The 71647-nt window shown below is 43.0% G+C and overlaps 3 protein-coding genes across 3 annotated transcripts in view; 1 reads left to right on the top strand and 2 right to left on the bottom strand.

Annotated features, from left to right (window-relative positions):
• LOC129335713 (B-cell receptor-associated protein 29-like) overlaps positions 1-23619 on the bottom strand; it is a 28451-nt gene extending 4832 nt beyond the window's left edge. Inside the window, exons 1-6 of the mRNA XM_054988503.1 lie at positions 23498-23619; positions 22092-22200; positions 13762-13862; positions 12104-12254; positions 9477-9612; positions 7307-7415 (exon numbers count right to left, since the gene is read on the bottom strand). Coding sequence (XP_054844478.1) covers positions 7307-7415; positions 9477-9612; positions 12104-12254; positions 13762-13862; positions 22092-22183 — 589 coding nt within the window. The 5' untranslated portion in view covers positions 22184-22200; positions 23498-23619. The remainder of the gene's footprint in view (positions 1-7306; positions 7416-9476; positions 9613-12103; positions 12255-13761; positions 13863-22091; positions 22201-23497) is intronic.
• A 4829-nt stretch (positions 23620-28448) lies between these two features.
• Positions 28449-40468, bottom strand: DUS4L (dihydrouridine synthase 4 like). The gene is made up of 7 exons (XM_054988501.1): positions 40168-40468; positions 37864-37994; positions 36211-36332; positions 34685-34802; positions 33897-34019; positions 31561-31787; positions 28449-29907 (listed from the first exon to the last, which is right to left on the bottom strand). The coding sequence occupies exons 1-7, from the start codon at positions 40255-40257 to the stop codon at positions 29657-29659; spliced, it is 1062 nt and encodes a 353-aa protein (XP_054844476.1). The 5' UTR covers positions 40258-40468; the 3' UTR covers positions 28449-29656.
• A 238-nt stretch (positions 40469-40706) lies between these two features.
• On the top strand, positions 40707-57109 carry CBLL1 (Cbl proto-oncogene like 1). Its single transcript, XM_054988731.1, has 6 exons — positions 40707-40750; positions 49410-49574; positions 50477-50577; positions 50919-51002; positions 53240-53313; positions 55629-57109. The coding sequence occupies exons 1-6, from the start codon at positions 40738-40740 to the stop codon at positions 56671-56673; spliced, it is 1482 nt and encodes a 493-aa protein (XP_054844706.1). The 5' UTR covers positions 40707-40737; the 3' UTR covers positions 56674-57109.
• The last annotated feature ends 14538 nt before the right edge of the window (positions 57110-71647 follow it).

The raw sequence follows: 71647 nt of genomic DNA, 5'->3' as shown, positions 1-71647 counted from the left end.
AAATCAGATTTTTTTGATTTTTTTAAAAAAATCATTGATTTTTATCCACCCTGCGTAGAATGCTCAAACATTTTAACTGCTCAGGAGCAAGATATTAACAACAGAATGCTGTCAGACAATGACACTTATGCAAAGTAAGAAAAAGGTCAGATGAGAGAAAGATGTCAGCATCTAGGGACAGGAGGAGCCATTTACTCATTACAGGCAAGGAAGCTACAGAAGCGAAGAGAAAGCACACAGGGCAGTGAAGCAAAAATGTATCTAAACTGAAACATAAATGGCATGAAGTTGGAGATACAAAAATACAAGAATGATAAAATACCTTCCTATTTTGGAAAACATGCATGGGATGTATTCACAAAAGAATTCTTCCTTTTTTTTTTTTTTTAGAATACTAAATGGAAGTATATCTTTTTTTAAAAAATCATGAGGGGGGGAGTTGGAGGGCTGCCACAAGAGGAGGGGACGGTCTCTCCACCTTATGCATGAAAATCCAACCCTCTACTACAATGTTCCCGGATGACCTTGAGCCAACAACTCTCTCTCACGGGATGGTCGCAAGGATAGAAGGTGGGGGAGGGGACCACGTACATTACTCTGAGCACCTTGAAGAAAGTTCAGTACAACAAAGTAATAAATTAATTACTCTACAGCACTTATTTAAGTTAAAGAAAGAAGGTGCCCGTACTGCACTTCAAACTGCAACATCCTCTTTTCGGTAACTTGATCCAACTGTAACTTCCCACTGTCTGTTTTATGGGGGACTGGCAAAGTACCTTGGTTGCAACTAAAAACAATCCTATCTCCAAACATAAGGAGGGTAGCTAAAGATAGTTGTAGGTGAGCACAGAAAAAACACACACTGCGTTATAACTATGTTTTCACCAAAATATCCTTGTACCAGAAGGCCTCACCCGTTCTTGGAAAAATGTCAAGGTCCTGCATGTGACAAACTTCTCTGAGCCTTGGCTTGGAGATAGAAAATGGGGCCAAAGACTGTGGAGAAGTTTGTGAGAAGCTGATGAGTGAGAAAGCATCAAATGATCTACATATATATTGCATATGCAACCTTTCCAAGGCTGCCATAAACAAGACAGTGTTGTGGGCAAACGCACACCTCTTTCCACAGTGTTTGAGACATAGCTAAGTTTCACCGTGTCTTAATACTCTAAGAAAGCACAGCAAAATATACATACAAAGCTGTACTAGTTTGGATCCAGCAGGAATTTCCACAGATGGAAGGGCATTGCATTAGCACAATGAGATTACCTTTGATCGCCCTCTCCCACCACAGTCATAAACTCCCTAACTGTGAAATCCATTTTTAGAGCATTGTTCACCAACTGTGAGATCCAGTTTATGCAATGTATTTATTACACTGCTGTTATTTCACTATTCTCTAATTTGTGTGACCCAGTTTTACTGCACTGTTAATTTTATGGACTATACTGTATTTTGCATTGTCTTCTACAATGAACTCTGCAAACTGCCTCAAGTTTCAACAAGAAAGACTGATGAAAAATAAATGCTTACTTCAGCATCAAAAACTCCCACTACCCAAATATTTCTAGGTGACTTTTTAGGGAGATGAGTGTCAAGTGAAATTGCTGAATGTTGGAACGTATATTATACTTTACTGTATTTCAATGAGATATATTAGGTCTTTTGCACACTGCTAAAAAGGTTGTTACATGTCACAAGGCTGTGGGATGGGACACACTACGCAGACAATGCCCATTTAACAGAGCATGAATTAATCTTCAACTGAAATGACAGCTCTGTGGAGAAGAAATACCTGGAGGGCAGTACTGAAAATCTGAAATGATGTGCAGATTCTCTGGGGTTTGGAAGAGAAACATTCTTGTTATCTGTGCCAGACTTCTTGCCAATGTAATTCAAGACACAATGCATATAAGTCGTATAAATAACTTAGTACTTCAGGATCACAAAGAATTTTAAAGGGCTGTAGAAATATCCTTACTTTATAACTAGCTCTGCTAGATCAGAACAGTGATCCGTCTAGTCCAGAATCCTGTATCAAACAACGGCCAAAAGAAAAAAAAATCTGAAGTAGGAGTATCTACTGAAGAATTAATATTGGGCTACAGACGGTGTGTTATGACAGAGTAGCTGGCAGAAATACTGGCCCAGAATAGGTTGCTAGATCAACCATATGACACATGTTACAAAAAAGGGATTATGTATACAGTGAATAATTTGGCATTTTACATTCAATGCTAGCTTTCTTAAAGTATTTGTTTTACAAAAATTATACCCTGTTTTTCTGCCCTCATAAAGTGCACCACGGTGCACCAAACGTAACAAAACAAAGCATAACAAAATCACATCTTAAAAACTATTAGGTAAAAGGTAAAGGTGCAAGCACCAAGTCATTACTGACCCATGGGGGGGACATTGGATCACATTTTCTTGGCAGGCTTTTTGTTAAAGGGTGGTTTGCCATTGCCTTCCCCAGTCATCTACACTCCCAAGAAACTGGGAACTCATTTTACCAACCTCGGAAGCATGGAAGGCTGAGTCAACCTTGAGCCAGCTATCTGAACCTGGCTTCCGCCAGGATCGAACTCAGGTTGTGAGCAGAGCTTGGGCTGCAGTACTGCAGCTTACCACTCTGTGCCACGGGGCTCCTAAAAAAAAAAAACTATTAAAAGCAACAAAATCAAAACAATTAAAACTCGAGCTAAGATACATACAAAAAACTTAAATAATTAAAACACTGGGTGGGAGGACGGATCACTGAGGGAACACAAAACAAAAATGACTTCACCCGCTGGCAGAAGATGGCAACAGCAGGGGACAGAAGAATCTCCTTGGGGAAACAATTCCAGAGTTTTGGAGCCACAACTGAGAAGGCCCTCTTTCGTGTTGCCGCCCGCCTAATCTCAGAAGGTGGGGAGATGCACAGCAGGACCTCCAAAGATGACCACAGTGGTCAAGTAGATTCATATGGGAGCAGATAGTCTTTCAGGTATGTTCACCCCAAACCACATAGGGTTTTAAATCTCAGCACCTTGAACCGCACCCCAAAAAAACTGGGAGCCAGTGTAGATGGGCCAAGACTGGAGGGATCTGGTCCCTACAACCCATTCCAGTCAATGTCCAGACTGCAATATTCTGCACCAATTAAAGTTTCCAAATACTTCTCAAGGGCAGCCCTATGGAAAGCGCATTGAAGTAATCTAATCTAGGTGTAACCAGGATGTGCATGACAGCGGTCAGAGTTTTTCTGTTCAGGAAAGGCCACAGCTGGCTATCCAGATGAAGCTGGTAAAAGACACTCCTGGCCACAACTGCCACCTGCTAAACCAGCAGTAGGCCTTGGTCCAAGAGTACCTAGAGACCTGTTCCTTCTAGGAGAGCGTAACCCCAGCCAGAGCAAGTGATACCTTAATCCTGGGTCAGACCTTTCATTTACCAGTGCAGGTATGAAACAATATTTCTACAATGCAACAAATTTTAAGAGTAACCAGCGAGAGATCATTGACCAACCAATTGTATTTAGGGTTCCTCACTAGTATAGTAAATTAACATGTGCTGGCTACTATAATTCATGCTTCGGTAAGTTCCAAGTAAGACTTTTCTAATGCACTATATGCAGGGCGACCCTTGGAGGCAATTTAGAAACTACAGCTTTTCTAGCATACCACTGCCCATCTGTTAACAGGTAAAAGTCGGTGAAAGAAACAGGTGTGCACTGGGGATCTTTATTAGCTCTATTTCAGTTGCTGGGTTTTGTCTTGAAGGCTCTGTATTACCTGGTCTCAGGGAATCCTCTTGTATGAGCCCCCCCCCCCACTCTTGGCCTTAAGATCTATTAGCAAGCCTCTGTCTGGGTTCCTTTATTTTAGGGAGATAAGGCTATACTTTTCATTATTTATACAGCCCAGGAGTGTGAATGGCACTTTACAGAGTGCAAGATGACAACTCCTTTCTCCCAGGTGGCCACAACCTATAATTTAAATACAAGGCAAGCAGAGGTGGTAGATGGAGGGATAAGCGATGAATCTACTAGGAGCAATCTTTTCTAGGGGCGGCACCAGAGCTGCAGAACAGTGTCATCCACCCCCCTCCTCCCCAGTTCCTGGTTTCTTCATGGAAAAGAAGAAAGAACATTTTTATTCTATTTGGCTTTTATCAGTTTAGTGGCACATTTTTTTAATCGGTAAGGATCGTTTTCCTTTTTAAATTGTAAATTAACTTGTGAACAATTTTCCATTGAAAGCTGGGCTACAATACGGTAAAGAAGTATTTACCAAGTTTTGCAAAGAGCTTTAAAATTTTCAGAGTTGCATGCCATTTCAAATAAGCATCTAAATTTGTATTTAATTAAAATATTTTAACATAGAGAAGAGCAAGAGTCTAGTAGCACCTGTAAGACTAACACAATTTGTAAAAGGTTATGAGCTTTTGTGAGTCACTGCTCACTCTTGAAAGTTCATACCCCGCCACAAACTTTGTTAGTCTTATAGGTGCTACTGTACTCTTGCTCTTTTCTACTGCTACAGATAGATTGACATGGCGGCTACCCATCTTGATTTTAACATAGTCTTCCCTCCCAATTGGGACTTTCAAGGCAGTGAACATTAAAAATATAAATTGGAGTGTGGGTCAATAAGGGAACACCAAAAAAAAATAAAACGGTCTTCACCTGCTGGCAGAAGACAACAAGTGGAGGGGGACAGATGGCCCCTCCCTGGGGAGGGAATTTACCACCAGGAAAAGCCTTCCTCAGGTTGCCACCTGCCTCACCTCCAATGAACGTCAGTCTTTTATTAAAATAGCCGTTACAAACTGACTACACTTTGGAACATTTTTAAAATAAACATCTTGTTTCATATTTTCTAAAACGGCTACCAAAATAATTCTGAACATAACACACACATACTAGTCAAATTAGTTCAGAGGTTAAAACGTTGCACCCCCACCCCCAACCATCATTTAAAAAGTCTTCCAAAGTAAAGAGCAGATCTAAGAGAACAATGTTCTTGTTACATTTATTATGTATACAGACCAAGTCTGTTTATAAGAGCCTGTGAACATTGAGTAATTTCTATTTTTCCCTCCTCATTCCAAATGTCATCTCTTTTCTGAAAACATCTTATGCATACAGAGGTATGTAATCAAAACTTGCCATAGCGTGTAAAGCATAAATGGAAATGAACCTACCGATGATGCGCCAAGGCATTAAAATTACTAGTGTGCCTATATAATGTTTTTCAAATGATCTCTCTTATCTTTTACCAAACCTCAGTATTACAAGCCAGTGTAAACCCCATACTGCAGATGGAAAACTGAGGTTGGGAGAATATTGGCTATTTAGATCTACCTTTATGAGAGATTAATGATGGCTTCATCTCATTTTGTGTTGCATAAATACAGCTGTAGGATTTATTGGACATGAGTAGAATGCACACAAGACACTTGGAGGCAAACAGATTGGGATAGCACCTTCTACAACGTACGTTTTCTACAAGTATGGTGGTGTTCAAATCCCACTACTACCAAGAGCTTATTAGGTAGCCTCGGGCAAGCAGCTCCTCTTAGTTCCAGCTGTACTGTAGGGATAATAACAACACTGGATTTGTTCACTGCTCTGGAAGAGGCACTAATCTGTTTAGAAGAGCAGTATATAAGTGCAGTTATTATTATTAAAACGTCGTGATGCGACGTTCCCCCATGGGTCAGTAATGACTCGGTGCTTGCACAGGGGACTCTCTTTACCTTTTTACCTACTTTACCATTTTACCTACCACAAGTAGTTAATAAAAGATCTAAGTACTGCTTGCCCTCCCCAAGAGTGGAAAGAGTATAGGTCATGTGGAAAACTCCAGGGAGGAAGACAGCTTCAACTTTCAAAAGCTTATACCATGGAAATTCTGGTCTTTAAGATGCTACTGAACTCAAAACTTGCTCTTCAATTGCAGACCAACATGGCTACCCGCCTGAAACCCTCTGACCTCAGATTCTCTACAATGTGAGCTCCAAAGCCGACTGATTATACTTGTGAGTTTTAACTATTTTGCTAATTAGAATTAGAACGTTGAAACACCAATTGCTATTCTACATATAAACTCCACAGAAACAGTGTGTACCCCCGCATAATAACTGCACTTATGTGCTGCTCTTCTAGACGGATTAGTGACCCACCCAGAGAGGTGAACAGTGTATTATTATCTCCGCAATACAGATGGAGAGCTGGGGCTGAGAGGAGTGGCTTCCCCAAGGCCGCCTACTGAGCTCATGGCTGCAGGATTCAAACCAGCAAAGTACTGATTTCCAACCCAGTCACTTAATCACTATGCCACAGCAGCTATAGGTTTTAAATCAATAGTCTTTAACCAGAAGTCACACTTTTGTGTTAGGTCAAACTGACAATCCTATTAAAACTTGTGGGAAACCCATTGTCTTGATTGGTTTTGATAGAACTTCTGGAACCCTGGGCTATATTCCCTTATACCTATAGACCTCTAACTACTTACTTACATAATTTATACTCTTCCTTTCACCTCAAAAAAGGGAGAAATTGATAGGCGAGACTGCAGACTTTGTTTTCATTTAAAGATTTTAACATAGTAACAGCATACTTTTAAATGCTCTAAAATTTGGAGATTGAGACTTGGAAACGACAGGTTCAAATCCACACTCAGCTGTCAGACTCACTCTAGTTTGCCTCACAGAACTGGATACAATTTTTCCTACGGTTGGTTCTAAGCTAACCTTATGATTTTGAATGTTTGCAGTCACTAATGCTAACTGGATGAAACATATAGGTGGAAGGTATCATTACACAAGTCAACAAGAGTAGAGAGAAGGAGGATCGTGTTCTAAATTAGGACTTTGATCATTAGCTTGAGTTGGGCATGCCCTGATTTTACAGTTTTCTGAACAACCAAAGAATGGCATTTCAGTCATCAGGGCCTTGCAAGGTCATAAGCAGCCTTGTCATCTACAAGAGTCAACTGAACCACACAGAAGTTTGGAAATATCACAGGCTTACAAGAACTAGAACAAACTCACACAATCCAGAAAAGAAAAAAAACCCTCTTATCTCAGTGTTATTTCATCAAAAGAGCCCAAGTAGTCAGAAACTATCAACAGTATGTATCTTAACAACGAACAAAAAACTTCTATACTTTTTTTTAAGCATAAGCCACATAAATGGTTGAAGTGACTGACAGGATGAGATAGTAAGGCGCTGCTGGTAACACAGAAAGCAACATTATTTTTCCTAATTCACAGGTGAAAATGTTTCCTTTCACTGTGAAAAGCCACTAGGGATACATACCCATCGAACTCTTCTTTATTTCTGCTTTCAGTTGTTCAGCTTCCTGCTTTAACTTTTTATTTGTTACTTCGATCAACTCTTTATTTACACAGTTTCTTTCCATCAATGACTAATAAGAAAAAGAGGGGAAAATGCATCTTAATAATTTATAAGCATTTCAAATACAAAGTAAGAACAATTTAAAATGGCAAATTATGGGTGGAACCAGATTTGTGCTCCATTTCTTTTTCAGGCCGTTTTGAGTGAAACTGGCATATATATACTCAGGAGCTCAGAGGATACACATTTCCCTCCCTCTGACTAAGAGTTATCTCAAAGGAAAAGAAAACTTCTCATTTGCTCAGCACATACAAGCTTTCCCTGGTGCCCAATAAAGGTCTTTACGGTTGGACCTTTATTAATAAGTTAAAGGTAATTCATTATTTAATAATAACTCAATTTCCACAGTTATTTAAATACGTTAGCAGCAGAAAAGTTACAGGCAGAGTCCAAAATGCTGAGTTAAGGGTTTGATTATAATTTTCAAAGGTTAGTTCTACATTTGTCTTGCGCAGAGCATGACTGTACGTATCTCCATTCGTTCCTGGTTGCCCAAGTCTTTCCCATCCTTTTATTTTTTCTCTACTGTTAAGCTTTAAATTATAAGCTCCTTTGGGCAGACAACTGATTATGCTGTAACATGTACACAAGTCCATTGATGCACACAACATAATAAATAACTTAAAAGCATGGCACCGCCCTCTTATTCATGTGCTTCTCCTCCTGAACTGGATCCTGCTCACAGAAGAATGCTGCATGTACATTTACAGCACGCATGGCTTTTGTTGTTGGTTTGGGACTATGTATGCAGTGCTTATAACAATAACAACATTCATAACATAATAATGATACTTAATTTATATATTGCCCTTCAGGACGACTTAACACCCACTAAGAGAGATTTACAAAATGTGTTATGATTATCCCCACAACAATCACCCTGTGAGGTGGATGGGTCTGAGGGAGCTCTGGAAGAGCTGTGACTGACCCAAGGTCACTGAGCTGGATTCAAGTGGAGGAGTGGGGAATCAAACCCAGTTCTCCAGATTAGAGTCCTACTGGCAGCTGCACATCATGGCAGTGGAGAGTGGGAATCCAGGAGCTCTTTTCCTTCAGTCTCACTAAAAAAGCAATTACCACTGCCCGTGCTAGCATTGTCTGTCTCATAGGTGAGCACACAAAGATTCTTATGTGCAGCAGGTGCATTTAAAGTTCTACTCTTATACTTTGAGATTAGGAAAGAAAATGTATACCACTTGTAACTTTTATGTGTGAGTAAAAATTCTATTAGTCATGAAAGGTTGATACCAAACCTATTTGATCACATAGCAACTGTGGGTGCTACCTGAGAAAATGTACTTGCAGAACACACGGAAGGGCAGTTCAGAGAGAGAGTGGTACTGATTTAAATAATTCATCTCCCCTAAGCTTCAAGCAGCATTAAAAGTAAGAGAGAGGAAGATGAAGCAGAGACTGGGATAGCTGGGAAATTAAAATTGCTATATTCTACCTCACAAAAAGCAATGAGTTGGATCCATTGGATCCAATGGATTCTGCTGAAAGTTAGCAAGAGGGAATCATTAGATGTAATCCACTGCAGATATGATTACAAGAATATTGAATTCTTAAAAAGAATTTTTCAAACTCCCTCAAAAAAAAATCCCCACAATCCAAACATTGTGTGAGTCCAAATGCTTCTTTGAAATAATAATAAAACAGAATAATAATAGAAGCAGATTGACTTGTTATGAAAAATCACCTGGACCATCTACACAAATTATCTGTTGACTATTCAGAGTTTAAAAAAAAAATTCTAGGACAAAATCTAAAGAGCTTTTGACTAGCTTCATTCAGAGGACCTGAAATTTGTTTCTCGACCATTAGTTGCCCCCACCATGAATGCCATACCACATAGTAAACTGCTTTTGACATCAAGGAAATTCTCCAAGGAAACTCACAATTTTGTTATATGGCACTAGGTGTGCGTTGTATGGGGGGGGGGAATCTGCTTTTCTAAGTAAAATAAGTCAAAAACCCCACCAAGCTTCCCTAACCCCCTGGGCATCCCAAACAATGACATGCATTTATAAATCGCATCACCCTCAGTCACAGATTTAGCTCCACAATATACCTGCTGTAATTTTTCATTCTCTTCCAAGTATTTTCTGGCAGCATCGCTAGTGTTTGCTACTTGAATTTCCAGAGCTACTTGGGCTCCCATCTCTTTTGCCAGCAAAGTGATGAGGGAAACTGTACGTCTCAGTACACTGTGGGAGGAAGAAGAGCCGTGAGCTAATGGAACGAAGTTGAACAATAAAAGCACAGTTATATTATTCATTTAGAAAACGGATATGCTGCCTCTCTAAATATGTGCTTGAGTTAGCGTTCAAATAATAAAACAAAACAATACAACACAGCCATCAAAAAACAGGCCAATACCATTAAAATAAGTCAGAGCGTAGCAGCAGCAGTATAAAACTCACACTAAGCAGCCTAAAATGACGTAAATAAAATGATCCTCAGGCCAGCAGCAAAATGTTTGAAAGATTAAACCCACTAGGTAAAAGCCTGGGTGAAAAGGAATGTTTCAGCCTGGCGCCTAAAAGAAAGCAAAGGAAGTGTCAAGATGAGTCTCACAGAGAAGGGTATTTCCAAAGGTGCCACCACTGAAAAAGCCCTGTAATTACGATTATTTAGTGCAATGTTAACAGTTCAGTAAAATAAAGATTTAGTGTCCAGGGCGATCACTCTTGCCAGGAGCGCTTTTTATCAGCTTAGGCTGACCTTTTCTGCAATAGTCTGATTTTAGTAACAGACACGCAATATACGCGGGTGGGCTATTGTACTAGGTCTACATATGGGTGCCTTTTAGAAGTCTGAGAAAAAATTAACAGGCCCGACAATATTAAAAGTTAGGGCTACCACAGGGGCTGGCTGGTTTGAACATACTGTGCCTATTTAGTCCCATCTTTGAGGGCTGCTGTTTCTGGCAACTGTTTCTGGCCTTAGTGCAAAGTGAGAGTCATGGAAATCCTACACGGCTTGGGAACCAGGTGCATCAAGGACCACCTGCTCCAGACAAAGAGGTCACACGAAGAAGCCCTGCGCCACGCCCCACTGCCTTCACGTATTGGATGAGGGATAACCTAATAGAATCGACTTAGCAGACAGTGTGGATGGTTAAGGAATTCCTTCCCCAGCGAGGCTTGTTTGGCACCACTTCTGCTCAGCCTTCCATTAACCGGTGAAGACTGGTTGTGGAGCGCTCTTATATTGTTAAGATGCTAATTTTGGAGATATAAGTTGGTTTTGTTTAATCTATTGGCTTTCTGCATTTTTAGTATCTTCTTTTCCAGAACTTTAATACTTTATTTTCAATTTTAACTATTTTATAACTATACAATAACGAATTAATAACCCCCTTCTTGCCAATACAGACACTGCGAAAGAGACAAGTCAACAATACGAAGATTGTAATGCATGAACAGGTGAGGTTGACGTAAAAATAGCCATCACAGTTGTATATTATTCAGAGAGTTGCAAGGATACTACACACTACTGCATTAGGTAGTTGCGATTGACCTAGGGCAACCACATGATTTAGGAATGGAAGCCAAGTGCTCATAAAGTTGGAATGAAATTGTGGGTTGTCAAATGAATCGAGTTTGTCTGCGATTTTTTCCATGACAAAATACTCCCAAATTCTTTTGTACCAGGTCGTTACTGGGGGAATGGAAGCCTTGTCTCTTCCAGAAGTGTTTAACACTTACAGATTGGATATTATGTCATTGTAATGTGTTGTAAACTAATTGTATTTTATAGTTTTGGAAACTGAAAGCCAGGATAGCAGTATTTCAATAAATAAACAGCCATCCATGAGCAGAAAAGTTTTGTTTCCAAATAAGCAATTCCACCTTGTGGCTTCTGCGGTCTCATGAGAAGCCCACACTAGTTTGGACGGCAAGGGGGAACTGGCCGTAGCCACCCCTTTCCCTTCTTGTGCAAGTTCTGTCATGAACAGAAGAGCTACTCCCAAAAATGCCAGAGGGGGTTACTGCTGATTCTCTATTCTTCCTGCAGCCCGGTTCAAAAGTTACAGTGAATGCACGTACGTGATTTTTGCATTGTGGACTGAGGACTGTACAACACATGTACAGCTTACAGTGAGGAGTGATTTACTATTAAGGTCACTGGAATCATTTGTCAAGTGAATGCACACTGGCTTTTTCTTACAAACAGCACATACATGCAGGATGTACTTGCACTCACTGTAACATATGAACAGGGTTTGTGTTACATCTCATTCTGTGTGAGGGTCCTCTGATGCTCAGAAAGAGATTTATGGGAAACACAAGAGGTTGTAGAAGGAAGCAGGAGAGCTTCCTTCTACTCTCTGAATAATACACAGGAAGCAAGTTCTGTGAACTTGTTCCAGTCGTGGCTCATTGGATCCAACCCAGAACATTTGCTAGGCAAGAGCTCAGCGCTTATCAGTGCAATTTTTTGTCATTCTGGACAGAATTTCTTATAAGCGACAAAAAACAGACCAGTACTACATAAAGGACTTCTCCATTGTGGCACCAAAATTAGGGAATTCTCTTCCCAGGGTGATTCAGCTATCCCCTCAATCACTCAATGAAGACTTTGACCCTCCTGTTTTTAAAATTGATTTTAATCCCTTTTTAATTGTTGTTCACTGCCTTGAGGACCCTAATTGGGAAGCAAAGTGAGATACAAATGTTTAAACTTTATACTTACAGCCAGAGAAACAGGGAGAATCCTGAGATGTAAAGATTTCGTTGTGACCTGAAGAGTTTCATTTGAATGTGATCATATGCACTGGCGGTTGCCTGTGTACTTTTTTCAGCTAAATGAACATTAGAGTATTTTCTCACTTCTCTTACTGCATCTATAAGCATTAAAAAAGTTACTCATTTTTAATGTTCCTGTGACCTATTAGTTTAGTATTACTGCAAAGCTTCCACATAGCAGCCACTTTGTACATTAGTTTAGTTGCACATTAGAAGAATTTGAAAAAGCAGTATTTAAATTGTAACAACTGAATTATATTATAGTAGAAGGGTACGGAGAAAAGAATATGGGGGCATATGGAAGTCAGGACTGTGAGAATTACCTGGCGTATAAAAAACAAGAGAGTGGAATCCACAATAGACTGCATATAACCTTAGAGATGGAAGACCAAAATCAACAACAAAAATCTCCCAATCACTTTGGAACAAATGTTCAAAATGAATAGTTAAAAAACAAACAAAAAACATGTTGCTTTCTGATCATGATACCACAGAAACCAATACTACAATCTTGTTCAGGGTTACTCCTAAGTACATTTAACTCAATGGGCTTAAACAGGAGTAACTCAGGAATGGACTGCAATGTAAATTTATTACTCTCAATGAGAAAGGCAGTCTATAAATGAAGCAAATAAACATATGCGTTGTGTCATGCATAACTGCCTCTGAAACAAGCAGTAATCTTGCTAAGAACTTTTGGATCAGTCTATTTGTATTCACGTAACAGCACAGATTTTCCCAGTATACATTTAGTAGCTGGTTGCAAGCACCTGTGTAGCACATCATTTTACTACAGACATGAAAGAAGTAACTTATCATGAAAGTAACTCATTATCAGAAATTCATTATCAGAAATTTCATTATCATGAAAGTAACTCATTATCAGAAGTAACTGACTTCCTTAACAGAAGCAAACTGATCTCCATATCAGAAGCTGTTTGCATCTACTCCTCCCTCCCCTCTCCACCTATATATCTGATCAGTTTCTTCTTGCCCTCCATGCATCTGACGAAGAGAACTGTGATTCTCGAAAGCTTATGCTACAATAAAGTTGGTTAGTCTTAAAGGTGCTACTGGACTCTCTTTGATTTTGCTACTACAGACTAACACGGCTAACTCCTCTGAAAGAGATATGAATTCTGTAATAAATAAATGAACATATTCAACTTAATATTTAATAGTAGCCTAAAGATGTAGTGGTGCTGTCACCTCCTGCCCTGCCCCTCCAAACCCACAAAAGAACAGGAAACAGGTCAGTGCAATTCTTTAAAGAAACGCATCACCACAAACCTCAAGACCCAACCTTTTCCCTTGCTGTATTCGCTCAACTAAGAGAAACACTGCCATCTGCTGGTGCTCCCAAAAGCAACTCCCTGCCATTTCAGATTTTTCACATTCTAAATCTGACAGGATGTTAGTAAAACATTAGTAGCTTTGAATTAAATAGATCCTATAATAATACATTTTACTTTTGCTATAGAATTTACTAAAAATACTGTCTTTATAATAATAGCCTGCACTTAATAAATAAGCCTTCTGTTTTACCACTATTATGTATCCCATGCATTTGAATGCCAACACACAAAAAACATGTTTTCCACTTACCAAGAAATAAAACAATTAATAGAACTATAATGGCAAGAAATGCCTTGTTCCAATAGTTTGCAATTTTATCCCATAAAGAGAACATAAAAATCTTCTGCCATCTGTAAAACAGAAATGCAAAAATTCAATGAAATTTAACATATGAAAAGACAACGGAAATATTTTAAACTTCCACGGCAAATTGAATTATTTTAAAGAAGCTATGCAGTACAGCAGTAGAGCTACGCAGCATATGCAGTAGAGCACGATAAAGTGCAACTTGCTTGTACCTTTAAGTGGGGTCGCCAGATGGTTTCTGCAAAAGTACTGGGTACAAGGGAGAGGGGTCCCCCGGTACTCACTGGAGGAGAGATCTTTGTGCACGCATGCTCCTGGCCCGGCACAATGACATCACTTCCAGAAGTGACGCCACTGCGCCACCTGCAGCTATCAATGCTGCTGGGAAGGGGCCTCTTCAGGGAAAGAGGAAGGGGTGCCACTGACCAGGAGAAGCTACTCTCGTCTTCCTTGTGGCCATGACTGGCTTGCTGTGCGGAAAGCACAGGGGGAAGGGGAGAAGAGGCAGGGAGGTGGCGCGTGAGCCCCTGCTCTCCCCAAGAGTCCTGGACCTGGGCCTTCTCCGGCACCTGACTGTCTGGCTGTGCTGCCTGGAAGCGGGGGGAGAGGGAGGAGGCAGAGGTGGTGCACTAACCTGAGTCCTGCTTTCCTCAGGGAGGGCCTGCTGGTGCTGCCACCAGCTCGTGCATGCCCAGGTACAATAGCAGCTGGCCTGGTGCTGTTGCCAGCTTACCTTGGCCAGCCACTCCTCCCGCACATCAAAATACCCAATATTTGTGTGTCTAGAATTTTCACTCCATTTCCCACAGAGAGTCCAAGAAAATACCAGACTGTCTGGGTGAAAACTGGACCCCTGGCAACCCTACCTTTAAGTGTGCATAAACACTCTAAAATATTGTTCAGACAGGGCTGCTGAGTAAGCTCCTACATCTTTGAGAGTTGTGCAGAAGGGAGAATTTCACCCCACACAGCGTTTCCTGTCAGATTACTGCAGCAGTGACTGAAATCCACAGGGTGAGAACTGTTCTGACCTGGGATCTGCCAATCATGCTGCTACCTAATGAGATCGACTGGGTATCTTTAGCATCCAGCTTTAACAAGACTTATTTGCTGCTTTTAGATCCTCTTAAAGCCTTATTGCGAAGACAAAAATCTGTTAATGTGTTATTTAAATCACACCTTCAATTATCTTATTAGCAAAACTGTCTCGGTAAGGTTGCTTCCTCAGAGATTAATCCTTGTATTCCAGTAGTTTTCAAGTATTTTTTGCCAAGTACTTCTGAAACGGCAGTCTTCTGCATACTTACTTAGGAACAAGACTGAAAAAACTGAGTAAGACTTGTTCCCAAGTATCAGGATGTACAAGCAAGATCATAAACCAAAGAAAGGCAAGTCGAAAAAACGAGCCAACAGACCGTTGTGTAGCTACTTCAATGTGTATTAGTAACTAAGGCAACAAGCAAGCCGACAACAAAAGGAAAGGGGAGCGCCTGTGAATCTCAGCTGCTCCCGACGGGAAATTGGCAACGGGCTTGCCAGGCTAAATTATCCCATTTCGCAGTAAATTAGGCTTCTTCAACGGCCAATACAATAAACTCCATTTCAACATAGATCTCTTCACTTTAAACATAAATTTATCAGCTGTCAGACAGGAACAAGACGTTTCTTCTCAATCTCAATTACCCATGTGGATTCTCCCATTCTCCGATCATAAACTGTCGCGGGGAGAGAAGCCTGATTATGAAACACAGGTAATGGTTCTGCAAGATTCGAGTCCAGTAGCGCCTTAAAGACCAACAACACATTCAGAGTACCCTGATGAAGGGAGCTTTGACTCTCAACAACTTATCCAGTGTTTCCCAAACAGGGGTCCACAGGAAATTGTCAGGGGTTCCATGAGAAACTGGCCAAGAATTATCTTATACGGACTTTGGATGTGAACTTTATTTTGATGTTTAAGCAAACTTTATTTTGATTTGACGTTTAAAAAAATTAGATAATACAAAAAAAGACAGGAAAACGCTTCACTATGCAAGCTGACTTACAATGATTTCAGCATGCGTGCGAGAGAGAGAGAGAGAGAGAGAGAGAGAGAGAGAGAACAAGAGAACACAAACACCTGCAGACCAACCCAGCTACCCACAGGAAAGTCTTCTCTACCACACACATACATTTTTCTTTTCTTTAAAAGGTTTTGTGCGACTACATTTATTCAAAGCTATCAAGTCTAACAGGGATTTGTCTCTTTGTGTACATTATTTAATGATTACCAGCAATCCAGTGGCAGCTAGAAAACTGCTGCACTAGATTATGGAAGGTTCTGACGAACTCAGAAGGACTTGTGAGGGTGGTTAGAGAGAGAACTTGCTCCTAATAGGATGACCAGAAGCAACAGACGGCAGAGGTCCCATTCCTTTTACAGCTGTGCAGAAAAGGGAGACATGCTTGGTGTTGCCTGAAGTTACCTCCTGGCACTGGTATTCAGAGATTTACTGCTGTCAGTCCCTGGCAGTAAGATCCCCAAGTCCCTCACAGCAAGCAAGCAGATTCACTGGTTGAAAAAACTTCATTTAGAGATCTATACAGTTCAGGTATGCACTCATAGGTAGAAACTGGCAGAAGTAATTATTCAAAACAATAGCACTACTGATATAGGGGGATGTTCCCGCCCCCCTTTGCATTCAGGCACGAAACCGAAAAAATTACATGGGAACAAAGCAGTTTAGTCTAGATAAAGTACAGAGTGGAATCATTCCCTCCTGTGAAATGATACAATTCATTACACAGCTGCAGCTTCGGCCCAAGGCCACTCAGAAATGAAAGCGCATATTTCTTAGAGATATCAATGAGACCACTTGCTCTTCTAGAAATTAAGTATTAGTAGTCTGGACACCCTCAGGTGACTTATAGAAAATGCATACAGTACTTTGGTATTATTATCGTAAGATGCACAACACAATGATGGCATGGATGCTTAGATCACTCTCAGTATAAAATGCAGAATACAACAATGGCATATAACAACAATGGCATGGATGCTGGTATACATGACAACTGCCTCTGAATGTAGAGGTTCTCTTTAGTCACTATAGCTAGTAACCACTGACAGACCTGTTCTGTTTAATCCCCCTTTAAAGCTGTCTGCCTGTGGCCATCACTACATCCTCTGACAGGGAATTCCACATCTTAATTACTTGTTGTCCAAAGAAGTATTTCTTTTTGTCTTTCTTGGATCTACTACTCATCTTTACTGGATGCCCATTATCTACTGAATGCAAAGGTGAATATGGCCCCAAAACCTGCAAAAAAAAAAAGGGGGGGGGACATGTTTAAAAATCCATCTGGATTTCCAAACGCTCTGGGGAAATTTAGAACTCCTAAGACATTCTCGGTTGAGGTTTGGAGCCTGGAGCTCCTCGAAGCTATTGACAAGATTGCTCCTCGCCTACCTCTCCTGCACTGGGGGTGAAAGCCAGCCCCATGGTTAACCATAAGGCTGGGTGACCTACAGAGGGCTGGGAGAAATTCGGAAAGACGGTGGTAAAAAACTTGCACTAAATCAGATAGAGCATACTATAAAGCCCACTGGAAGACCTACAAAGCGGCAGTGAGAGCAGCCAAGAAACACCATTTCTCTGCAACCACTGCAGCTGCTTCATGACCATCCCAACTGTTTAAGGTATCTCGACACCTTCTGACTCCTAAATCTGAACTTTTACTGTCTTAAGAATAGTAAATTAGCTGTGGCACCTTTGCAAAAATGTTGGGTGACAAAATAGCATGAATATACTCTGATGGGGATGTCAGTGAGCTGTAATATAGGTGAGGCAGAAGAAATGTTTAATATGCTACCTGGTCTGCTTATGGACCATGCTGACCCAGTTACAGTGATGGATACTGCAAGGATCCTGGCACCTGTGAAGGCCACTACTTGTGCACTGGATCCTTGCCCATCTTGGCTGCTAAAATCATGTAAACACAGAATGAATGAACCCTTGACGTCCACCATAAATCAGTCTCTAACTCAAGGCCACTCAAAGAAGTGATTATCTGCCCCCTACTTAAAAATACATCCCTTGTTACTCCCAGGTACCAAACGAAGCTTTAGAGAAACTTGCAAAACCAGTTTAGCCAAATAACATCATAGGATGGGGGGAAATGATCATGCACACCATGAACAAAATTTCTAAACCATCGCATCTCACTAACAAGCTGCTGTTCAGAAATAGGCTGAATTCCAGCAATTGATATTATTTCTTCAGACATCAGTATTTGTTTAACATTCTCAGCTAACCTGGAAAAAGGATCAATAAATAGCATGCACTGCCTTTCTCTGAGGAATAAAGAAATCCTCCGATCTCTTGGCATGCATTTTTGGGGGAAAACAATCCCCCCTCCACTAGGAAACCAGGCAGGTACAGCTTTATCATTTCAATGTCCAAGCAAGCGAGCCTAGGCTGGAATAAGTAAAGTCTCTGACAGGAATAATATAAAGTGTCTAAAATCTATTCCAGAAGCTCAGACTTAGCTCTTCAAAAATCCAGAAATGAATTTTAAAATCTCAGTCTTTCAGTCTACACATTCAGCAGAATGTGGTGGCAAAAATGCAGAGGTGATAGAACGAATAGCACCACTTCAAAGGACAGGAGGGGAAAGATCACATTTTTTAATGCTCCCCTATGTTAAAAGTTCCTTTCAAGTTAAACACTAGTACAGCAAGAGAAGGCATGTGTTAGAATATCTCTGTGATGTGCTAAGTTTTCTATTTGCAATGAGGTTTTTAAGGGCTGGTATTCAAACAGTGGTAAAACCCATTCTACCTTCCACTTTATTCAGATGCATATGTAGAGCTAGCCTCATATACATAACCACAAACTTGATCTATCAGGGACCAGTACTGTTGTGTTTTAAAGGGAAAACTGTACTGGTCTTTAAGAGATTACAATAATTTTAGGGGAAAGAATCTGATTTGCTGTCCTTACAACCCCAAACTCTGGTTGATCTACCGGAAAAGCAAAGCAACTCGAAACTGACAGTTCCCTAAACCTGATGCAGTTCTTCTGAAATAGCTGCAAGCAGTTGAGGAGGAAAATGCCGTATCATTCCTATGACCTACTAATATTTTATACATAACCTGACTGGAACAGGAGGCAGAGATAGATCTACTCTCTTCTTCCATCCACAGTCCTATCAGTGATCCTCCCGATGATCTTAGGGGCTAATAAAGCAACTGTTGACATTTTACAGCCATTATTTTGTTCTGCTGAAGTCATGTTTTAGAGACCTTAAAATTTTGTACAGTCTGCTTCTTTCTTTTTCTACATGATATACTCTCTGATATAAAATAATCAGATTGGACCTTTCTTCTCCAGCTGCATCTGAATGAACCTCCCTCGCCCACTTTGTTCGGTGAGTCAGTGGGCCATCTGAAACAGCCTAAGGAGCAAGTGCGGGTCTTCAGCAAGGAGATCCGTGGAAATCATTGCCCCTTTTGCTGAAGACAAACGTGTCCTTAATTCCTGGGAACTTTATGGTCGGACACAAATCAAACTATCCATAACAAGTCCTGCTAATCCCTAGAGGAACAGCTATGGTATGACAGATGGATCTGACTTTCCAGATTATCTTCTGAAACCCTTACAGTTTTATGTTTCTAGATTGCTTTTATTATTATTTTTTAAAATTGGAAAAGACCACTGGTTTCTTTTATTGTCAGCGGTATTTTACAATCTAATCCAGACTTCACCTGATTTAGAAGAGTGAAACTCTGGTTAGAATTTCACAGTCATACTCGAGATTTCAGCAATTTATTTAGCAAATGCATATTCTACAAAGACCTGCTGGAAGCATCTGAATTATTGATATACTTCATTTCTATTCTGCTTTTCTTCCTAGTGGGGATCCAAAACAGCTTACATCAAGCTCTTCTCCATTTTATCCTCAAAACAACCCTGTGGAGTAGGTCAGACTGAGTGCATAACTGGCCCAGATTGTTGATCTACCAACCCATATATATAACTTGTCGCTAAAATCAGCCACTATAACAGAAGTGTGGAGAGTGCCAAATGTTACACCAATGTTACACCAATTTTTAAAAAGGGGTCCAGAGGGGAACCAGGAAATTATAGGCCACATAAGCTTAACGTCTGTCCCAGACAAATGTACCGAAACTGTAATTGAAGACAGATTAATTAGGCACATATGGGAATACAGCTTGCTGAAGGAAAATCAGCATGGCTTCTCCAAAGGGAAGTGCTGCCTCATCAATCTTTTGGAGTTCTTTGAGGAAGTGAGCAAGCATGCAGATAATGGTGACCAGTAGATGTGGACATTCAAAAGGCTTTTGACAAGGCGTCTCACCAAAGACTCCTTGGTAAATTTAGCTGTCATGGAATAAAAGGACTGGTCTTCTTATGAATTATAAGTTGGTTAAGTAACAGGAGACAAACAGTAGGAATAAATGGACAGCTCTTGCAATGGAGAGAAGAAAGCAGTGGGGTTCCACAAGGACTGGCATTAGGGCCAGTGGAATTTAATTTGTTCATAAATGATATGGAACTGGGTGTGAGCAGTGTAGTGGCCAAGTTTGCAGATGACACAATATTATTCAGGATGGTGAAACCAAGGCGGACTATGAAATGCTCCAGAAGGATCTCCAAAAATTGGTTGAGTAGGCAACAATGTGGCAAATGAAGTTCAACCCAAGCAAGTGTAAGGTGATACATTTCAGGGGGTAGAGGGAACCCAACTTCAAGTATATGCTATGGTGTCTGAACTTGCTGAGACTGAAAGGGAAAGAGACCTTGGGGTTGTAGTGGATAGGTCAATGAAAGTGTCAATCCAGCATGCTGCTGCTGCAGCAAAAAAGGCAATCTCTATGATGGGGATTACTAGGAAAGGGATTAAAAATAAAATGACCAGTATCATTATCATCATCATCATCATCATCATAACAACAACATTCGATTTATATACCGCCCTTCAGGACAACAATGCCCACTCAGAGCGGTTTACAAAGTATGTCATTATTATCCTCACAACAAAACACCCTGTGAGGTGGGTGGGGCTGAGAGAGCACCAGAGAACTGTGACCAGCCCAAGGTCACCCAGCTGGCTTCAAGTGGAGGGGTGGGGAATCAAACCCGGCTCTCCAGATTAGAGTCCCGCGCTCTTAACCACTACACCAAACTGGCTCTCTATACCCCTGCATAGATCTATGGTGCAGCCTCATTTGAAATACTGTGTGCAGTTCTAGTTACAGTATCTCAAAAAAGACATTGTAGAGCTGGGAAAAGGATAGAAGAGGGTAATCAAGATGATAAAGGGGTTGAATCACCTTTCCTATCATGAAAGGCTGAAGACTCTGGGACTTTTCAGTTTAGAAAAAAGACAACTAAGTGGGGTACATAATAACAGGTTTTTATATTATGCACAGGGGAGAGAGAGTGAACAGAGAGGTTTTTCTCCTGATCTCAAAATACTAGAATTCGAGGGCATCCAATGAAGTTCATGGGAAGTAAATTCAAGACAGATAAAAGGAAATACTTATTTATTCAATGAGTGATTAAAAGGATGGATTCATTGCCAGAGGATGCAATGATGGTAACAGGTGAAGACAGCTTTAAAAGGGGATTAGACAAATTCATGGAGGATAAGTCTATCAGTCTATCATGGTGATTAAAGAGAACCTTCACATTTAAAGAGAGTAAATCTCTGAACACTAGTGCCTGAAGTCAACATCAGGGGAAGGCATTGGCCTTTGTGTCCTGTTGCTGGCCCTCCAGAATAACAGGTTGGTTCCTGTACAAGACAGAATGCTGGGCTAGATGGACCACTGGTTTCATCGAGCAGGGCCCTTCTTATGTTCCTATGTCACCTAGAAAACTTCAACGGCAGAAAGGGGATTCAATCCCGCACTCTCCCAGAACTTAGCCCAACACTTTGACAACTACAGCACACTGGCCTTGGAGTGTGCATTTGATACAAATAACACATCTGTCATCTAAACATCAAAGGCAGGCAAGTTGTGTCATACAAATACATATGAAACAGAAGACAAGACAATACAGGTACCAGGAAAGCAGCTTAAATCCGTTCTAGACAAAAGCAAAGAACATTCAAACTGCTAGCTTTTAAACACTGATCTACTTATAACAAACAGGTCTCCACAAAGGCCAACCTATTTTCTGAGGTAATCTGTCTGTGAATAAAATTTCTACAGTAACATTTTTCCACCTCCAAAAGTGGTCATTTGATATACAGCTTATTCTTACCTTAGGGGAGAAACATAGGGTATACAGAGTAGCAACAGTATTGCTATTTCCACATACAGAAAGACTGCAACGGCCGTCCACTGAAAAGTCATTTTTACCTTGGAGAGATCTGCAGAGAAGGAAAGCGTCATTACAGGAGGATGGGGCCACCATAAGCAACGGGGCCTCCTAAGGAAAACAAACCATCATGCCAGGAGGCTGACAGACATGCCTGTCAGAGTTTTAAATGGGGGAGGGGGGAATACTGTAGAATGTGTTAGCCAAAGTGCATCTGAATACACACTCATTAGACACAAGAGCCAAGAATACAGGCACCTCCAGATCAATGTGCCTAGGTGCACAAGAGCACGCAAGCAGTATCAAAGGGCGTTTTCACAAATACACTTTAGGTGTGGGGTAACTGTGCCCTGACCTGGAAAGCCCAGGCAAGCCCAATCTCTTCAGGCCTCAGAAGCTAAACAGGAGCTGCCTTGGTTAATAATTGGATAGGTTACCTCCAAAAATGACCAGGGCTGCAGAGGCGGGCAATAGCCAACCACCTCTGTCTGTCTCTGGCCATGAAAATCCCACCAGGGTTGCCAAAGGTCAGCTATGACTTGAGGGCAATTTTTTCCTTGACCTGGACAGCCCAGGTGAGCCTGATCTGGTCAGATCTCAGAAGCTAAGCAGGGTCAGCCTCGGTTAATAATTGGATGGGAGACTTCCAACAAAGACCAGGATTGCAGAGGCAGGCAAGGGCCAACCACCTCCGTCAGTCTCTGGCCATGAAAACCCAACCAGGGGTCAGCATAAGTCAGCTATGACTTGAGGGCAGTATTTTGCCCTGACCTAGATAGCCCTGGTGAGCCTGATCAGATCTCAGAAGCTAAGCAGGGTCAGCCTTGGTTAATAATTGGATGGGAGACCTCTAAGGAAGACTAGGGCTGCAGAGGCAGGCAAGGGCCAACCACCTCTGTGAGTTTCTGGCCATGAAAACCCCACCAGGGGTCGCCAGAAGTCAGCTGTGACTTGAGGGCCCTCCCCACCCCTCCAACTGCGCCCCCCCTTCCCTCGGGACTCAGCCCGGCGCCTGCCTGCCAGCCACACAAGGGCCTGGGGAAACCTCCGCCCAGAGCCCAGGCAGAAAAATCCTTTCCTCTCAGGCAAGAACACAAACGACTCCCACAACCCCGTTGGTAGAAATATCGGGGTTGCTCTTCTTCTTCTTCCGCCAACGCCGCCGCCCTTTTTGTGGCGGGAAGCAGCCTTGGCGCCCCGGACCCGCGCCTTCAACCGGGCGCCCCTCAGACCTCCGCCTCTCCCCGCGCTTCTGAGGAGAGCTTCGGCCGCAGTTTCCGCGCGAAGGCGGGGCCTGGCGGGCCCTTTCCCTCCCGTCCTCACTCCCCCTCAGAAATCCCCCTCCTCACCTGGAGAGACGGGGACGCGGGGCCTTAGCTCGATTTCATGGCCCTGCCCGGGTCGGCCGGCCTTGGCGAGCTCTGCGGCTCCCTCTCGGGCACAAGGCTCAGCTCGATGGCGGCGGCCGCAGAGGCGGAGAAGGAGGGGGCGGCCTGAGCAGCGAATGGGAGCCTTCGGATCCTCCCCGCTTCCCGCCCGAGAGGGGCGGCTCAGAGCCGGCCGACAGGTGCGCCTCCTCAGAAGTAAGGCCCGCTTCAGTCAGCGGGTCGGCCTGCCTGTGGAGGATGGCGCTTCCCGCCAAGGAGAGGGGCTGCCTTTGCCTTGGGCCTTTTTCTTCATGAGGCTGACCAGGCCGATTTTTTTTTTGCTGAGGCGCACCCCCACATAAATGACAATTAATTGATTTTCTTCTGTAACCTCTAATAATAATTAACTGCTTCCTTACTGAAGTGAAGCAAGTTGCCTCTTATATTAAAATAGTTATCCATACATTATATTTTTAATAAATAATTCATTTTATTTACTTCAAAATATCACAATATTGAAAAATTATACCCCCAAAATGTGCTTTCCTGAAAAGTTCTACTTGTGCAATAAAAATATTTTTAAATGGTGAATAGACTTCTTCAGGAGACCTTAAAATGGATATAGGGCTATGAACTGTGGTATAGTACCTACCTTACCAGGAGCAGGTTGTCAATTGTAGTGGGGTGAAAGACTGAAGTGCTGGAGGGGACCCAAAATACCTGAAAGCCCAGGGGCCCGGCCATGGGTTAATCTGGCCCTGGCAGGGGGCAGGGAAGTGGTCTGAAGCTCCTCCACGGGTCACTTGTTTGATGGATTGATTTATTAAATTTGTAGCCTGCCCTCCACAAACAGGCTCAGAGCGGATGACATCAGGATTACATTGACATTAAAAGTTTTACATTAAAACCATCATACCTAAACAGTTCAGTCGTAAAAACAATCCTAGATGGTGGCCCATTTTTTCCCTGTCCCCAGTAAAACATTTCCATGGGGTGGGAGGTGAAGAATAGCAGTCCCGCCGATGGAAAACCAGGGTGGGTGTTCCACTACCCCCCCCCACCCAGGGAAACGGCAGAAAGCTCACCCCCTAGCTCAGCCTCAACCATATGCAGAGAGCAAAGATCCCGTGCAGCAGGACTTACTTCTTTTCAAATCATGTGACATCTCATTGGGAACATATGTGTGATCAATCAAAAATTTGAAACTGATCAAATTCATGTTTGTAGTGAAACTGACATTTCATGTTCCTTAACATAAAATAAATAGTGCAATCCTAAGCAGAGTTACTCCAGTCTATGCCTCTAGGAGTAATTTGCCACCTTTCCTTTTTGGTAGCAAGACCCCCGTGCATACCTTTTCCTGCTGTGTTACCTTCTTTCTAGGGATGGTGAGATAGGAGCCCTGCTTGGGTAAAGAAGTTACCTCTCCATCCTACTATTCTGGAAATCTAGGAGCCCAAACCAATTTATCATGCATTCACAGTGCAATCCTAAACAGATCTAAGACCATTGATTTCAATGGAGTAACCCTGTTTAGGATTGCACTGTCAGTACTTTTTGTAGTGAAGCTGATATAGTCCTGCACCCAGATCACTGTTCAGCCTGCAGTGTGCTAGAAGGACACCAACACGTTGAAGAGACATGCTAACACTTCACTGTGTATCTTCTGTTGGGTTTTCCATGCACCAATAATTTTGGAAGCAGCCTTGGTGTGTCAATTAATACACACTAACGGTTGAAAACCTATTTTGAGTTCTGGAGTAGGTAGCTTGAGATCAACATACAGTCAGTATTACTGTGAACAGACACCAAAAGGGATTTGAAACAACACCCTCTACTTAAACAGTTGATTTTGGTTTAAATTAAAAATTACAGATAAACAAATTAAAGATAAACAGATCTTTAAAGATAAACAAATTAAACAGATAAAAACTAAAGATAAACAAATACATCATTACAAATTTTATGTGCCTTGTGTGGGTAGTTTGAGGTATCTGGCAAAGTTATTTGCAATAGTAGTAGGCAGCTGTACTTTGAATGTTAACCTCATATTATCGCATTGTTATTAATTTTGTAATCAGCCTTGAGGCTCAGTGAGAAAGGTGGTCTATAATTAACTAAATAATATCTTAACATGACCCAAATGCCAATAATTATTCGAACATAGACCTCAAGATTCCCTCCTCACAATAATCGATACATTTATTATTCTTTATGTATTACTTTTTATGTTTTGTTGACTTGTTTGTATCCTACGGCTGATTGAGGATTGCAACAAATTAACTAACTAATACAAGAAAAAAACATTAAATTCGCAGTCTTGAGGTGCACACTTCCCCCCTTTACTGTATTGTCTGTTGCACAGTTAGCAAATAATAAGAACAAACGGTAAATTTTTGATTGCTCTTAAGTGTTTCATGTACATAGTCTCAGTAGTACTTTGAACAACCCCATCAGATAAAGTTACAACTGAGTACCATCAAAATGTTATAAGCTACTTAAAGGTACAAGCCATGTATGGCAGAGTAGTAGTCACATTTTACATTCAAAATTTATCTTCTTACAATAACCTCAGCATCTCCCTTATAACTGGGACGCCTCCTGGTCAAAACACACGTCCCCCCCAAGCTTTCCTTGCTTGCTATGAAATGGGAGTGAAGCCCTCTTGTTCCTCCACTTGATGAGGATTCAGCAACAGTCCGTATGCAGGAATAGTCCTTGGCAAAGTTTCTTGAGCATTAGACCATGGATTGAAGATGGATTTTTGTATTGAAAGGTGGACCAGGACAGATATCTGTATAATACCTTTATAAGGAGGTCAAGCTGTCAGTCTTGTTGACTGGATGCCTTCCCACTCATGTTTCTGCTGACAGGATGTGTGCCATTCTTAATTATACCTTTAGAAACACAAGACTGCCTCCCTTTAATCATCCCATGGTTTATCTCACTCCACCCATAAATATTCTTTAAAAGATTTTGAGAAAATCTGCCATTTTCTCTTGAACCTACATGTTCAAATGTACGTACAACTGGGTAGTTAAAGTTCATTTAAGCAGGTCTGTGTTAGCTAATTCTTAATTTATTCCATTTATACCCTGCCTTTCATCCCAATAGGGACTCAAAATGTCTTAAATCATTCTTTTCTCCTCCATTTTGTCTTCTCAACAACGCTGTGAAATAGGCTGAGAGTATGTGATTGTCCCAAGGTCACTCAATGAGTTTTTGCAAGAGAGTAAGGATCTGATCCCTAGTCTCCCAGATCCTCATCTGAAACGCTACCCACTATACCTCATTGGCTTTCTTGAGTTATGTACCTTGAATTTATTTAGTTTCCTAGTTCTCTATCCAATGAATGATTGTTTCTTTTGGTCATGTGCCTGTAGATGACCCAGGGCTCAAACAACTCTCTTCCTACCGCTGCATGTCTCGTAACTGCGATTTTCACAGTTGTGTTGGCGGGATTTCATAGGACCCATCTCCTTGTGCGTAGATGGCAGAAGTGGCGCTGTGCTTGCATCAGAGGCTCTAAGACAGTAGGGAGGATAGAAATGTAATAAAGAAGAAATGTAATAAAGAAGAAAAACAATTTGAAAGCAACTTTGCAGAAAGTGCGCAAAGTATCCATTTCACTGCAAACGTTCATTGTAAGCTCTTCTGGAATTTGACTAGCCGGATACTTCTTTACAACAATATGCATGGTGTATTAAAAGTTTATTGGCAGAAGAGGTGAGAACATTGTTAAATACAATTATTTGAACAGTTTCTCACAGAAGTTACTTTTGTTGTGACTATTTTTTCTGTGGAAGACTTCTTTTGGAGTAATCAGTCACTGAGGGATGATAATTCACATACAGCACTCCTGGATAGGAAAACCACACCCTTGGGCGTTATGTACAAGTCATTATTTCTAACAGAGCAACCCAAGAAGAGTTACTCCAGTCTAAGCCCATTGATTTCAATGGGCTTAGACTGGAGTGACTCTTCTTAGGATTGCACTGTAAATCTACTAAATTGCGTTCCCCGTTTTTATGCTGGAAAAAAAAATCTAATGGTGCATATTCAAAAGCACTGAATATCACTATTTATCCCTTAGCTCATTTTAGCTACCTAAATTTTTTCTGGTAGTCGTTGTTTACAGACAGTCAGGATTCTATTAATGAACGTCTGCGTGGCCCTTCTTTTGAGGACAGGATACTTCCCACAGCCCACACATACAAAAGTTCCACATCCATCTACATGACTGATGAGTGCAGGTGTGGGTTCATGCAATCCACATGTTACGAGTCTGGTACAAATGTGGGTGTGTTCAAAGACATTCCTTGCAGTGTTTTTTTTGTGCTCATCACCAAATCGAGAGGCATCCAGGTCAGCTGTAGCGACTGAATCAGAACTGCAGTAGCAATGACGATAGGGGTTAATCCAGAACTGTGGTTGCATACCTTTATATAATCAGGAAACTTTCCTTCGCCAGCATCTGCCTGGAAAAATCTCTCCAAATTTGATTTCCCTCCCAGTTCTCAGTAACTGTTACTGTAATCCACTCTTGCTTGGAACATGTGGTAAGGAGAAAGAGACTGGTGATATCTGGGAGCTATGAAGGATTCAAGCACTGCAGAACAACGGCATTTGATATATACAAGGACAGGGACAATGCACATGTTTTCAATGCTAGTTAAAACCCTAAACGCACATACAGTATGCCATGCTCCTTTCCAAAAGCAGCACTGCTCCACAGCCAAGTAGAATAAGATCTCTTTAGTACTTCCTAAAATAGAAGAAATCTAACTCCGTTAAATGTGAGAAGGGAGAAGAACTGAAAGTGTTCACAGCAATGCTGTCCAGGGAAGTATTTAGTACAAAAACGAGCTGGCAGAGTATTTGATTTATTGTCAACAAGTTTTCAAAATTATTTACCGACAACTAGGTCTCCTGTTTAAAATGTTCAGTGCATTTTATTTAATGATAATAAGAACATTTAGGAAGCAATTTAAATCATCTTTAGTAACATAGTTTCACTAAACTTAATGGAGTTATACCTGTCAACATTTTCATTTTTTGCATTCTTTGATACAAACATTAAGAATAACATCAAGGTTATGTTTAAGTTCAGAGACTTTTAAAAATCTCTTAAAGAATAGATACATTCTGGCTATGTTAAAAAGTTAATGCCATGGCTTTCTGGAACACTCAATGGAAATATATTTTCAACTTCTAAAACCAATTTTATTAAAAATATTGTATTTTTTAAAACCTTTTTATTATTCAATAAAGCACTAGCTGGGGTCTTTTACATAGTTTTTTCTAAGAGATGCTTCTGCGTCCCAAGATACGTACAAAGACCTTAATACTTACAGTGCAATCCTAAAAAGAATTATTCCAGTCTAAGCTTATTGAAATCAGTGGATTTAGACTGGCATGACTCTGTTTAGGACTGCACTGTTAGTCTTATGTTAAGAGGCATGCTTCACAAAGGAACATGAAATGTCAGTTTCAAATTTTTGATCAATCACACATGTTCCCAATGAGGTGTCACATGATTTAAAAAGATGATTGGTAGAAGTTGCTACCAGTGCAAAGCCACAGTTGTTAATGTAATTATTTTAAAAATTTCCTTTAGTCCCAGCTCAAGTCTGACCTCCATGTGTGAAAGATTAGTTTTTTAAAAATTACAGGGAGCTCTGGACACAGAATTCCCTAATGTGGCAGAGCAGAAGGAAACAGTTTTAACTAAAATGGTATAAAACATTTTTTTTAAAAAATGAACTTCAAGTATCTGATCCAGAGAATCCCACAGATTCTATCTGTGTAAAGTCTGAAAGTCGTCTAAGAAAAGATTCTGCTCAGCTAACAAGTACCAATCTGTCTTAACCATGCCCTGTTGAAATGAATGGGGGCTGCATATGAAAAGTAGTTGGTGACCCACACCTTATACTGATTTTATACTAATCTTAGATATTTCTGACATGTGAGTCTTGTTACAGCTATGCAATTAAGAATGTGTTGAACTTTTTAAATACAAATATTTAAGATATCCAGAGTAGAAAAATTTGAGATTTCATTAATTTCATATATATTACATAAAAACTTGTTCTTACAAACACTTTCTAGAACAAAAGTGCAATTATCATACAAATAAAACTGTTACTGCAGTCCATAGTTATCTCTAAGATAGTCTACAACAGCAGATGTGCTTGATAAAACATTAAAAATTTTCTTTTCTTGCTTGGAAGTAATTCTTTCCATCATGTACATCAAATGGTGATGAAAGCACATAAAAGGAGTCCCATGTTCAAGGGCAATATTAACCCAGTCCTGAATGCACTTTAGAGGCGTTTCTTCATATCCTGCAAACATGGCTGGATTGGCTAAGAGGCCCCTAGCAACCATGACACCTATACAACAGAAACATAAATATAATTTAAAAAATTAACACATGGTTTATTTTATGCAACTTAAAGCTTCATGTTGTGCCCGCTTTATCTTTCACTTATTGTCTTTCTTTCTCATTGAGACTGAAGGCAAACTATAGAATTTTAAAATCAACGCAGTAGAGACCACTAATAATACATACCATAAACAATTGTGGATTATACAATTAAAGGACAATGAGATTAAAAAGTATATAATCTAATAAATTGGATTTAGAGAACAAGGAAATAAAGGCAGTATAATACATTCAATATATTCAAAGACAGTATAAAACATTCAATAAGCAATGGCAATACAAAGGGTAACGAAACTAAAACTGCCTATAATTTCACAGGCAATTAAAATTACAACTCTATTACCTTTATTTTAAAAAATGTCCTCCTACACACAGTGTCACTTCTAGATTGGGAAAACCCATCATTAGGTACTGAGCAGGGCTTTTTTCCGGAAAAAGAGGTAGTGGAACTCAGTGGGTTGCCCTCGGAGAAAATGGTCACATGGCTGGTGGCCCTGCCCCCTGATCTCCAGACAGAGGGGAGTTGAGATTGCCCTCCACGCCAGCAATCTCGACTCCCCTCTGACTGGAGATCAGGGGGCGGGGCCACCAGCCATGTGACCATTTTCAAGAGGTTCCAGAACTCCGTTCCACTGCGTTCCCCCTGAAAAAAAGCCCTGGTACTGAGCATGTGTATACCTAGTCAGTGCTTCCTCATACATATCCACACCATGCTACATGATGCACATGACAGTAGTTAAAGACTTCCAGTCCTTGCAAGTGGCAGGTCTAATATGACAGTGGCATTCTACTAGTCCCACCATTAACTAAAGGGATACCCGGAAACTGAAGACATAGATCAAACATTCCGAAAAGGGAGACAATGCACAGTAGTAAAGGGAAGGTGGAAAGTACTAGAAGTGAGAGTTGACCCCACCCCCACAAAAAAAATAGTTTGGGAGGAAATGGAGCGCCTGAAGGGCTTGTTTAATGGCGGGGGTTGTTTCTACTGACATTTCAAATCTGTAACATGCTGGAAACTTTTTTTTTATAAGGCACCCTAAACTTCCAGCTTCATCTGTACATGCTCTGGCCAATTAATCCTTAGTGACAGGACAAATAAATAATTTCAATATCCCATCCAATATGAAGTGCTGTAGCATAAAAATACAGAGCTTTTGCCTTCAACTGTACTCTGACCTTACGAATAAGGACTCTAGCAGAGTCCTTCAATCCTTTCACAAATGGAAAGAAAATAAGATCATAATCTGGTAAGCAAGATCTCCTTCTCTCTCCGTTCTCTGGTACAGTGAGTATTTACATAATTTAAGCTTCACTACTCCATCCTAGAGATGAAAAGCTCAGAATCGGTTTTGGTCCCTTCATTTGCTGCGCTTTTGGTGTGTGTTTGCATATTTATTCTTCATGTGAATGCTTGCTTCTGAGATCTCGATTTACAGATACTAAGTGGGATCCACTATCAGAAGAACTCATGTACTTTCAAACCTCATTTCTCAAGAGCAACTGAAGTTTAATGCTAGAGATAAGATATGCATACACAGTTTGCGGTTTTTTTTCATTTTGGAGCAGGTGAAAGGGAGAGCCGGAAACCTGTACTTACCATCTGTCCCTGTTATCTGATGAATGTTCTCCACATCTTTTAAAGATTTGATGTCACCATTAGCCACAACTGGTACAGACACACTTTGTTTAATTGTTTTAATTGCATCGTAGTGTGGTGGCTGGTGCCTCTCGTCTACAGTTCTCCCATGGACTGTAATCCAGGATACTCCAGCTGCCTCAGCTTTTTGACAGAGGTCTACAGTTTTCTGTAGGTCACTGTGGATCCTAACATTCCGAGAGCAACAAAAACATAATTCAGCAAGCACTACATGGATTGCATGAAAAATGGGTGCAGAGTTAAGAACCACGGAAGCAACAGGAAAACAATATTGTCACAACACATTCCATATTTTCACTGGAACATTTTTTGTTTTGAAAGTTAACTTTTTATTTATTACCATCACCCACCAAATGTTTGTTTGTTTAATGTCATTTATAATCCGCCTTTCTCATGAAGAATCAAGGCAGATTACACAGTGTGAGATTAGTACAGACAATATCAAGAACATTTCCATAAACAATGCCATAGGGTAAATAGATACAAGTTCACAAAGACATAGCATTAGCAGGAATTCAATACAACATAGTGGGAAAGTCTATGGTTCCTAACTCATTAGTGGATCATCTGAGATCCCCTCCCTACTATACAACCCTCCTATCTGAGTAAAAAGCCTTTTTGAATAGTTCGGTTTTGCATCATTTGCGGAAAGCCAGGAGAGTGGGGGCTCTCCTGATCTCCTCAGGCAGGCTGTTCCACAGGACAGGGGCCACCACAGAGAAAGCCCATGTACGGGCTGCTGTTAAGTTTGCTGATGTGCAGGCTGGCACCTGCAGGGATGAGAACTATACACTTTGATTGTAACCCAGACAACATTAGTTATGCCCAGGCCCCAGACTGATTTCAGTCCATTTGTGTGGCAACCTACTCTGCTGCTCACAGACAAAAGATACTAACACTGATCTAAAGGTAGATGAAATGCCAGCTTCTCTCCACACTGCAGTTAAGAGATAAAGAAACTAGCTAACAGGAACAAGCGCCATCTACAGGGCCACATGTTCTTTTCTCCCTCTCCCGACACTCAGGGGAACAAATTTCCCCTCCCATTCAAGTGTGGTATCAGATCCCGGTTACGCTAATGATTGGTAAGTTCAGCACTGATGTTCCTTTTAGCCTTGGTTAAGTTGGTTGGGCGGTAGGATTCAGACCCACCCCCTCGGGAGTGGTGAGAAGAAATGTGCATTTCTACAGGAGGCTCCCAATTGCTTGACCACGACAGATAAGGAGCCACTGTTACTTCTGGCCCCGGGGATGTCAAGAGGGGAGAATGGAGGTGGGAAGGATTCCATGGGGCCCATGTTCATGGGGTTCTCTGAATTCCCGGCTTGCATTTTTTCAAAAAAAAGTAAGTCTCCAGCCCCTTCTGTTGCGAAGATCAGCCTTTCTTCTTATATCTTGTAATGGAAGCAGCTAGAGACTTACTTTTTTTAAAAAAAAATGAAAGCTGGAAGTTCGGAGAACCTGGTACGCATATTTGTTATAACCAGGACTTTTTTTCTGGGAAAAGAGGTGGTGGAACTCAGTGCGTTGCCCTTGGAGAAAATGGTCACATGGCTGGTGGCCCCGCCCCCGATCTCCAGACGGAGGGGAGTTTAGATTGCCCTCTGGGCCGTGCGGCGCGGAGGGCAATCTAAACTCCCCTCTGTCTGGAGATCAGGGGGCGGGGCCACCAGCCATGTGAACATTTTCAAGAGGTTCCAGAACTCCGTTCCACCGCGTTCCAGGTGGAAAAAAGCCCTGATTATAACACTATATCGATATAATGATAGTCTAGTGCCAATTAAAAAAATGATAAAGTCTGACTTCATTCAACGGGGCTTCTTTCCAGGTAATTTGTGTCTCATCTATATTTTATAGTACACTTAGTAACTCTCACTTGGAGTTGCAGTGGCAGCTCCCCAGGCTATCAGTCCACCAAGACTTTTCCTGAGGGCCTTAACGGCTAATCTGCCCCCAGCCCGCACCTACAATTGAACTAACAAGCAATCATGATGGACTTAATATGTCTTCACTGTAATCCCAGGAATCATCTGAGTGCTGATGCAGCATGACTTAAACTTTCTTTCTATAAGATGCACAAGCTTTAAAACATAGCTTACTTTCTCACAATGACTCGCAACATTACAGCTCTAACAAGTCTCTTGGAAAAATTGTGTACAAACCAGATTCAGGTTTTATATTATAGGAAGTGTTTTTCAGTTCAAATTATTTGGGGCTTTAAGTAGTTCACATATAGTGTTACTTTTTTTTCCGTTGCAGGTGGTGTCAAAATTTACCTTATTTTTACAGATATCGAAAACATAGGATTTTCCACTTGATTTCTTACTTGTTTCACCATGTCTTGTACCACTTCTGGTCTGTTGATTAAGCAAGCGCCATAGCCCTCTGCCATGGCCCATCTTGAATGAAAGAAAACAACATACATTTAATTTTTCCTTTTAACCTTCTAAATGAATTTCTTTTGCCAGGAAACAAAACATCAACTTTTCCTAGAAAGTTAGATTCATCATCTATCTTGTTTGATAAAGGTCATTCCTAATAAGCCAATTTTGATCACCCCAATCTCTAAAACAATATCACGGAGCTCAAAGACCAAGGAACGTGGAAGCATCTTTATTGTTTGGAAAGACTAATTGTTTGAGATTCAGAAAAAAGAAACTAAGGGGGCAGGAAAGAGGCTTATAAAATGATAAACAATGTAGGGGAAAGTGGTTAGAGAGAATTTTTTCTCCATCTTTTATAATATTAATCTCTGATGTAACTGATTATTTCAAAGGCACAGCTGATTGGCAAATCAGCTGATTAGCAAATCAGCTGATTAGCAGATCAGGTGTTCAGTCCTCAAAACAGCAGAAAATCTGAGATAAACTTCTAGGGGTGGATCATCTTAACTGCCCCGTCCTGTAGAGGCTCCAAGTTAGTATCCGTGAGTTTGAACTGAATTACCATAGAGCTACAGGAAAGGTACTTTAACAACCGCTCGTTGCTTGATATTAAAGAACAGGCAGGATACGCACGATGTACTGATTATTTTCACATGCCATCCAATTCCATAAAATGTTACCTCTGTGGACAGCCACAGTTTATGTCGATGCCGTCTGCAAAAGGACTGACGATACAGGCAGCGTCTGCTAGGACCTGAGCTTCTTTTGCAGCAAACTGAACAACCAGAGGGTGATCACCTGAGAAAACAGAGGGCATTTCATAATGAAAGAAAACAAAATGAACCCTCCAAAATTCAACCTCCTCCTAATGATTTCCTCAAAAGAAGATTCCATGGTTTAAAATGTTTACTTAGAAGAAACACAATTTGCCACACTAACAGCCTTTTATCATACCGAGTACTCCAAACCAGAATTAAGTTTCCTTTTCAGAGTAGAAACAAGTGCCTTTGTAATAAATAACAATACAGGTTAGCACTGGACGGAGCATTCTGAACACTCTGAAGCACTTCCTGTACCTTATTTTTCCATTCTTACCCCCATATTGCAGGCGGACGGCTTCAGACTCAGAAACAATGACTTCCCTAAAGCCACCTTGAGAGTTCATAGGAATGGAAAGATTTGAGCCAGGGATGTCCTCATTCACAGCTCAAGCTCTTAACCACTAGGCAATAACAAAATAAAGATGGAGGGAGAAACACCTGGGGGCACAATCGTCCAGAGGTGCAGCAGTGAACACTCCCATTCCACATGTTTCTGAAAGGTGCCACTGTCCAGAAATCTGCAGGAATCTATCAGGTACAAGCACATAGCTCATATGACCTGTGACGTCACATCAATGTAGCAGCCTACAGCTAAGGAACACAGACTCGAAGTGTGTTGTGGGATGTGACCATACAACCATCTTACTGGTTATTGCTCAGAAGTTAGCGTGTGTGGTCCTAGCTATGTCTGGAGTTTAGACTGGGTTGAAGGAGAGAGAGAGTTACATTAGCAGTACAAACAGCACAACAGAGAGATCTGGATTGTGTTGCTTTCCTTTGACATTTTGCTGGCTAGTACCGGGGAGGAAAATGGGGGATGTCTCCTTGCCTTCTTTTCTCTGAATGAGGCCTGCATTTCTGTTCCTTCTCTGTTTGCAGCTGTTTACGTCTGGGTGAGGCCAGAGACATGAGCCTTTTGCAAGCACCAAAGGGCAACAGCGCTTGTGGCTTCTTGCCCCTGGCCTTCAGTCAGCTAAGCTAGAGAAACCAGCACCAGCCCAGGATGCTGGAACATCATATTGGATAAACTTTTCTTTATTTCTTTAAGCTGTATTTTGCATTTATTTTGCACATTTTTTTGAGACCCAGATAGGGAAAAATTCCTATGCTGACGCTCAACATTGGCAGAAGTGTTTCGGAGCTTAGGCACTGGGTCAAGTTCTTGGCAAGTCACGCCCAGTTTGGTCCAAACATCCCTGCCTGCCCACCCTCTTAGGGATGCTCCTCCCACCCCCACACACACTGTGATGCTGGAGCAGGCACAGACCTCTGACAAATCTGCTCCTTTTACATTTGCTCCAGAGATAAATAAAACAAGGTGTAGCTAGGACCTCCAAACTGCATTTTATAAGCTTAAAAACCTGACAGAATACAATGAAAACTACCTTGATTTGTTGTGAATTCACTGTGCCTCGCTTTCACAGATCTGACAAAATCAGCTGCTATTATCATTGGAGTGTAGCATAGATCACAGTTATATTTCCTGACCAATGTTCGGAAAGCCAGTCTGAAAATTTGAGATAAAAATAAAATCAATAGCACTGCTTTTGCAGCTTTATTCTGAACACTAAGAGTAACAGGAGGATGATTTAATATATTAACAAAATAGATTTACGGATTAACAAAATTTGCTTTTAGATGCCTTCTTTGATTGCCACAAAATATTAACCACTTTGGATTTTTAATTGTTTTCATTAAAAAATGCCCTCATGAAACCACGTTCTGTGGAGAACTCCATTATTTACCCAAACCATTCACCAGCCAATATGCTTGAAGAACATAAGTTTCAGTTAGCCATTTTTCTGGGAGTCAAACATCATCAGGGCTCATTTCAAGGGGGACTGCTCAGGAACGCCATTCTGGCAGTTCCCCAAAGAGGTCACATGGCAGGTGGCCCCGCCCATCTGACTCTCGACTATTTTGGGCCCGTTTTGGCCTGGATTGGGGCCAAAATAGGCTGGAGTGGGCCTCTGACGGGTGGTGGATCACTCTCCCGCTCATCAGTGGCCCAATCCTGACCATTTTGGGCCCCTTTTCAGCCATTTTCAGCCCCTTTTTGCCATTTTGGGCCCAATTTCAGCCCTGAATGGCCAGGATTGGGTCCAAAACAGCCAGAATATGTGGTGTCAGGGGGTGTGGCATATGCAAATCAGTTATACTAAAGACACACTTCCGGTGATGGCAAGAGGCGTGGCATATGCTAATGAGTTATGCTAATGAGTTGTGCTAATGAGTTCCTCCAGCTCTTTTTCTACGAAATGACCCCTGAGCATCATTAAGCTAACTTTGCAGGGTTCTTATTAGATCTGCTTAGGATTGCACTGTAAGTCGGTTGCAGTCCAGTCTGGTGGCAATGGGAGGCAGGAGCTGGGCATCCATCAGACTTTGATGTGGTTTCCCAGATGTTCCTTTATCCCTTCTAGTCAGCAACTATCATTATAAGAAGGGGCAGCTACAGACAGGTCCTCATCCAGCATTCCACACATCTGTAAAACTAGATGCTGCCATACTTTAGAAGAGGAAAATAAATTTACCATGCTGTTTTATCTTGGTGACCCAATTCTCTGACTTAAGTGAACATCTTTACCTAACATTTGGTATTATAAATGCTCTGCCAGCAACTACATAACATACTTGGTAAGACCCAGTTTACACAAGAGTCTGTGCATCAGCCTTCTTTCATTTATTTATTTAATTGCACTTCTATTCCGCTCTCCCTATAAAACAGGCTCAGAGCAGATCACATCAAACATATAAAACAAGGTAGCATAATAATTAAAAACAATTCCAGCTAATAAACACAGTGGCATTCACAATGCACAATCCCTCAATACCCAAAACCCATTGGGTGTGTGGTGAACTGTTAGATGTTGTGCAATTCTACAAAATAGCCTGTATTCAGAGGCTTTTGTAAATCAAACTGCTATCAGCCAATTTAAGAATATTTACTTTGGCTGAAATAATTTTCTTATTGCTGCCCCAGAGAAGTGAATGCAGGTAGAAAAATAAATACGATGTAACCAATAAATGGAACTTACTTTGAATATCTAACCATAGGAGCACATATTTTCACGGTATTTCCAGGCTGAAATAAGTCGACTGGATTTCTGAGCTGATATTGTAGGGTGTGTCCGGATTTATCATTCATGTATAAATTATCAGGCCAAATCTACAAAACAGCACCATTGCTAAATTAATTTAAGTTGAGGGGGGAAAGTGTAACACGGCCCTTATCAGCTGCAATAAGTGGATTCTCACTATGCAAACGTTCTAGTATTAATTTATTTATTTCGGTTCACGGCCAGCTTTAAACTAGTAAAATAAGACATTCCCTTATTTGTTAAGAATTATACAAGTTAAAACTTCAGTCTTAACTTGTATAATGCAAACTTTTTTTTAGAAAGTATGAAAAAATAAACAGTAGGGTCATGGGATCATGAGGTATTCTGGAAGTATCTACAGAACTGTAATTATATAGAACTCTAATCCAGAAAATTACAGAGACCTTTCACTAGTTGTAGTAAATTAGGTAACACCTGTAAAGGGTGGAGATTCCTAGGTCCCTTCCCCAGATCTTGATATTTCTTACTGAGTTTAGGTGGTTGCACTCCCATTATAGGCATTCTTGATTAGATTTGAATTTTACATTTCACCCTGTACTTTCTGAATTTCACAGCCCTAGACCCCAATGTTTATTTCCCACCCATCCCCATACTCTCACATAAATGTCTGCATAATGAGGCTGTGCGTCTGAAGAGGCAAAATAGTAGAGTCCAGTAGCACCTTTAAGACTAACCAACTTTACTGTAGCATAAGCTTTTGAGAACCACAGCTTTCTTCATCAGATCTCGAAAGCTTATGCTACAGTAAAGTTGGTTAGTCTTAAAGGTGCTACTGGACTCTTACCTATTTTACTACTTACCTATTTTACTACAGACTAACACGGCTAACTCCTCTGCATCTGAAGAAGTAAACTCGAGTCACAAAAGCCTATGCTGGATTTTTTTTTAATTTCAAAGAGCACAAGATTCCTGTTGCATATTTATAATTTTTAAAAAACAGCTTGGAATATCATTACATTAACAGCAAACCAACAAGTCTGCTCCCCACCCCCTTTCTGGCCTTTCTTCATTTCAGCCGTTGATTCTAATGCTGTTCTAAACTTCATCTCTCAGCAGAAACCACAGGCAGTGATATCAAAATAATCCCAGCTCAACGGGGACCCTGCCCCAGCCAAGCCTTTCCCCAAACATAAGGTTATACAATCCACACACATCCAGAAGTCTCGATTACCCCTACTACTGGACACTACGTTGGGTGGGGTGATCAAAACTGGCAGATTAATAGCAAAGTCCCCCCTTCCTACAAACTGGATCCATTTCAAAGAACTTCAGTGGGTGGCAGAGCATTTCCATGCCAGAATTTGGACAGCTGAAGTTATTTTCAGCAGGGCAGGAAGGGATGTGCTGTGTTTTCGGCTGTTTTAATGGTTTCCAAGGGATATGCTTGTCAATTCTCGGGACAGGAAGAATGTACAGCTATCAGAACAGCTCCAGGGAACAAATCACACACAAATACGAGTTCCTGCTCTCTCTCTCCCCGCTGCCCACCCCACCAATATATAGACAAAAACAATCACTATTTAGTCTCCCCCTCTGATATTTGCCTAGCTGTCTAGAGTGTTTTTGTCCCACTGGCCTTGGGGCTCAGGGCAGAGTGCGTGGCTCTCCCTTTCCCATCTTTTCTTCACAACATCCCTGCGAGAGAGAGAGAATGAAAGCCAAGTTACAAGTGACGCCTGTCACAGGTTGGACACTTGTCAGCTTCCCTCAAGCGGAGGGGAAGGGGGGGTGCCCAGCGAGAGCCCGACGCCTGCAATCCCCTCTCAACTGCATGTTTTCCCTCCCATAAACGGCCGCTCTGTAAACTTCAATTAAATGGAGAGCCAAGCTGCAAGACCAAGGTGCCTACATTTCCCAAAACTTGAGGGAAGCTGACAAGTGTCCAACCTGTGCCAGGCATCACTTGTCGCTTGGCTCTGAGTGGCTCAAATTCACCGTGTGGCAGAGCTGGATTTAATCCTGGATCTCCCAGATCCCCATGCCATAAAACCTCCTTATTTTGGTCCCACAACAACCCTGTGACTTGTTAAGACTTTGTCTGTGTGAGTGAGAGAAACGGGTCTAAGGTCAAGCTTGATAGCTGAGAACCCGGTTCTCCTCCTACTCTCTAGCCACTCTAATGCTCTGCTCCTTAGCAGCAGATTGACACAAGATCGGTGCACTGGAGGGAAAAGAGCCAAGAAAGAGCCTGTCAGCCTCTCACCCTACACAGAAACTTACGAAATCACGTGGCTCCATCATCCACACCAGGCTCATTCCCTCTTCCTCTCGACCAAGTCGTGAATAACGCGTGCAAACGCTACTTTTCATTTTCTGGCCCTCTCGTTGTCCCGTAGTCTGAATACGTCATCGCCAGAAGGTAAACACAAGGAGAACCATAGAGACAGATATCGCCTAGAGTGACATAAGGTCCAAGCCCGCTATCAAAATGCAAAGCCCGTCGTATTCCATGGCGTCTCTCTAGCACGTGGCATCTCCGTGGTGAAACGATCCTGCCTATTTAGCGCCAAGACAGAAGGGCTCTTAAGTATAACGACGCTTTGTTGATCCCTATAGGGGGAGCCCGAAGCGTGGCCACGGCCCTTGCGCCATCACCTAAGCGGCAGCAAAGCATGTTGGGAATTGTAGGCCTGTCGCCACTTCCTTCAAAACTTTTCCCTTTATGAATGACAGGAAATGTAGGCTAGTGGTGCGCGCGCGGGCAAGCGTCTCCCACCCATCACGTGCTTCCGGCCCCCGTTCGTCGCGCAGCGAGGTGACTTCCTGTCCCAGGATGCCCTGCGGCGAATCATGGACCACAATGGTGAGCGGCGGGCGGGCGGGGAGCCGCGTTTCTCGCCCCGCGCGCGCGCCGCCGCCCCCTCCGGCCTCCCCCCGCCGCCGCGGAGCCGGGCGCGGAGACCGACGCGGCGCCGGGAGCGTCGCGGCCCGGGGCTGGCGGGCGGGCGGGCGGGCCGTTGAGGGAGCCGCGGCCTAGCGCGCGGGCGGGCCGGAGCGGAGGCCCCCGCCGGCTTCGCTCCCTTTCCCCGAAGCTGCGTGGTGTTGTGGGCCGAGATCCACAAAGCTCGTTGGGTGACCTGGCCGCTCACTGGCCCTCAGCGTGGTCCCCCTCAGGGGGATGGAGGAAGGCGAGGGTGGGAAGAGTCAGGCGCAAAGCCCCGGACTCCTTTCGGGAAGGTTGCGGGGGGAAAGGTGGAGGCTTTTTTGCCCCGCCGGAGTTAGTGGGTTGGCTTCCGTGCGGTCTTCCGGCCCGAGAGCAGGTTTCAGCTGGGCTTCTCTCCCGTCCCGTCCCCTCTTTTAGGAGTTTCAGCCCTGTGGGTAAGGGAGCATCTTGGATCCAGACAGAGCTTTTGCCCTCGGGCTCAGAGCCCTCTTTGTATGCGGTATGATCGGCGAAGACTTGGCGGTTCTATTGGGGAAGGCGAGGGCTGAGATTATCCCCTGGTGTATCGCATCCCCTGAGTGCTCTTTGATCAGACAAGCATGCATAGTGGAGGACTCCTTGTCATAGCATTTCTATAATAATAATAACATTCGATTTATATACTGCTCTTCAGGATGACTTAACACCCACTCAGAGCGGTTTACAAAGTATATTGCTATTATCCCTACAACAATCATCCTGTGGTGGGTGGGGCTGAGAGAGCTCTGAGAGAGCTGTGACTGACCCAAGGTCACCCAGCTGGCTTCAAGTGGAGAAGCTGGGAATCAAACCTGGCTCTCCAGATTAGAGTCCTGCTGCTCTTAACTGCTACACCAAACTGGCTTTATTTCTGAAAAATAAAGAGTGCAACCTGCTTAGGTTTTGTGTGTATGTTTGACTGCGGGACAGCATTCTAGAACAGGGGCGGTCAACCCCTGACATCGGTGGTGAACATCTATGCCACAGGCTGTTTTGCTTGTTATGCAGAAGGTCCCTGCTTAGTGGTAGAACATCTGCTTGGCATGCTGAAGGTTCCAAGTTCAATCCCCAGCATCTCCAGTTTAAAGAACCTTGCAGTAGGGGCTGTGAAAGACCTTTGCCTGAAATCCTGGATAACTGCTGCTAGTCTGAGTAGACCATACTGACCTTGATGATGTGATTCAGCATAAAGCTGGATGTGTTCTCCATTCTAGAGGTGATCCTTTGACTTATTAGCAGCACTGCTGAGACTTTGTTTTGTTCCGTTGCATCTGGTCAATGACCACTTCATCTTTCTCTTCCTTCCCGTTTGTTTGCCAGCACACGTTGCAAGGGGAAGTGGTTGGCACTCTGTCCCAAAAAGGCTGCCTCTGTTCTAGTGTAAACTCTGAGGCTTGCAAATGGATGATTCCTCCCAGTTTTATGGTTATGAATTTGTGTAAAAGTTCCTTTGAAGAATCAAGCCCGGCTGTCCAGATTTCTCCTCAGATGGGTGAAGAGAATGGTTCAGTGTAAAGCTGAATTTCATAGTCCAAGACAGCCTACGGACAGGGCTGTACATCCTGTACGTTAGGTGCTTTATAAAGAATGATTACTAAAGGTGGTAGACACAGTGTGAAAAGACATACATATTTTATAGAATAATTATTGAGACAAACTCACGTTACCTGTTACGAAGCAACTACTCCTGACAAGACAGAAGTTCTCTGGGTTAATAGAAAAGCAATCCAGAGTCTTTCTGGTCGTGGATGGGGATACATTCCCCTTCAAAAGTCAGGTTCATGGCTTGAGAGTGCTGCTCAACACAGCATCACCTTAGAAAGTCAGGTGACATCAGTGGCTGGGAGTGTTACCTGCTCCTCTTCCTGGTTCAATCACATTGAGCCACAGTGAGCCGTGCCTTAGTGATATCTTGACTGGACTATTGCAATGTGCTCTTCTTGGGGCTAGCCTTTAAGAGTCTTCAGGAGCTGCAGCAAGACCGTTGGTCAGGACCAGTTACTGGAAACGTGTAACCCCAATATTACATTGGTTGCCAATCTGAGCCCAATGAATCAATCAATTCAAAGTGTTGGTTTTGGCTTTAGCCCTATATGATTTGCAAATGGTGTGTCTGAAGGACCATTTTCTCCTCTCTGTTCCTGCCTGGGGATTATGATCACAAGGAGAGGCCATCTGTTCCATCATCTAGAGAAGCTTGTTTAGTCGGTTCACAAGAGAGGGCCTTTTTGGTGGCAGCCCCAGGTTCACTTGGCACCCTGCCTCTTGATCTTTAGGAGGCAGCTGAAGATGGAAAGCATTTTTTGTGAGTTAGTATTATTACCAGTCCTAAATTGTAATTTTAAATTGTGATCTTTTTATGTATTTTTATGTTTGTGGTGTTTTTTACATTATAAGCTTCCTTATTTATTTATTTATTTATTTATGTCATTTATAGTTCGTCTTTCTCACTAAGACTCAAGGTGGATTATATAGTGTGAGATTAGTACAATCAGTATCAAGGACATTTCCATAAAAAATGTCATAGGATTTTACAAAGATACAGCATTAGCAAGGATCCAATACAAAGCTGAAGAATTACTGAAACTGAACATAATCAGTTCTAGGACTGACATTAAATGATGTGAAGCACAGATAGTATATAGGAGTACATATTCAAAGCAAAAAATAATATGCAAGGCAACATAGTGGTAAAGTCTATGGTCCCTAACTCATTAGTGAAGCGTCCCAGACCCCACCCCCCTCCCGCTCCCTACAGTACTTCCTTCCTATCTGAGTAAAAAGCTGTTGCATGGACTACGGGCCACCACAGAGAAAGCCCGTGTGCAGGCTGTTGTTGATTTCGCCCGTGTGCAGCCTGGCACCTGCAAGAGACCCTGTTCAGATGAGCAAAGCTGCTGTGGAGGGACGTAGGGAGGAGGTGGTCCCATAGATATGCTGGGCCAAAGCCATGAAGAGCTTTGTATGTAATAACCAGTACCTTGAATTGAGCAAGGTAACTGATGGGTAGCCAGTGGAGTGACTGTAGGATGGGAGTGATGTTCATGCGCCTGCTCGCTCCTGCTAACAGTCGAGCTGCAGCATTTTGCACCAATTGGAGCCTTCCAGTTAACTTAGTGTTAACTTACTAGATAAAAGATAGAAAGGCATCCAATGAAGGTTTTTAATAAATAAATAAACCTAGCGTTAGCCTCAATAATGCTTGAATTTCTGTGTTCATTAAGTTTTGAAACTTTCCTTAGTTCCTTTCGTCATATTGGCTGGCTTGGTATTTACTGAAGGGAATCAAGGCTTTTACTAGTTGCCTGTGAATTCTACTTCAGTGATGTGTGAATATCTGTGACTGTAAGTTCTCCAGCTTTCCTCCCTGATCCATCCTTGTTCCTTATTCCTTCACAAGCATCTGTATTAAAGCATCTTACCTGAGTAGCTTCTTTGAGCTAGCTGCTCCTTGACCCAGTCCTGCACCGAAGTTGTTCATCCATTTGGCTGTTTTATAGATTCAGATGTGCGGTGGATAAAATGGAGGAGGGGAAAATGGTAGAAGCAGCTTTGGGTCCCCGTTCAGGGGAAAGATGGGAGTATAAATGAAGTAAATAAAACAAACGTAGCCTAAAATTTTGAATAATTTGAGGGAACTGGATATAAAGGATGTATAGATGTATAGCTGGGTTCAGTGCAGTTGATTACAGGACTGAACACCCTGTTTTTGACAGATCCCTGGCACGCCTGTCCGAAACCTGTTAATGTAGATTTAAGAGCTGAAAGCATCGTGTATGAAATGAATATTAAAGATGTAATACTTGGAAGTATTACAGGAAAGGTAACGTACACATTTTTAGATGTAATCCTAAACATACTGAGAGTTTTACCACTGAATGAGGGGATTACTTTTGAGTAATCCTGCTTGATTGCATGGAATGAATAGCTGAACTTCATAAACACTGTACATTTATTTTTAAAATCTACCAAGTTAAGCATTTCAAAACACTAGACACATCAAGAAAAAACCTAAGTATGGGTTTTCAGGCAACTTTAACCAGAGTCTTAGAAATGATGCATCCTTGCATTTAGGATTAGTAATCTATCGCCAGTGTTCATGCAGAAAATATAGGAATTATGTTCATATGATGGAAATATGCAAATCAGCCACGGCTTTCAAGCAGCCCAGTCCTAAAAACAGTTTAGGCACAAATCCCAATCTCTGCTATGATTGTAGCCACATGTGTGTTTGCTCTGTGGCCAGTTAAGTTATACCGATATTGCATTTTAGCCTTGTGTGCCATGGAGTTAAACCATAGATTAGTCCCGATTTCAAATGCATGTGTTTTATTTGTAAGTGCATTATAAAGTTCATGTGTAGAAACGGGGCTTTTTTTCAGCAGGAACGCGGTGGAACGGAGTTCCAGAATCTCTTGAAAATGGTCACATGGCTGGTGGCCCCACCCCCTGATCTCCAGACAGAGGGGAGTTGAGATTGCCCTCCGCGCCGCTCGAGCGGCGCAGAGGGCAATCTCAACTCCCCTCTGTCTGGAGATCAGGGGGCGGGGCCACCAGCCATGTGACCATTTTTGCCGAGGGCAACCCACTGAGTTCCACCACCTCTTTCCCTAGAAAAAAAGCCCTGTGTAGAAATAATACTGGAGCATTTTTGATAGGGTGGCCTGTCTGGCATTGACCAGAGCCCAGGCCTTCTGCATCATGGCTCCTTCTCTGTGGAACCAGCTCCCTGAAGAACAGTGCAATCCTATGAAGAGTTACTCCAGTCTAAGTGCATTGATTTCAATGAGCTTAGACTGGAGTAACTCACCATAAGATTGCACTGGAAATTAGGGACGCCCCTTTTTGGAGATCTTCAGGAGATCTTGCTTGTTTGCCCGGGCTTTGGAGACAATATGAACGGCAGGCATCTTTTAAGTAGGGAAGAAACAAAAGACTTGGGATTTATTTTACTCTGATTTTAACAGGAGGGTTTATTGTAAGCTGCCACGTGGAAAGGCAGGATATAGATGTCTTAATAAATAAAATAAACGCACCAGCGGCTGTGGATTTTTTTTTCTGAACAGTTTTCTGCAGTTCAAAACCTGTTGCTTATTATACAGAGAAATGTGCTGTAAGAAATACGCATCTTTCCTATTGAAGAGCCAGTGTGGCATTAGTAGAGTGTCAGACAAGGATCTGGGAGGCCCAGGTTTGAATCCCCAGTCTGGCTGACTGGGTGACCTTGGGCCAATTACTCTCAGCCCAGTCTCCCTCGCATGGTTGTTGTGAGGATAAAATGGGAGGCGAGGAGGAGGATGTCAGCGGCTTTGGGTTCCCACTGGGGAGAAAGGCAGAGTATAACTTATGTAAATAAATAAATAGGCCTACCACGTGGTAAGTGTTATTCTGGAATTTTTTTAAACAGTCACTTGGCTTTTTTCTCAGATCAGTGTTATTTGTCATAATCGCTGGCAGCAAATGTGAATGTTATGCTCAGACAAACTCTGTTGTGTGTTATGTGCCGTCAAGTCGCCTCTGACCTATGGCGACCTTCTGAATGAAAGACCTCCAAAATGTCCTATCTTTAACAGACTTGCTCAGATCCTGCAAACTGGAAGATGTGGCTTTTATTGAGTCAAGCTATCTCGTTTTAGGTCTTCCTCTTTTCCTACTGCCTCCCACTTTTCCTGGCATTATTGATTTTTCCAGAGAGTCTTGTCTTATGATATGACCAAAGTATGATAGCCTCAATTTTGTCATTTTTTGCTTCTAGGGAGAATTCAGGTTTGATTTGATCTAGTACCCACTTATTTGTCTTTTTGGGCCGGACATGGTATCCACAAAACTCTCCTCCAGCACCACATTTCAAATGAATCAATTTTCTTCCTGTCAGCTTTCTTCACTGTCCAGCTTTCATATCCAAACATAGTAATGTGGAATACCATCATTTTGGATTATCTTGATCTTGGTTCCCAGAGAGACGTCTTTATCTTTAAGGATCTTCTCTAGCTCCCTCACAGCTGCTCTTCCAGGTCTCAAATCTTCTTCTGATTTCTACTTTGCAGTCTCCCTGTTGGTTGATGATTGAGCCAAGGAATAGAAAATCTTGAACAGTTTCAGTTTCCTCATTGTCATCTTTAAAATTGGTTAATTCTTCTGTGGTCAGACAGTAATGACACCATTGGATATTATATAGATTATAATATATATAGATTATACGTTGTATAGAATTTCCAGTGCCAATCAGCCATGCTTTGTGCACTACATCGGTTTTGTGATGGGCTGAAAAGAGCTGAGAGGTTCATCCTGGGTTTCTGGAGCGTCAGCTTGGATTTTGTGTCGATCTTGCTTAATTCTCTTAGTTCAGAATGAACTCACACAAATCTAGTTGCTTTGGGCTGCAGCAAAGAGCGGGTTCCTTCAGCACCTCTAAATATATCTTTAGGGTTGGATCTAGATTAAGTTTTCCGTCAGTGGAACGGAACTTCCCTCTCACCGCAGACCAGTCATCTCCTGGGGGATAGGAGGTTTGCAACAGAAAAGGGGACTCTGGAAGTGGCCAGTTTAGTCTGGCGCCATCTCATAGTTTCTGGAATAGTGGTGTCAGGGCTTAACTGGTTTACTGCACGAGTAGAAAGGACTGGTTGCCTGTGGCTTGTTTTAGTTTGTCTCTGTGCTGTATGTCTGATTGGTTTGGATCAGGTTATATCACCAGCTCCAAAGCATTCATCGGCCAGAGCTGTGGTGCGGCTTCAGATTGGCTTTGAAAATATTCTTGTGAAAAATCTGGACTGACATCTAAAAAGAAAGATTATGCCTTTCTGGGGTGGGGACAGAAATATTTGCTGTCCCTTAAGGTTTTTAAAAATCTATCTTGCCCAGTTCTCCCTGTTCCAGCCACCATTCTGGATGGCTTTTATCTGTGCAGGTCTAGCTTTTTTTAGAGGGTCAAAAAGTTCTCCTCCTCCTCCCCTTTTCTCCAGTGGAAAAGCTGGTTACGTCCAACCCTCCGTTTGACCTTTTCTGGGAAAGCTTGTAAAGTTGGACATTAAAGGCCTCACCTCAGTTTCTGAAAGTCGCACTCCATATAAGGGGCCTCACAGAGCAACATACCCAGCAAAGAGTGGCTGCTAGGGAACGCACTTGTGCAGCTTGGTCTCCATTGGTGGTAATGATGAAAGGATTAAGCCAAAGACTGTGGAAAAGGCGAATTTGAGGGAAGGAGGAAAGTAAACACAGTAACTATGATCTTACACAAGCAGCAGCAATGGTTAGAGCAGAAGCTCGGGTTCAAACCCCCAGTGCTCCTGTGAGGCTTTGTGGGTGACCTAATCTACCTTCCAGGGTTGTTGTGAGGTTCCAAATGAAAATGTGCAAGTAATTTGCAAGAGGCAAGTTCTCCATTAAAACATGAGCGCATTACTTCCCCCCCCCCCTTCTGTCCTCTCTGCTAGCCAGCTGGCTGCACACTTTATTGATTTATTTAAAACCTTGGTTTGCCATTTTCCCACCCAAATAGGGTCCCAACGGCTTTCGGACCCTTTAAAAATGGTACATGTTCAAATTGTATACTCTGTGGGGGGAAAGAATCTAATCTTGCCAGGTACATTTTGAGAACAAGAAGAGTCAATAATCCTTTGAAACCTGTCAAGACTGTCCAAGGTGAAGATGGAGGATTGTGTGATCGGGGGGGGGAAGCCCTCTGCACACTGAGAACTAGATTTAAAAAGATCTAAGCCTGGCCTTCTACTTAATTTATTTCATATATACCCCGCAGTTCTCAGTGGAGACTCAAAGTAGCTTACATCATTCCCCCCCCCCTTTTATTGTCACAACAACCCAGTGAGGTGGGTTAGGGTGAGAGGCTGTGACTGGCTCAAGGTCACCCAGCAAGCGTCCACAGCTGAGTGAGGATTTGAACTTGGGTTTCTCAGATCCCGATCTTACATTAACCGCTACAGCACACTGGCTATCGACTTGTCCTGTTTGCTTTCTGCCAGCAAGGGTTGTGTTGAGGAGGAGCATTCAAGCATGCAGTCTTCCTGCTTGTATCTGGATGTAGTACAGTCTAGAAATAGAAAGATTCAAGCCCAGTGACAGCTTAAAGACCAACAATATTTTCAAGGTATAAGCTTTTGGGAGTCGAAACTCGTTTAATCAGGTACCAGTTTTGACGCTCAAAAGCTTATACCCTGAAAATCTTGTTGGTTTTTACAGTATCACTGAACTCGAATCTTGCTGTTCTATTGTAGACCAACATGGCTACCCACCTGAAACAGTCTAGGAATAGTTTTACAGCGCAGTGTTTGTCTGTCCTGAGCCGTATCCATTGTACCGTGCTGCTTAATAAACCTTTTCATTTGACTGATCTACTTTGATCGCTTTATTTAAAAGGCATTCTGTAAATCAGTTGACAACCTCGCTGTCTTTCTCTGTTACTGGTATTGCTGAAACGGCAAACATCAGAATATGGTTTTTAGTAATACTGCCCAGAATTTTTAATCAAGTCAAATGTGATGTTATGCTTGGCCCTCTGGAAACAAACAGGTATCTTTCATATATTTGTTTGTTAACGCAGACAATGATTTGCAAGGCACCAATAGTTCCGGATCCTTGGGTGGTCTTGACGTTCGCCGACGCATTCCTATAAAGCTCATCTCCAAACAGGTCCCCAAAGCGAAGCCGACACCCCCTCGCCCTGCAAGGAACATGAACAGGGGTCCATCAAAGGCTGGTGAAGAAGGTAAACTATGGTTTGATAAAGAGCTACATTGTAATTCCAGAGGAACTGGGCCATTTCTGCTGGTGGTTTTGGAATGGACAAGGTCAAGGCAAAGAAGAACAAGTTGAAAATGCTAGGAAAGTCCCTTTTTTGTTTTGCTTTTTAAAAAATAACAACAGGCGATTTTGGCATGGTCCTGGCTGGCCTGAATCCCTTCCGTTGTTGCTGCATGGCATCATTGGATCAAGGGCTACAGATGGCACTCTGCTGAGCTCATCTGTTTTCATCTTTATATCAATAACCCGTCTGCCCATCACCCTGTAACATACGGGAGCAGAGGTGAAGAACTCCCCTGCACCCCGTCACCCTCAAGGTACAGTTAAGCTAGTCCTCAGAAAAGATGTTGGGAAATGTTTAAAGGATGGAAGCTGTGCCCTGATTGGACGTTCTAGATTTTCGTATAGTCAGAACTGATACTGTTATTATAGACAGCAAAGCAAGGCCGTTTTCACACAACTTACCTGCTCCCGGAACGTTGCAAAACATTGCGCAAAAACCGCGGAAGATAGCGTCTTCTCGGCGAGAGTTTTGCGAGACATCGCGCAAAACTCTCATGAGAAGACGCTATCTTCCCCGTTTGTTGCGCAATGTTTCGCAACGTTCAGGGAGCAGGTAAGTTGTGTGAAAACGGCCCATGTGTGCAAATAGTTTGAACATTTTTACCAACCTGCTAAAATGGTGTAGAAGAGAGTGCCCAACATAGTGTTTTCTCATTCTCTTAGGTCTATTTTTTTTCCTCACTGAGTTCACTTTCTTGTATTTGATTGACAGGATTCTTATTTTCTCGTGGATTCAAAATCTGCCCCTACACTTTGAAACCTAATTCTCTAAAGATTTTGTTTGGATTTTTTGTTTTCCTACAGAAGAATTTGATTACAACGAAGAACAACAGTATGACTGCAAAGGTGGTGACGTGTTTGGTAATCAAAGAAGGTTCCCTGGACAGCTCTTCTGGGACTTCAAGGTGGGGCTAACATCCCTATTGTCATGTGGAAAGCAGGCAAATTTAAATAGTATACAGGAAAATGAAAATGGTAGTGTTTTTAATAGATTTTGAATCATGTCTTGCTTTTGAGAATACAAATTGAGAATACTACTTCTGAGTAGTGCCAGAAGTGCTCTGTTGTTGCTAACTAAATATGGAATACTAGTAGGATTTTTTACCAAAATAGTAAGACAAAAACTAATGGTTTGTCTTATGCCTTCAGAAGAATATGAGCTCTTTATCCAGGCTTTGTGTAGATACTCATGTGTTGAGTGTGTGACAACAGGCTGATAAAATAATGAAAAGTGCTGTTTTGACAGATAAATTTACTTGGAGAAAAGGATGACACCCCTGTCCATTTCTGTGACAAGTGCGGGCTGCCCATCAAAATGTACGGTCGCATGGTAAGTGGTGCCATACTGGTGGAAACCAAGCAATTGTGCTGCCGTGTGGAATGATCAATTGTAAATCTGTGGTGTAGAAGTGAGGAGGAGGAGGATCCCAGTTGAATTAAACAGGATCCCGCGTAGTTGTTGGGCAGCAAACATGAGGCTTTTTCTTTACTTTTTAAGGAAATTTTTACTCAACAATTAATTACATTCTGGAATTCTTTCCCAATAAATGAGGTGATGGCTACAAGCATAGAAGGCTTTTAAAAAGGGGGCTAGGCAGATTGTTGGAGGAGAGGTCCATCAGCGGCTATTAGCCATGGTTGGCCCTGCGGAGCAACTGCTTCGCCCCCTGTGTGAGACAGGATGCTGGTCCACCAGAATGATCCAGCAGGGCTCTTCTTACGTTCTTTTTTTAATGGGAGTCTGTTCTTAAAGCAAATGAGAGTGGAAAGAACATCCAGCTTTTACTGTACTTTTGAACGATGCTTAGTGAAGCATCGACAGATCCAGGATTTCATACTTATTTTTGTCTTCCAGTTTTACAGACTTTGTTTGTTGTTTTAGGTAAAATATTTATTTTATTAAATTTATAACCTGCTCTCCCCGCAAGCGGGCTCAGAGCGGGTAACTTCAATCAATAAAATCACAGCAAATTACGTTAAGCACATTTAAATACCTTAAAACATAAAAATCAGTGCAAGAAGGCAGCAGTTCTTCACAAGAACCCGTATACCAAACCCAGCCTGGTACATCCCATGGGATGGGTGGTGGCAGACACATATTAGGTGGGTCAGCAGACAATCGGGAGGGCTACATTCCCCGTTCAACAGGAGCAGGGTCAAAAGGAGCTTTCCCAACCCCAACCTCAACCCTATGCCTGGCGGAACATCTCTGTCCTACAGGCCCAGCAGAAAGAGTCAATCCTGCTGGGCCCTGGTTTGTACAGACAGAGTTCCACCAGGTGGATGCCAGAACTGAAAAGCCCTGGCCCTGGTCTAGGACAGGCAAGAATCCTTGGGGCTGGGGACCACCAACGGTTGTTTATCGGCTGACCTGAGTACCCTCCAGGGAACATAAGGTGAGAGGTGGCTCTGCAGATACGCTGGTCCCAGTCCGTTAAGGGCTTTATAGGTTAAAACCAACACCTTGAACCTGATCCAGAACTCCACTGCGAGCCAGTGCAACTGACATAGAACAGGTGTTATGTGTGCTCAATATGGTGTCCTCATGAGGACGCGCACAGCCGCATTCTGGGCCCATTGCAACTTCGAGACCAAACCCAAGGGAAGCCCTGCGTAGAGCGAGTAATCTAATCTAGAGGTGACCATTGCTTGGATCACTGTTGTTAGGTTGTTAGGTCATGGGTTGAGAGGTAAGGGAGAAGTTTCCTGACCTTTTGCAGATGGAAAAAAGATCAATCAGTTTTTTCTTCTAATACAAACTTCCATGGACCAGAGGCTGCCTCATCAGATAGAGAGAGAAGAATGTAGTATTGTAGTTAGATCTCTCAAGTTTCATTGTAGTTCAGATGTAGACAGATCTTAGTACCAAGCCAAGTTAATGGGAGTTTGCCTTTGACTTCAGTGATGGTAGGATTCCTGTCATGGTTCAGTCATTCACAGGACTTTTTTTCAGCTGGAACATAGTGGAACAGAGTTCCAGCACCTCTTGAAAATGGTCACATGGCTGGTGGCCCCGCCCCCTGATCTCCAGACAGAGGGGAGTTGAGATTGCCCTCCGCACTGCTGAGCAATCTCAACTCCTCTCTGTCTGGAGATCAGGGGGTGGAGCCACCAGCCGTGTGACCATTTTCTACAAGGGCAGCCCACTGAGTTCCACTGCCTCTTCCCAGAAAAAAAGCCCTAGTCATTCATATCCATTGTCAGTGCAGGAGGTTTGACCAGGAGCCATCCAGACATGGATCCACCCACGATTTTTGTAATTAGTGTGCCTTATAGATGGGAGACAGCCTTAGAGTGTCAAGAAGAAGCAGGAGAAAACTATATAACAGGTCAGGAGAGGTATAAACATTTTCCTAATTACCCAGCAACTTCACAGACAACTGAAATGTAAGAATTTTATAGTTAGGAAAATATGTTGGATTTTTACTGCGAATATTTGTACCCACTATGTTTTGCCTTGCTGGATAAGAACATACTTTAAACAATACATTTCATGGCAGCCTATCCAAAATACAGTTCATTTGTGTATGCTATCTCCTTCAGCGTGGTAATTGGTGTTTTTTATAGATACCTTGCAAGCACGTCTTCTGCTATGACTGCGCTCTCTTGCATGAGAAGAAAGGTGACAAGATGTGTCCAGGGTAAGTTCATTCATATATGTCCAGTAAAGGGAGAGGGATAATGCAGAGCCCTGCTTGCTGGTGGTCAGTACGTGTGGATTGATGCCAGAGGTTTGATCTATGGACTGGTTCTGCTAGCGGAGGCCCCCCTCTCCAAGGGCAGGAGCCTTCCTATGAAGCATAATCAAAAAGAATCCAGTAGCACCTTTAAGACTAACCAATTTTATTGTAGCATAAGCTTTCGAGAATCACAGTTCTCTTCGTCAGATGCATGGAGGGCAGAAAGAGAAACTGGTCAGATATAGAGGAGGGGAGGAGGAGAGGAGGGATGTAAACAACTCCTTTGATATGGAGATGCAGGCAGCTCCTTTTGATGTGGGGATCAGTTTGCTTGTGTAAAGGTTCAAAGGAGTTTGCCGTGTTAGTCTGTAGTAGCAAAATCAAAAAGTCCAGCCGCACCACCGAACCGCAGTCCCCGAAAGCCCACGCTGGACCTATGAAGCAAGATCACTGCTTGAAGACATTCTTGCATCCAGTGCAAAGGCTCCCTCTGCTGGAGGAAAGCACCTCCGCAAAGGGAATGGATCTACAGGATCTCTTCCCATAATGAGTCTTTCTATACAAGACATCTTACACAAGGATGCTCAAGTGAAGGGAGACGCAGTGTTAGCCAGGAAGCATAGTTTAAAAAGACAGAGCTGAAGACTCTGTCAATTTCACCTCCCTGGAGGAGGATAGTTTTAAAAGATAGAGCCGGCAGAGATCCATCCTCAGAGGCTTTGTTAAGTTCATCTTCAAGTCCCCAAAGAGAGGTGAAATTGACAGAGCCTTTGGGGGATGCGAACAAACCCTCTGAGGAGCAGTCTCTGCTGGCTTGTAAAACTACCTTCCTGTGGAGAGGTGAAATTTAAAATATGCTTCCCAGCTATCATTGTGTCTCCCTTCACTTGAGCGACCTCATGTAAGACGTCTTGTGTAGAGAGACTCTTAACGTCCTTCCATTAACCGAGTAACACATGAATCCACTCTTGCTTTACCAGAGATGACGGGAAGGATGCTTGGGAGTAGACAGTTTCTCTTTGTGCCAGTATCATTCTGTGGAAATAGAATTGCCTGGAAAATGTGTCTTGGAAGGAGCTGTTCATTAATGAAAGGGCTGTGTCATGCAGCCGTTATATCAGGTGCCTCACTAGAACAAACAGCCATGCGTAATAATCTGAAGTCAGGCAATGTTAGGTCATCTCAGTAGATGTTATGAATTGTTGATAAATTCTGCATAGTCTTCCCCTTTTAAAATACAGATTTAATATAAGCGGCTTAGTGCACGTTCAACATTTTTGGTCAATATAATATAATTAGAAGGGTGAACAAAACATAAATCAACTGTACTTTAAACAATTGTTAGACTCAAAATTGATTAATGAGACGTTGAGAAACTGAGAGTAATTCTGTTATATTTAAGTCTAAGGCATTTTGTAAGGGCTCATTGTTGATTTTTAAATGATAAATAACATATGCTTTCAATAAGTAATCTGACTTTATTTTGCTGTTCAAAGTTTATAACAGTGGCCCCCTCAGCCTCTTAGGCTGAATTTTCACAGTTGGTTCAGTTGGAAAAATGGATCCATGAGTTAATGTTTGTTTGTTGTCCTCCCATAATTAAAGATTTTGCTTTCTGTTCCTGCTGTGGTCATATCCAGGCTACAAAGCTGTTCCCAAATCACACTGGGATGCCCCCAGAGCCAGGGGCTACTTTTCCTCCTAGATGTTTAATCAATTTCCAGACTCTCCAATAACAGGCTGACACCAGGAGGCCAGGTTGGGTTGTAGGTGGCTGTTGTTTCCCCCAGTATCAGGGTTCAAATCTCTGATCACAGCCAGAAGGTCTGTGTATCCCCTTATCTTTTACATCTGTCTCCCGCCAGACTCTGCTTGTCCTCCCAGGCCTGGCTTCCTGTCCAGGATTCTTTGACGGGGGCTTCTAGCCACAGTACCCTTACCACACAGTTAGGATTTAAGGTGGCCAGGCCTCCAGAGAATAACCTACTGCTTTCTTGGTTGGGAATACCACCTTCATAGTCCCTCCTGGTATACCAGGCTTTTCCAGCTGTCTATTTTCCCGCCATTTTCAGCCAGCTGTTTCTCCTTCCCTCCCTTCCTCAGCAGTGAGCTGATATCAGAATTCCATAGACTTCAATACAGCAGAATTACCCTAAATGTCTGAATGGCTCATTAATCACTTTTCAGTTACTAGGCTAAATCACTTTATTTTGCAAACTTTGAGGATTTGGGTTTCAGTCTGTAAATCATATTCTTTCTTTCTGCTCCTGATTTAGCTGTAACGAGTCCGTACAGCGAATTGAGCAGTGTGTCCGAGGCTCCCTCTTCATGTGTAGCATTGTCCAAGGGTGCAAGAGAACATACCTGTCCCAGAGAGACTTGCAGGCTCACATCAACCACCGCCATATGCGAGCAGGCAAACCCGTCTCGCGTCCTCAGATGGAGCCTGTCCACCCTCCTGTTGCGCCGCCTCCTGCTGAGATCCCCGAGCGGTTCATAATGCCTTCGGAGAAGCATCACCTGAGCCACCTTCCACCCAAGCAGCACATCATGATGCCGCCGCCGCCGCCGCTGCAGCACGTGCCCCACGAGCATTATAACCAGCCGCACGAAGACCTCCGGGCATCCCCGGCAGAGATGTCCATGGCTCCTCCTCCCCCTCGTTCGGTTAGTCAAGACACCTTCCGCATTTCGACGAGGAAACACAGCAATCTCATCACTGTTCCCATTCAGGATGATTCAAACTCTGGTACTCGAGAACCACCGCCACCTGCCCCAGCACCTGCCCACCATCATCCTGAATACCAGGGGCAGCCTGTCGTGTCCCACCCTCATCATATTATGCCGCCACAGCAACATTATGCACCGCCTCCTCCCCCACCCCCGCCAATAAGCCATCCAATGCAGCATCCCCCCCAGGCTGCAGGTACTCCTCATCTGGTTTATAGCCAGGCTCCTCCACCTCCAATGACCTCTGCCCCTCCACCAATAACTCCTCCCCCTGGACATATTATTGCCCAACTGCCACCATATATGAACCATCCTCCACCTGGGCCGCCACCACCTCAGCATGGTGGTCCACCCGTCAATGTCAACGCACCCCCTCCCCATCATTATAACCCTAATGCTTTGCCACAGTTCAGTGAAGATCAAGGAACTCTCAGCCCACCTTTCACCCAGCCAGGGGGGATGAGTCCAGGCATCTGGCCGGCTCCGAGAGGGCCGCCACCACCGCCAAGAATGCAAGGCCCGCCTTCTCAGGCTCCACTTCCTGGACCACACCACCCTGATCAGGCCAGGTACAGGCCGTACTATCAATGATATTAAGAGCAACTTGAACTAATGTATAATATAGGAAGAATAATATTCTAAACAGCGACTTTTAAATGAATCTGACTGTTTGGGGAGTTCTTATTTCATTCCCCCCCTTCATTTATTTGAAACAATATAAAACTTGTGACTGTAAAACTATCTGGGGATTTGAATCTTAAGGTAAAAATTTTAAAACCTTTGTCCGTAGGACTTTGATGCCTGCTATACTGTAGTGCTAAGATAAAGTGGCTCTGTAGTTAACAACTACATTTTAACAGACATTTTGCCATAGTCTGGTTGACTTTCCCCAGAGATGAACGTTTGTGATATTTCTCAAACAAACAACCATTTATTGTACCACTCTTAAAGTCTTCTTGTTAAATCTGATGTTTAGTTTCATTTGTGATACTTTTTTTCTTTTTTTGTCAACCTGTGTATAATTAAATTTGAGATATGGTCCAAAAATGCTTGCTTTTTTCCCACATGAGCTAAATGCATTTCCAGTTCCTGTTTGGGGGCAGAGTGGGGAGTAGAGAAAGGAGAGAATAACATGAATGTCATATTGGGGCCTACAGCTGGGGAGGAGAAATCAATGAAAATTGCTCCTCCCTCTTCTGGTGGTAGAAATTGACCTTTGGATCTGCCCCCATTTTACAAGTTAAGTTGTAAAAAAAATTAGGTAATTTTGTCATGATTTCCTGTTGAGCATATTACTTATAAATGCAACAGGATGGTTTGAGAATTAAGGACCACGTCATCTGTTAAGCTTTTCACAAGTACGTGCAAAGTGTTATATGTGTACATAGAAAAATGTAAATGTTTATGCAGAAAATTTGGGGTTTGCCCCCAGTTACGTCATACAGGGACTCGCATCCTCAGGGAGATGGGATTCATGTGCGGCGATCAATGTGTTTGCTGCAGGGTAACACAAAGTGACCCACAGTCTTCTTCAGTGTGGTAAATACCAATGGAAAGGAATTTGGGTGCAGTTCTGCCGATTGAAAGAATGTCATACTGAGCCAGTGAAGGATTTTTCCCCACACGCCTCTCTCTCAAGACTGACCTAGCATGCACCCTCAAATGTTTGCTTAGTGTGCATGCAAATGTAACAGAGGCAATTTCTTCAGGGCAGGAATAGATAGATGTACGCTCTCCCATTCCCTTGTGCCATAAATTCCTCATTCCATGTTTAACAGCATAAAAACATTTCCATAGACATAAACTGTAGTTAAGACTAAGCAGGTCGCCTGTTTAGCCCATGGGTTGGATGCAAAGGACTTGCTAGCTGATTGAAACTGATGAGATGATCCAGAGGAGTTAGCCGTGTTAGTCTGTAGTAGCAAAATCAAAAGGAGTCCAGTAGCACCTTTAAGATGAGACTTCCCTGCCTTCTCCTTCCTGCTGTAGCCCATCAAACCCTTGTAAGTTCTGCTCCCAGAAGCCAAGGGACCCTCCAGAGTAGTGCAGGAGAGCCAAAACAGGTCTGTGGTGAGAGGGGGGAATCAGTGAAACTCATCTTCCCTCCTGCCAGCAGAAGATCTGTAATACCAGCAGAAATACGTTTGAATCCCGCCCAGTAGTCTTAATCAGGAGTCTTAATCAGGATTGATTACCAAATCCAACTGAGAGAACCATATTATCCTAGAGTGGTTGTTGGCACAAAAGTAAATCTCAGCTGTGTGGATAAGACAGGCAAAGATTAGAGATGGGCACAAACCAAGAAAACGGCAGTTCGTTGTGGTTCGTGATTTGTCGTGCTTCACGAACTACGAACCAGCGTGAAATTGCTCAGTTCGTGAATTGGTTCATTTGGATCGTGAGTACATCACTTCCAGGTCAGCAGAAGGCATGCAGAAAGCCCATTCCGCCCCCCCCCATTGCCTAGGAAACTGATTGATCAGCACCAGATTGTCTGCAGTGATGAACCGAAAAACGAACCAGCCTAAAATTCATCACGGTTTGTCAGAAATGCCTTCCAACAAACTACTGGTTCGTGAACCAAAAAAAAACAACCCAGTGTTCATATTTCAATTCATGCCCACCTCTAGTTAAGATACTGGATTGGATCTTGTCAAAAAGATTGGTGAATACAAGAGGGTGGATTTCCCATGTGCCTGTCTCCTGTGGCAGCCCTCACACTCAGCTTCATGCACATTCCACAAGAGCACATTTTAAGGGAGACTTGGGGCTGATGTTGTGTTGTTTTTCTTTAGGAAGACCTGTTCCAGTTTTGCTTTTGATTTCTTAAACTTTTAATACTATGTAACCTTTTCCATTAGCAATTCCATTAGTGATAACTTTTCAGACTTTCTATATAGTGAGAAACTTTAAAAAAAAATACTGTCAAGTCACAGCTGATTGTAGCAACGCATAGCGTTTTCAAGGTAAGAGAGGAGCAGGTAGTTTGCCTGTCTTTGGGTAGCGACTCTGGACTTCCTTGGTGGTCTCCTATCCAAGTACTAATCAGGGTGAACCCTGCTTAGCTTTGAAGAGCTGACAAGGTCAGGCTAGCCTGGGCTTTCCAGGTCAGGGTGAGGGAAAGGGTAGCCGTGCTTTCAGTTGCTTCGGTGGCTTCGCCCAACTGGTTACTTTGCTTCAGCTCTACCGCAGCATGGTAGAGTGTCAAACATGCAGTCAGCAAGTTCGTCATGATGAGGACGCACATCTACTTCTGGACATTCTTCTGCAATATGTGTGTACATGACTTCCAAACCAGGTTCTTCCCATGGATTTCCATTGCTGGTTCAGGGTGACGGCCTTTTTTCAGACAATTGTGTTCATACTTTTTTAAACCTCAAAAGAATTTAACTATTCAATCTTGCAAATATAATCTCATAATCCTTTATCAATGTTATTAAATAGCATTCTTGATGGATCTGGGTTGTTTGGTTTGGTTTTAGCCTTGCTATGCAATTAATGCTAATGATGTATGGCACTCTTCTACTTGGGAAACCAAACTGATAGATACGTTATAAAGAATGAAGGTGTGGTATTCTTACAGTTTTGACTGATGAGAAACAACAGATCCAACGTTATTTAAAAATTTTAAGCAAATAAATAATCTGCTGCTGGCCTTCGAACTTTTTCAGTTTGTTCCATTTGGAAAATCACAGTGCAATCCTAAACAGAGTCAAACCCTTCTAAGTCCGTTGGCTTCAGCAGACTTAGAAGGGTGTAAAATTAGTTAGGACGATGCCATTAGTTACCTAGCTTTTCATAGCGGTAGGAACAGGTAGCATCACTGCTTGTAAAATGGGGGAGCAGGGGCCTGAAATCCAGCATAATAAAGTACATTAGAAGACTTCAAAGATCAAGCTCTGTGTGTGTGTGTTGATATACTCACGTATATGTGTCAGAATCTAAAGAACTGTAACATATTGAGTCCAGAGGACTTGGGATTTGTGTTTCTTTTACAGCAAGCAATGAACTATTTTTGAAACAGACTTTCAAAAGAAGTACCATACCATGGTCTGTTACTGAGGGAAGAAACGTCCCACTGGACTGGTCCTCAGTAGCCCTTTAGATCCAGGTTATGGTTCCATAGCACTCAAATGTACAAAATTGTAGTTCATGTGTGAGAGCTATATTCAATTTTGTTTCTTCATCAATAAGGGCTTCTACTTGAAACGCTTCTTTCTGGTCAGCGTGAATTCTCGTTTCTGCTAGTGAGTAGGCGAGCATAATTAATCTCATGAGAAAGGGTCAGCAGCACTTGTTTTTGAACTGTATTGATTTTTATGATATTTTAAATGAATTGTAAATTCAATTTTGTGCATAGGAGCATACGCATATTAGAACAGCGTGCATGGAGCCTTTCTCCCAGGAGCCAGCCTTTACAGAGGTTTCGCTGGCAGTGACCCACGGAGAACCTCTTTGGCTTCTCCCCCCTCAAATGAGAACAGCTGTTTCTCTAAAGGCCTTTCAGATGAGTCCGCCATTTCTAAAAGGCTTTGGAGCTGGACTTTGTGCTGCAGTGAAGAGTGGAGATTGATGGCTGGAACCATATATGTATTTATTTGTTTCATGTATACCCCTGCCTTTCACCCAAATAGAGACCCAAAGTGATTCGCTTCATTCTCCTGCCCTTCATTTTATCTTCCCAATAGCCCTGTGAGGTAGCTTAGGCTGAGAGTATGTCACCAGCTCAAAGTCACCAGCAAGCTTCTATAACAGTGGAAATTCGAACCTGGCTCTCCCAGATCCCAGTATGACACACCTACCACTGCATTATACTGTTTCTTAGTGGTTTTTGAAGAGGTTTTATTAGTTTTTATTGGGTTTATTATAACAGCTAAATATGCTGTAAACCATGTTGGGTAAATATGTAAATGGTTAATTTGTTAGTGTCTATAAGGACGAAGATTCCACGTTGATCTTTATTTGAACTCTTTTGGTAAATGTGTTAACAGGAGAAAATACAGACTGTCAAGCATCTTAAGAAGAGTTACTCCAGTCTAAGCCCACTGAAATCAATAGAGTAACTCTCTTTAGGATTGTGCTATAGTTATATTATGCCATCTTGTAAGTGATTTTTTTTTTTTTGCACTGTAGATGTTTCCTGTTTTTGAGTTCTGACTGACTGGATTGTTCTACGGGACTTTGAAGGGTTAGATGGCCTTTCTTAGCACTGGGTAGGAGTAGATGGTTCCCTTCTAACAGCCCATCCTTCTCTCAGAATTTACATGACAAAGAGTGATTCCGCACACGTTGGATAATGCACTTCCAATCCTCTTTATAGATAATTTGGAACGGATTTTTTCGTGGGCGGAAGAAAAAATCCACCTCAAATGATTGATAAAGTGCATTGAAAGTGCATTATCCAACATGTGCGGAATCAGAGTGTAATTCTTCATCCAGCAGCATTCAAAGTCTAAAGGGTATTAAAGGAAGAAGCATTCTTTCTTTTGAGTACAGTAGTTTGAGTTGCTGAGGGATAAGCAAGTGGCCAAAAATGGATCCGTTGTATAAGTACAAGCCTATTTTTTGTTAAATGTAAAGGTAAATTTATGGGATGCACGGCCTTGGCCAAATTTCACTCTTTATTTACTTCATTTATATGCTCCCTTTCTCCACAATGGGCACCCAAAGTGGCTTACATCATTATCTAATTTATCCTCATAACCAGGCCTTTTTTTCTGGGAAAAGAGGTGGTGGAACTCAGGACCGCACAATGAAGTCACTTTGGGTCAGCTGGAACAAGGGGGGAGTTTTTTAAAGTTTAAATCACATGGCCGGAGGCCCCGCCCCCTGATCTTCAGACAGAGGCGAGTTTAGATTGCCCATGCCGCCAAGCGGCGCAGAGGGCAACCTAAACTCCCCTCTGTCTGGAGATCAGGGGGCGGGGCCACCGGCCATGTGACCATTTTCAAGAGGTAATCCAATCCAATTTTCAAGAGGTGCTGGAACACCATTCCGCCACATTCCAGCTGAAAAAAAGCCCTGGTCATAATCCTGTGAAGTAGGTGAGACTGAAAGAGTGCAACTTGTCCATGGTCACCCAGCGTACTTCCATGGCAGAGCAGGGATTCAAACCTGGGATCTCCCAGATCCTAGTCCGACACTCAAACCTCTGCACCACACTGAGATTTATTTATCCCACTCTTCTTCCAAAGACCTCCAGGGGCTGTTCATAGTGCTCCTCCATTTTAATCCTCGCAACAATCCTTTGAGAGCAGTTAGGGTGAGAGAAAGAGAGATGGCTCAAAGAACTTCTTTTGTTTTCTCTTCAAGAGTTTTGATGCTTTCAAACATTAACGTTAACTTTTTCTTAACATCCTACTACCAAGTCACAGAATGTAAAAATGTATAGAACAGGAAAGATTCAGAGAGATAAACAACAACATTACATGTGAAACATGGAGGTCCTTTTTTATATGTATATTCTGAAGTTTGCTATTGTTGCCAGCCCAAATGTTTTAAATAAAAGCCCTTTTTCCCTCCAGAAGTGCCTGTCCCAAGCTGCACTACACATGATCAGCCTCTGCAGTATTTAGGAATATCCAGACGACGTCGTGCCCAGTTCAGCAGCTATTGAGTGGCTCCCGTATTTTCCCCACTCGTTCCCTACCATTTTTGTACCCTCCATGTGGAAACAGCCCAAAGTTCTAAAGCATGCAGAGGGAGAGGTGTGAGAACAATGAGTTCCTAGAGGTGTGAGAACAATGAGGCCAGGGGGTTGATTAATTATTTTATTCACTTCATTTACAGTCTGCCTTTCCCACTGAGCTCAAGGAGGATTACCTCTTTACAACAAAGCAGTAAGAACAATATAAAACAGCCCACAAAATTAGATAACATTGCACTAAAAGCACAGTGTAATACAGACCATAAAGCAGAACTTGCCAGGTTGGAGATCAGTGCAGTGGAACATTTTATTACATACAATAAAAGTAGTAAAGCTGGATCGCAAAATTAGAGAACAATGTAATAGACAGTGTAATATATACAAGGAACACTGCCTTAAATTCCACAGACATAAACTACAGCCTTTATAAAAACATGCTCTTGAATAATTCCATTTGACACGTTCTGTGGAATAATAGGGACATGGAATCCTTCTAACCTCCCAAGGCAGGCTGTCCCACCAGGTGAGAGACAAAAGCTCAGGTACAGGCAGGTGTCAATCTTGTCCATTTGCAGGCTGGAATTTCAGAAGGATTTGCTTAAATGAGTTTGCTTAAATGAGTGGAACTGTCATAGCACAACATAGCAGGAGAAGCAGTCATGCAGATATACAGGTCCAAGGCCATTGACCGCGTTGTAGGTTATAACCTTGAACTTGTACCTTGAACCAGTGCCTTGAACTGAAGCTTGGAACTAACTGCAGGATTTTAGTTCAGTGTCACCGAAGAGACCAACAAGATTTTCAGAATGTAAGCTTTCAGGAGTCGAAGCTCCCTTCTTCAGACACAAACTAACAGGATCCGTGCCATCTTACAGGTACCCCCAGGAGTGCCAAATGCCCTCCTATGGCTAGAAACAGGCCAAATGAGCATTGAAGCTAGAATATTGCTATCTTCTGTTTTTCAGTGGCTCAAGATAGATAACAATCAAAAAGGCCATCTCCCTCTAATAAACCAAGATCCTTACCAGCCTAGGTGGATGTGGATGGTTAAGAGCAACCTAGAAAGATTGGGACTCTTGCCTGCTGACCTACTGACTCAGGGCAGTGACCAGGCAAAAAGTATTGTTAAACAAAGGGTGAGAGACATAGAGTGCCAACGAGATTTAGCCCAATCTCCTCATTTTATGGTCCCTAGGGAATCTAGATATGTTACAGGTATGGTCAGATATCTCACTCATTTGGATGTCCCATCTTACAGAAGAGCTTTCACCCTGGCTCGATGTGAAGTTATCCCTTCAGTGGTCATTGAAGGGAAATACAGAAAGATCCCATACGAGGACAGGCACTGCCGTTGCTCCATTGGCGAAGTGGAATCACTTACTCATTTGTTCTTTCGCTGTCCTTTCCATCAAGTCTATAGGGACAAGTTTATTTCCCCACTCTTAGACACACCAATTGCAGAGGCAAATAAGGCCTGCCTGGAGAAACTCCTAATTGATGAAAATCCAACTATCTCCAGGCATTGTTGGTTGTTGTGGGTTTTCCGGGCTGTATTGCCGTGGTCTTGGCATTGTAGTTCCTGACATTTCACCAGCAGCTGTGGCTGGCATCTTCAGAGGTGTAGCACCAAAAGATAGAGATCTCTCAGTGTCACAGTGTGGAAAAGATGTGGCAGGTCATTTGTATCTACTCAGGAGGGGTGGGGTTGAGCTGAGCCATCCTGTAAGAGTTTCCCAGGGTGTGGAATGCTAATGGCGGGAGGCTTCACTGTATCCTGAGGAGGTTCTTTTGCATATGGATTGGTGTTTGATGTGCTAATCTTCTCTGCAGGGCTATTGTCGGGTGTGGAGTGTTTTGTTAGCCTGGTGTTTTTCAGAACTGGAAACTCCAAGCAAATAGCCAAATTCTATTTGGTTAAATTCCATAATAAAAAAACATAGCCATACATAGCTCTTTTTACGATTTTAACTGTTTTAATGTCAATGTTTTAAATATTAGAATTACTGCTGTTTCCAGAGAACTATATACATTTTAAGATAAGATTTTAAATGCTAAATGTATTTTTCTATGTCCTTTACGTTTTTACGCTGGATTTAACTATTCTATTGATTGCTAAGGATGTATTGCCATTGTTATGGTCTTTGACCGCAAATAAATTCAATTCAATTCAATTCAATTCAAACTAACAGGCCAGGGAACTAATTGGTATCTAATAACATGACTGCAAAATAGATGCCCATACATGTGAATTTCCCCTAATTTTGTTTTGTTTTACAGAACGCAGCTGGGGTGGCTGCAATCTAATGAGAAAAACTGTCCGGGGGATAACCCTTCAGAGATCTCAACCATTTTGTCCATTTTCATTTTTTTTTAATTCTATGTGCCATGTTTGCCGTTCATTCCGGTCTGCCTGATTTCATTTCTCTGGTTTCATTTTTATGCCATAGACACATAATACGTATGTATTTATGGAGAAAATCTAGCATTAAGAAACAAAATGATGTGGAAAGTTTGTTTCTTCCAAGAGGGAAAAAACATCAAAATGGGAAATGTTCTTAGAGAACCTGCAGGCTTGTGAACTCTTAATGTCTATATATTTATTGAGAAATGTGTCCCCAATGGGGACACGAAGTGGTTTCCAACTTCATTCTCCCCTCTTCCATTTTATTCTCACAGCAAACCTGTGAGGGAGGTTTCGGTAAGGCTAGCCCAAGCTCATCCAGAGAGCTTTTGTGGCAGAGTGGAGATTTGAACCCAGGGCTCCTAGCCCAATGCTCTAAACACTACACCCATGATCTTTTAATATTCATGCTACGGCTATAGAGCCATTGGGTTCTTTTCAGACTAAAAATCTCCATCCCCTGATGTAGGGTTGCCAGGCCTCCTCAATCTCCCAGCGGGAAGTGACATCATCATGCTGCGCACGCCCCCCCCAGCGCGCCCACACTCCACAGGGGCTCACGGTGGGGGCTGCTGTGGTGCTCAGGAACGCTCCTGCCCTCCACAGCGGCCCAAAATGCGCCTGCGGATCAGGCCTATTTTGAGGGACTGTGGAGCGCAGGAGCGCTCCTGCGCTCCGCAGCGCCTCAAAACGGCCCCGTTTTGGCCCGGATTGGGCCCATTTTGAGCCACTGTGGAGCACAGGAGCGCTCCTGCGTGCTGCGGCGTCTCAAAACAGGCCCAATCCAGGCCAAAACGGGCCCGATCCACAGCCATTTTGGCACGGATCGGGCCCGTTTTGGGATGTTGCGGCGCGCAGGAGCACTCCTGTGCTCTGCAGCGACTCAAAATAGGCCCAAAACGGGCCCATTCTGCGGGAGCGCGGAGCTCTGCAGGGGAGCACGCACAGAGGGTGCGCGGCCCCACACTAGCCAGGTAATTGGAGGCAGGGTGTGGGGGTGAGTGCGGGGGATCCCCCGCCCCCACTGGGGGTCTGGCACCCCTACCCTGATGGTTGATTTGTGTGGTAAGGAAGAAGATAACCTGTAAGCATGCCTTTTTCCTTTGTAAGTTAGTTGTGGTGGTGGGGGCTAGCTTTAGTGGCAAAAGAGGAAAGGGTTAAGAAGCTCCTTCCTTACACTAAGCCAGTCATCTGGTATTTTACGCAGTTTCTGTGCCTGCATTTTGTAAAAAGAACAGCCAGGAACAAAACAATCGCTAAACATCATGTATAGCTTGGCCCTATTTTACCTCCTCAGAAAGAAACTGCCTAGCTTTAACATAGACTTGTCAGCTTTCCAGGTGAGCCAGAAGTCGCTCGTTTGTTTTGTAGCTTATTATCCTTAAAACAAAAGAAGAAAGAGGAGAACATTATGTCACACTTGTGAAAGAGCACTGACCCCATGCAAATCAGGTGTTTGGCTTGTAGGAGGCCTGCTTTTGAAGGCCGAAGCCAAGTTTCATGTCTGGAAGAGAACCATTAAAGTGTAAACAAGACAGGCTGTGCAGTCGGAGTTCATACACCAGGGAAGTTTTGAGAAAGATGGTCCAGTGAAATTAGTAACTTGGGAACAAATCCAGAAATGTTCAAGAGCAGATGAGCAAACTTTGAATAGCTGATCTGTATCACCGTGAGATGTTTATATGGTTTGGGTTTTTTAATAATGTCGCTAAAACGCTTTCTGAACTATTGATTTTGGTCCAAGAAGAGTGAAGTTGCAGAGGATCTGAAATAATCCATAGGACTGTGATTCTCTTACAAGATTACTTTCATGTCCCTGGTTCTTGGATACTATTTTACTTCATTTATATCCTGCCTTCTCCCCAGTGGAGACCCAAAGTGGCGTACGTCATTCCTCTCACCTCAACAGCCCTGTGAGGTAGGTGAGGCCAAGGACATGTGGCCCCAGGTCACCTAGCAAGCTTCCATGGCAGAGCAGGGAATTTGAACCTGGGTCTCCCAGACCATAATCCAACACTCTAACCACTGTTCTGTTGCTGGAAGTATGCAATTTTTTTCTAGCCTGTCACAAATGCTTAGAAAACTAGGATTGCTGCCACAATGCCGTTTGGCATCCAAGCTGGAATGGGGTTTTTTACAGCATCCACACAAAGGCCGTTTACACACGTCCTTAAAGGGATGACCCATTCACCAAATGCTGGTGGCTTTCCCCCTTCACTTCAGACGTCTCCGTTTTCAAAAAGAGTTGCAGGCTATTTGGCTTCCGTTTTTTGGCACCTTTTGGGGGACTGTGGGAAAGTACATTTCCAGAAAAGGCACCAAAAATGGGGAAGCCTTTAATAAAAGATTAGTGTCTGGGAAACAGCATGGTGTAGTGGCTAGAGTGTTGGACAAGGACCTAGGAAACTCAGGTTCAAATTCCTACTGTACCATGGAAGCTTGTTGGGTGACCTTGGGTCCGTCAATGTCAGTCCTAGGGTGGCAGCCCCTGGCAGTTAGACTCCCAAGCCCCTCACAGCAAGCACACTGGTGCATTGGTTGAAGAAACTTTATTTAGAGATCAGTTCAGGTGTGCACTCGTAGGTAAAAGTTGGCAGAAGTGATTATTCAAACAATAGGACTACTGATTATAGGGGATGTTCTCCCGCCCTCTGACCCGTTTGCATTCAGGCGCAACCCCCCCCCCCAAAAGTTGCATGGGTACCGACCGAATAGTTTAGTCTAGACAAAGTACAGAGTGGAATCATTCCCTCCTGTGGAAAAGATGCATTTCAGTACACAGCTGCAGCTCCGGTCCAAGGACACTCAGAAGTGAAAGCGCATATTTCTTAGAGATAACAAAGAGGCCACTGGTTCCTCTGGAAATTAGTATTAGCAGTCTAGACACCCTCAGGTGACTTATATAAAATGCATAAGATACAGTATTTAACTTTGGCATTATATCAGTATGAGTGTAAGATGCAGTGTAAGATGCAGAACACAACAATGGCATGGATGCTTGCCTACATGACAGTCACATACTTTCAGCCTAGTCTATATCACAGGTAGGGTTGCCAGGCCCCCTTGATCTCCCAGCGGGAGACTGGGGCCTGGCTCTTACCTTGGAGGAGCTCATGTACGCGCGCACAAAGCGCATGCACGCGCTCCTGCAAGCGTGATGATGTCACTTCTGGGAGTGATGTCATCACGCAGCTCCCATTTGGGCACTGATCGGGCCTGTTGTGGGCCCCTGCGGAGCGCAGGAATGCTCCCACGCCCCACAGGGGCTCACAACGGACCCAATCCATGCCCGCTTTGGCACGGATTGGGTCCGTTTTGATGCGGATTGTGCCTATTTTGGAAGCCTGTGGAGCATGGGAGCGTTCCTGCGCTCCGCAGGGGCCCACAACAGGCCCAATCCGCACCAAAATGGACCCGATCTGTGCCAAAACGGGCATGGATTGGGCCTGTTTTGGCATGGATTGGGCCCGTTGTGGGCCCCTGCAGAGCGCAGGAACGCTCCTGCGCTCCACAGGGGCCCCGATCCAGGCCAGAACAGGCCTGATCCTGGGGCTGCTGTGTGTGGGGGCGCGCAGCACCGCAGGGGGGCGCGCATGGAAGGTGCGTGCCCCCCCGCTGGCCAGGTAAGTGGGGGCGGGGGTGGGAGGGTGGGGGATCCCCCGCCCCCACCGGGGGTCTGGCAGCCCTAATCACAGGGTTGTTGTGAAGATTAACTGGAGGAGAGGAGAACTACATAAACTGCTTTGGTTCCCCACTGAGGAGACATGCAGGATATAAATGAAATAAAATAAAATTAATTAAACAAATAAAACAGTCCTTTTTGTTGTGCACTGTGATAGTACATCATTATAATATAGCTGATTTTTTAAAAATGACCTCTGGTATTGGGGAAGAAATGGCAATCACAGGGGACTGAGGCAAGAAAAATGCAGGGGAAACTGCTGTGTGGCTTCTGTGTTCCCACTGTGGACACCACTATACTCACAACACCAATTAGAGCTACACAGAGAATTGTTGCTGTGTAGAAGCAGCTTAGCATGAAGAGCTGGAAAGAGTTCCTGTGGTAGAAAATAAATTTTTGTAATGTGGAATTCAAATGGAACCCCTGAAAGTTTGTGCAAAGTTCATTTATTTATCAAATGCTCTGTTAAAGTGAAATATATTCCTCTGTAAAGGAACAAGAAAACCACATCATTTGGTCTTCTAATACATTTAAACGAATCAGCACAAAATCAGTACTTTTAAACTTTGTCTGTGAACAGGTTCATTCATAAAATAGACAGTTTTGTGTAGTGGTTAAGAGCGGCAGAACTCTAATCTGGAGAACTGGGTTTGATTCCCCACTCCTCCACTTGAAGCCAGCTGGGTGACATTGGGAAAGCCATAGCTTCTCAGAGCTCTCTCAGCTCTCTCACAGGGTGAAACGGGCCCAAAATGGCCAAAATGGGCCCGAAACAACCAGGATCAGGCCCGAAATAGCCAGGATCGGGCCTCTGCCTGGTGGGGGAACATTCTCCTGCCAGGCAGCAGCCCAATTCCTGGCCCTTTCAGGCCTAAATTGGGCCCAAAATGGCCAGGATCAGGCTGCAGCCAGGTGAGGGAGTTCCCCTGCCTAGCAGCGGCCCAATCATGGCCATTTTGGGCCCAAAATGGCCAAAATGGGCCCAAAATAGCCAAAATGGGCCTGAAATGGCCAGGATTGGGCCCGAAATGGCCAGGATCTGGCCTCTGCCAGGCAGCGGAACACTCACCCACCTGGCAGTGGTTCGATCCTGGCCGTTTCAGGCCCAAATTGGGCTGAAACGGGCCCAAAATGGCCAAAACGTCCAGGATCGGGCCCAAATCGGCCTGGGGCGGGGAGCTCAGCAGACTCAAATCATGGGAGCACTCCCAGGGGTGGCTGCGCCCTGCATGATGATGTCACTTCCTGGAAGTGACATCATACACGGTCCCGGGAGCGTGCACACGTGCTTTGCGCACATGCATATGGTACCACTCAGTTCCACCACCTCTTTTCTCTGGAAAAAAAGCCCTGATAACATACTTTGTAAACTGCTCTGAGGGGCCATTAAGTTGTTCTAAAGGTTGTAAATAAATAGAATATTGTTATTGCTGTTGTTGTTGTTGTTGTTATTGTTGTGTGGGAATACTTTGGACCTCATCCCTGAGAAACATGCATGTCTGTGCACATGCATATGGATATATTTGGGTAGCAAGCTTTTTTCCTAAGATAATTAGACCCATTTCACATGTACATACATGTCACTTATTGTACATAGAAATGTTGATTGGATAATATTTTCTCCTCAGTCATCTCCCTACAAGCTCTGCCGTCCATCCAACACTGATGTAATATTTGAACAGAGAATATGCACATTACAGTCAATGCAGGTAAGCCTGCAATGTGTATTTGAGGCCATAAACCAACTGTATGAGTTGGTCTCCTTTTTTTTCATGTATGCTCAACTATTTTAACCACGAGTTGTCAGGTAGGATAGGTGTGTCCAATGAGCAAAGAGAAAAGCTGTGATCTCCCCTCAATACAGAAGAAGACTGTAGCGAAATATAATCCAGACCATGTGACTTCCACTTAGGGTTGCCAGGGAACAGCCTGGAACCCCGAGGAGCATTTGGGGGCAGAGACAGTTGCGCTAGCATGCAATGTCACTTCATGATGACCAGGGGACACTTTATGATTGGTAAATCCTAGCATGTCCTCCCAATTTCATAATGTCACTTCTGGGTTTGCAGGAATGGATGTCATGTGTGCCAGCAGATCCCCCCCAGCTTTCTATAATTTTTCTCCATAGTGGGACCTGGCAATCCTATGTAGAGATCCCATTCTCCTGGTAGGGGAACCCCTGCTCGGTCCGCTGTGGGGGTGGTAGTGGTGGCAGTACAGCACCCAGTTTCTGGTTTGTCTCTGGTTTTATTCTTGATTGCTTTTACTATTATGAAGCCACGGTTTTAATCTCCGTTGTATACCATGGCCATTTCTGCACAGCCTGTTGTTCTCGCCTTTTCCCCACTTTAGGTCCGTGTTTTTCTGAGTCGCCCCGACAACTCATCCTCCATATGTAGTACCCACAAGTGCTTACCTTTAGTTGTGAGATCACAGGAAAAGCTCCAAACAGTCCCCCAAAGAAGTGGTTTTGGAGGTGGGGTTGGGCACTTTCATCATCATAGATTAAAAGTGCCTGCCTCACTTTTAACTTTTTTTTTTTTACTTTGCAAGTGCACTATTGCTGAACAGAAATGTGAAGAAGGAAAGGAAAGAGCTTTGGGGTGGGGTGGGGAAACTGGGCGTAGATTGAGAGAAGTAGGAGGAAACACATTCATATACCAGAAAATGCAAAAAAAAAAAACCCCCCAAAAACCACCACCCACCAGAAACCCCCAACAAAAGAAAACATTGGCACAAGTGTGGTTCCAGCAAATATGCAGAAAACTCGGTAAAAAACCAATATGCACACGGTTGACCAACGATAACATGTGCATGCTTGGGGGGAAATCCCCAC

This window comes from Eublepharis macularius, chromosome 9 (assembly GCF_028583425.1).
Source record: "Eublepharis macularius isolate TG4126 chromosome 9, MPM_Emac_v1.0, whole genome shotgun sequence".
In the NCBI taxonomy this organism is placed as follows: Eukaryota; Metazoa; Chordata; class Lepidosauria; order Squamata; family Eublepharidae; genus Eublepharis; species Eublepharis macularius.
The sequence above is the reverse complement of the archived record's forward strand: the minus strand, read 5'-3'. Positions and strand labels throughout refer to the sequence as shown.

What these genes read in the sequence shown, in the direction of transcription:
- DUS4L (XM_054988501.1), bottom strand. Translation starts at nt 40,257, where the DNA reads ATGAAAAGTAGCGTTTGCACGCGTTATTCACGACTTGGTCGAGAGGAA. An exon ending in TGATGGAGCCACGTGATTTC is followed by an intron (nt 37,995 to 40,167) that starts GTAAGTTTCTGT and finishes GCTGTTTTGTAG; the next exon opens with ATTTGGCCTGATAATTTATA. An exon ending in TCGATATCTGTAAAAATAAG is followed by an intron (nt 31,788 to 33,896) that starts GTAAATTTTGAC and finishes TCGGAATGTTAG; the next exon opens with GATCCACAGTGACCTACAGA.
- CBLL1 (XM_054988731.1), top strand. An exon ending in ATCAAAGGCTGGTGAAGAAG is followed by an intron (nt 49,575 to 50,476) that starts GTAAACTATGGT and finishes GTTTTCCTACAG; the next exon opens with AAGAATTTGATTACAACGAA. An exon ending in AGCTCTTCTGGGACTTCAAG is followed by an intron (nt 50,578 to 50,918) that starts GTGGGGCTAACA and finishes CTGTTTTGACAG; the next exon opens with ATAAATTTACTTGGAGAAAA.